Source organism: Mesoplodon mirus (assembly GCF_964341445.2).
Source record: "Mesoplodon mirus genome assembly, contig: HAP1_SCAFFOLD_948, whole genome shotgun sequence".
Lineage (NCBI taxonomy): Eukaryota > Metazoa > Chordata > Mammalia > Artiodactyla > Ziphiidae > Mesoplodon > Mesoplodon mirus.
The window spans coordinates 117,314-180,686 of NW_028295098.1; the positions used below are offsets into that span (position 1 = coordinate 117,314).

A 63,373-nucleotide genomic window follows, 5' to 3' on the forward strand; every position below is an offset into this window, starting at 1 on the left:
CACTTGACATTTTACAAAAAACAATTTTAATTGGTTAATTTCTGTATTGTTTCCGATTCTAAGCATCATAAAATACTTAATAGTGAAGGTTACCTATGAGCTATTATGTAAAAAAAAGTTCAGCATCTATAACCTAAATAAATGTATTAGAAATTCATATGCTTTAAAGCAGTGGTCCCCAACTGTTTTGGAGCTAGGGACCGGTTTCGTGGAAGACAATTTTTCCACCAACAGGGTGGGTGGGGGGAGGATAGTTGGTTCAGGCTGTAATGCGAGCGATGGCGAGCCATGGGGAGCAGCAGATGAAACTTCGCTCGCTCGCTTGCTGGCCGCCCACCTCCTGCTGGGCGGCCCATTTCCTCACACAGCCAGGGGGTTGGGGACCCCTGCTTTAAAGGATAGCCCTATGTTTTTATGTGATTGACCATTTCAAAAGTTTCATAGACAATTCCACTATTTATATTTAATTAAAGACCATGAAACTTGTTTTTAGTATTTTTAAATAAAAGATAAAGATGACTTCATTTAAAAGCTGATAACAAACCTCTAGAACACGTCCTTCTACTTAAGTGAGGTGTTAGATTAAAAAAGCACTATAGAAATATAGATTATACTTGACTTTAAATAAAAATCTGAATAAATACTATAGAATTGTTATCTCCCCTTTATTCTGTTAATAATTGCTAATAGGAATATTATGGAGAATGATTGAAGCTTAATAGTCATATGTCAATTACCAAGATCACATTTGTGTGGTACAATGAATTTGCAAAGGTAGACTATCAAATGTATTTCATTGTCAAAGGTGGTCTGCCAACCGGCAAGTCATTTCGTAAGTTATGCTCTAAAATGTATCATTTACCGATACCCAAGAGACATCTCGGTATGTCATTAATAGTGCAGAAACTCTAAGCCAGGGATATTTTTGTCTTTATAATTAATTTGAGACAGCAGCTAATAAAAACCAGAATAATAACACTAATAACCTTCAAATTAATTTTGACCCTAAGCTATAGCAATTTCAACAGAAGTTAGTATATTTACATACCAAATGAAGATTCCTAAACTTGTATTACAATTGATGCAATGTTTTTATGAAATACTACCTGTATAATATTTCATTAAAATAATAAAATGAGAACAATATAGAAATGTCATAAATGTTTGTGTCCTAGAAAGGATTTAGAGGGAATTTCTGGTAGTATAAATTAATACATGATTAATCATATTACTTTTATTTATAAAGCATCCAAACATACACATCTGTAATCTTATATGTCTTTACCATCAAGAGAAATATATTCTAGAATTAATTTTAAAAACACTGCTTTTACTGTGCTTATGTATTCTAGTTGAGAAGTCTGGACTTTAAGCATTTTTAAATTATAGAACTCATCAGAAAGCAGGAGGAAACCAACAATACAACCGATGGCATTTGTTAATATAAACCTTTGTGTAAAAATGTTATGAAACTAAGAATGGAAAAAGAATAGAATTATTAAGCAACAAATGGCTGTTTTAAAAAATCTAGTTAATAGTATATACTACCTGGGTTATTCTTTTACTTGAAAAAATTACAGTATATTAGGTTGTCCTAATTTGGAACTATGTAACTGCCACTCTCATGTTTCTAGTTTTACTAGAAGAGTGCATTTTTTTGGTATAAGCGTAAGGAAAAAAAAAAAAAAACTGGAACGTTCCATACTGCAGTTTCCTTCCTCCCTTTCCCCAACAGAAAAAATAAGAAATACTGTACCTAACCAACAGATCTGATGATTCCAAAAGGGACAAGTCTCTATTCTGAAACACTATTCAAGTCAGAACATTCCAAATTATGATTTTGTGAGACACTGGAAAATTATGGCATGAAAAATTGAAGAATATTTCTAATGCACTATAAAATGTATTCCTCAAAGCAAAAGAGCTAATGGAAGGCCAGAGCACTTAATGGATAAAATATAATCAAATGAAACAGAAGCATGTTCCAAGCTGAAAGGCAACAATCTCACTATTCTCACATAATTGGATAGTAGACATAACCCAGTAAGATCAGGTTTAAAAACATTTAAATATATATAAATACACATATGTATAAATAACATATATAGCACCTGAAGTAAATACATATTCATATTCATATATTAAAGAATCACTTTAAAATTTAAAAATATTTTTTTAACTATTGAAAAATAAACAGCTAGTGAAAAAATAAGTTTTCTTTGCAAAACTTGACTCTGGAAACAAAGATTCTTCAAATGCTTCTCCAAGAACTTGTCTGTTTATTTTAAATATAACCAAAGAAAAAAAATAAAAATAAATAAATATAATCAAATATTTGAAATAGAAGGCAAATGTTCATGAAAGCAGACATATATACATGCATATATATGCATATATACACATAATTGGATAATATAATGAATATATATAATACACATAAAATACAGATCTTCCTTAACTTACTATGGCATTGCATCCTGATAAACCCATCATCAATTGAAAATATCATAAATTGTAAATGCTTATACTACACCCAATCTACCAACCGTCATAGTTTAGCCTAGTCTATCTTAAATGTGCTCAGAACACTCACATTAGCCTAAAGTTGGGCAAAATCATCTAACACAAAGCCTATTTTATAATAATCTGTTGAATATCTCATTTGTTTTATTGAATACTGTACTGAAGGTGAAAACCAGAACGGTTGTAAGTGTGTCAGTTGTGATCGAGTCGCTGAGTGGGAGGAGTGGCTTGCTGCTGCTGCTGCCCAGCATCACAAGAGAGCATCATGCTGCATATCAGGAGTCTGGGAAAAGTATAGTTTCTACTCTAAATTCAAAGTATACTTTGAAAAAATGAAAAAATTCAAACTATAGTTTCTACTAAACGAGTATCGCTTTCGCACCATGGTAAAGTTGAAAAATCGGTAAGTCGAACCATTGTAATTCGGGGAATGTCTGTATATAAATTTTTGTATAATATACGTGTATATGTGTTTGCACGTGTATATTTAAAACTGGAATTTAGACTGTTTGCTACATCCCATCTTAGAAGCAGACTAGGCCCAAAATCTATGCCTCAAGCCTTTGGTGAATAGCTAATGAATTCAGTATTCAAACAGGGATTAAAAATATTGACTTGGAAATTCAGGACAAACTTACTACTAAAAATGTTTTACACTTTTTACTTAAAAGAACATAGTTAGGTACACATGATTAGACTCTACCAACTAAAATAAATTATTGCCGATTTGGCTAGAGCTGTTGATCACCACAAAATTCTCTCTTGCGGACAACTATGGCTTACATATTAAATGGAAGGCTTTAGGCAGTTTTTGTACTTGTTTCCTTAGACCTAAATGGTCCACATAATGATAAAAAGTCAAATAAGAAAAAAATGTAAAATTATGTGCTTTTCAAGCTCAACAAAACTGTTATCATGCTAAAGCTCGCCTGTGTACTAACAGTGTAGTTTTTATAGGCAGGTGTTTCTGCTACTAAAGTTTTCACATTAATTGAGGCTCTACTTTTGATTTCAGTTTAAAGGTGTTGCTAGTGATTGAATCTACTCAGTAGTGCACTTTTATGAATAAGACTCTGAATATTAAAATTCTTACATGTACTCTCTCAATTCATTGAGATTCAGTCAAATAGAAAGATATCATATACCAAGAAGATTCCTTTGTATATGATGTACAATGGAGTAACAGATTAATTTTCCTTTCTGGACAACTTAATGATGTTGATTAACATTAAAAAACTTCAACAGTTACATATTAAAAAAAAAGACTGGGGTACAAGGCAGATAATTAGTAGTATTACCTTTAAAGGCTTTTGTTAGAGGAAGTGAATGTTAACAACTCTTTATAAATTAAAGTTGCCCTCTCCCAGGAACTTCAATACTGTACCAGAAAAAAATAAAATAAAATTGTCAACTATTGCTTTTAAGAAAGGGAACAATTCCCATTTTCTATAACATTACTTCTGAAATCAACACCCTTGATATCATTTCTGATAATGAGTCAGTGAAAAGAGTGATTAGACAAATGGTACAATTCAGAAAGAAAATAAGATGCAGAAAGAAATTCAGAAAGAAAATAAGATGCCAACTGAGTTTTCCCAGGTCATCCAATCAACTCCTTGCAGAGTTAAAAATAGAAGCTAAGACTAATTCCCACAGCTACTGCCAGATCAGAGCCTGACAACTTTGCATTGTGGTAGCTTCAACCTCTCCTGCTACTGGGATTACCTGCATTGAGACGTCTTCCTATGAGGTTCAGTCATTTCAAGGTTTGCTTTAAAACGGAGAGGGGTAGGAAAAGGTTCATAATTTTAGGGAAAATCTGTGGTAATGAGATCTCATTGTAAACTGCTCTCGAGAATTAGAAAGATAAAAACTGGAAATATTTACTAACGCTTACTATGTCTCAAACACTGCAATAAGTTCCCTTTCATGTTATCTTCTTTAATCTTCGCAACAACCCTGTGATTTTCCTGTTTTAAATATCCAGAAACAATTCACAGTGGTTAAGTAACTTACCCTAAGTCATAGAGATAGAAAACAATAGAGGTAGGATTCAAACTAGCTGAGGTTCAAAGTTCAAATTCACTTCCTGAAAAACATGATTAGAACATAAATGGTAGCCAAAACTCCCCAAAATAAATTAAAAAATTAAAAGAAAGAGAGAAAGGAGGGGAGGAGGGCCTAGTGATCTGCATACCTTAAAAATAATGTTTAGAACTTTTTGATTGATCTTAAAAATGACCAAAAGCTAGCTGCCTGAGAGCTCTAAGAATAAAATTATTAACAAACTAAACAAAAAATATTGATTTTTATACTCACTCACTTTGAGATCACCCAATTGCTTTCCTTTCATAACACTGTACTGCCATTTTATTTCATTTTCTATTATATTTATTAAGGGATAATTTAAAGACAAGTATTTTGCCTAACAGGTTAATGATTTTTTTTCTTCTAAACGATGACCAAGATGCCGATCCTCCTCCCCTTATTCAATGGACTAATTAGTGTCAGATCATTTTAGTGTCATATTTAATTTCTGTGGTGAAATAGTGATTTCACAAACCCTGTGAAGATGTTACACAACCACTATAACATGCATGCAGGTGGAAAAAATTTTCAACTGATGTAGATTTTGCTTTCTCTATGATTGTATTCTTCACAATCAATGAGATAGAAAAAGACACAGAGATAAGAGAACTGTTGACTCATATTTTCTTATTAAAATGTGTATCTTGGGCTTCCCTGGTGGTGCAGCAGTTAAGAATCCGCCTGCCAATGCAGGAGACACAGGTTCGAACCCTGGTCTGGGAAGATCCCACATGCCACAAAGCAACTAAGGCCATGGGCCACAACAACTGAGCCTGCGCTCTAGAGCCCGCGAGCCACAACTACTGAGCCCATGCGCTGCAACTACTGAAGCCGGCGTGCCCTAGAGCCCGTGCTGTGCAACAAGAGAAGCCACCGCAATGAGAGGCCCGTGCGCCACAACGAAGAGTAGTCCCCACTCCCAGCAACTAGACAAAGCCCAGGCACAGCAACAAAGAACCAACGCCGCCAGAAATAAATAAATTACTTAAGAAAATAAATAAAATCTGTATCTTGCATTTTCAATTTTCTAAAAGTTCAAATCCATGGTGGTTGAAAAAAGAAGAGTAATGTCATATGTTTTCTTGTCCTGGGTAAATGGATTGTGCTTGGTTGAGTGTCTTTTTTTTGTTTTGCCAAAATTTCTTTTTTATTATTTTTATATCTACTATTACTTATTTGAATTCTACTCACTGTTTTTTGTTTTTTCATCTTTATTGGAATACAATTGCTTTACAATGGTGTGTTAGCTTCTGCTTTATAACAAAGTCAATCAGTTATACATATACATATGTTCCCATATCTCTTCCCTCTTGTGTCTACCTCCCTCCCACTCTCCTTTTCCCACCCCTCTAGGTGGTCACAAAGCACCGAGCTGATCTCCCTGTGCTATGTGGCTGCTTCCCACTAGCTATCTATTTTACGTTTGGTAGTGTATATATGTCCATGCCACTCTCTCAGTTTGTCACAGCTTCCTCTTCCCCCTCCCCATATCCTCAAGTCCATTCTCTAGTAGGTCTGTGTCTTTATTCCCATCTTACCCCTAGGTTCTCCATGACCTTTTTTTTTTTTCTTAGATTCCATGTATATGTGTTAGCATACGGTATTTGTCTTTCTCTTTCTGACTTACTGGTTGAGTGTCTTGAACTGCTCAAACTTTAAGGTCCATCATCTCTAATTTCCACCTTACCAAAACCTCAGACAAGAAACAGGAGAAAGGGTAGTGCCATCCGTAATTCATTCCCACCACACCTACAAAAATAATCACAAGGAACTTGTGTAGAATACCAATTCTTTTGTATTAGGAAGGCAGTTTTCAAAATTAAATGGTATTGGTTCATTTGGTTGTTTAATAAATATCTTGCAGAGGCCTATCATAAAGCCAAATACCAAACTGACCATTTAAGTTGCAGGAATTTGTACGGTCTTGATATTTTACTATTTTAAAGTAACAGTTTACATTTGAGTGCTTACCACAATATGTAATACCAATGAGCTCCCTAGAAATCTAAACATTTATAAAATACACCAGATGCTACTGTCTCATGCCTTGCTTTGCAATCCTGGATTGCTTTCTCCTATGGAGATGATGTAAGAAATATAAGCTAGATATCTCTTCTATGGGATCACCAGCCATGTCTCAACTAACTTTTATCAGTGGAGACTCTCAGTACATACATATTTATTTATTATAAAACTCTTCGGTACTGATCATTAGGTAATTCCGGTAAATGTGGGCACGTAATAATAGTTAAGAATGTCAGCCCCATTTCATTTCAGCTTGATCCACTGCAGGAAAGCACAAATTAGATGAAAGCAATTTCCCCAAGAACAACTCACTTCCTTGAGATGAGACATAAACTTGGGTGAACAATGATTTGTCACAATTTATTTTTGAGGGTAGTGGTTTAAAAAAAGTGCTAATGTAATCTTTTCAGAATGAATCCTTTTAAAAATGCATTAATTCTCCAGTGAATATAGCTTATAATTAAAAACCTATACATGTAATTTTACTTTTCTAAATTTTTACATATGACCATATATAATAAATATGGAAATCTTAAAATCTTCATTATCTTTAAAATTTGATGGCCTTTAAATCTGAATTTGGATTTGGTGAGTCTGACGGATTATTCTTAGTGACTCTATTGGGTACCACCAATTCAGATTCAACATTATTTCTGCAAGTCTCAGAAGCATTAAGTTTTGTGAATGGATAGAGGGTATTAACATCCTGGTGGTTTTTCACTACATTGAGATGACCAGAGAACCTGAGTGTGAAAGATCATGGAGAGGAGTGTAACAAATGGCACTAAAGGTATCACTGACTTCTCTCTGTTTACTCAGACTCTGCAGTATATACAACAGAAGGAACAAAGCAGGTTGTGTTGCTGCTACTGTTGCAATGACCAAGGATCCTCAGTCTCATAGCCACTGCAGTCCATTGTTTAAGATGTGAGCTTGTTGTTGCTTATTCAGGCAAAAGTCAGAATGCTTATTTGTTTTATGTCTGTTTTTTAATGAGGGTTTGATTAGACAGCAATAAAGACAAAAGTAAATAGGAGAAATGTTTATTAATAGGTCCCTCCATCCCTATCAACCAAAGAAAAGGCATACCTTAAAATATTGTAGTGAAATGTCTAGGGTGTGTCTGTCTGTGTTCTTGCCACCCTTCACCTTTAAGTAGCTTTTCAAAAATATGTTATAAACAGGTTGCTTCATCCTTGCCCTTTTAGCCTGTTAATGTCTAATTTAAGTAAAGCAGGATGCAATCCCCAGCAAGTTATCTGTTTCTCCTTTCTTGGACCATGCAAATCAAAACAGTCTTCTTCTAAGGAGGGTAGTGAAAAGTTGTGCCAATTGTGTTCATACTTCAGCTATTCCAACGTCCTTTAGTTTATCTTAAATGAGACATTCTCATCTTTGGGCTTTAATTATTCTGTTTAAAAATAAATTTTCAAAGATACTCTGAAGAGAAACTAAGAAAAAAAACAACAAAATAAAAGATTTACCATAATGCAGGTACATAAATATGAACTAAAAATACTTTTAAATTAAAAATTAATCTTTTTTATTTTAAAAATTAATCTAATTAAAATTACAGATTAGGCTGGATAGAATTGATCCATTGCTGAAGCTTAAAAACAAACTAGCTATAAATGTTACTAGTTTTCTACACTGTTGTTACAAGACTTGACTGACATCCGTGATGTACTCTGCAATATTTTTGAAATGATGAAATGTGTGATCCAGAGACTTGAAATATTTCAATACTTGTGTATAGGAATTTTCTTCCATGAACTAGAAATGAAAAAAGTGAGAATGTTTCCTTGCTCAAATCACATTAAGTGGATTCCCTTACATTACTTGCATTCATTTTTAGGATAGTCATAAATGGTTACATAAAATACAGGAATATTATCTGTTGAAGAAGCTGATGGTTTTTATAGTCAATGTATGTATTCAAATGATAAATGTTTCTGCATAATCTCTGACCCAACAATACCATTCCATGCCACTCCAAGAATTCTTCCATCAAAAGTAAAAGCTCCAGGACATAAAGACATGAACCTCTATGCCCATTACCACATTTCTTGAAATCATAAAACTGTTTGGAACTTAATAAATGTTTATCAATGGGTTTTGACTGAATGAAATTATGGCTCACTCATAGTACACATTACTGGGCATCTACTAAAGGTAATATGGTAGTGATATATGCTAGATATCATTAATATAATAGAAACACAATGTACTAAAAGTGTTTTGCAACTAAAAATCACTATACATTGTATGGCTTTAAAAAGGAATGAAATGCTGCTACATGCTATAACATGGATAAACTTTGAAAACATTATGTTAAGTGAAAGAAGCCAGACACAAAAGGACAACTATTATATGATTCCACTTATATGAGGTAGTTAGAATAGGCAAATTATAAACCCAGAAAATAGAATAGAGTTAACCAGAGGCTAAGGGGAGGGGAGAAATAAGGGGTTATTGTTTAGTGCGTACAGTTTCTGTTTGGGATAACAAGAAAGGTCTTAAAATGGATAATGGTAATGGTTGCTCAACATTGTGAATGTACTTAATACCAATAAATGATACACTTAAAAATGGTTAAAATGGTAAATTTTACATTATGGGACATTTTACCAAAATAAAAAATAAAAATATACTATAAAATAAAGTACAAATTTACCTCATACTAGGCATACTATGAAGTTTGCATAAAATTGCACTTATTTTAGGAGCTTATATGGTTATTATCATATTTGGGGACATGTAAAGAAAGCAACAGCTTAAGTAGTCCTCTTGAGTTCTTTCTCTCCATCTTTCCAACCTGGTGTTTTCTAGATTAATGGTTTTGTCACGCCTCTCTTTGAATACTAGCATCAGTAGGAATGCTAGCTAGTACTGGTTTCCTTAAGTATCAGCTAAAAAGTTTAATGTATTTTTATGCTGGTAATTGTTTTAGAACCTGGGAGGGATGTCATTGTTTTCTTAACTTGCCAAAAGCAAATATAGTACTGTAGACAGCATTACTAGAAAGAAATAGTAACTTTGAAGTAGACATATGTCCATCCTAAGCAAACTGAATATATTTCAAAGCAGACCACACCACTCAACTGCTGGCAATGTTCTTCCACATACTTGGCAGTATACTACTCGAAGTCTGAGAACTGTTTCTTTTTTGTAAAAATGATTTTGATTGGAAAACCCTGAATAAATCCTTTGGAATGTGTAACGTTTAGAGCTCCTTCTGGGATTCCTTTTCCATGAATCAAGGTTCTTTGATTCACTATCCTCCTTGGCACTTGCTTCCTAGTCATCTCAGCAGCCTTTGTGCCAGTGCTAATGAAGAGCTCCCAGTTTAGGTCCTAAAGCAGGGAGAACAATAAAAGGAGAACCTCATTTCAAGTACCAGAAATGTCTGGGCTATAAAGGACACACATATTGTCAAAGTAAGCCCAGAGTGGGGTGACATCACCAAGGTCATTCCTGGCTCCACGTCCCCCACAGGAGGAACAACTAACAATTATTTGGAAACAGGACACTATTTGAGAGAATCCTAGAACATGGAGGTGAGGCTGAAGCACCCCCGGGCACCACAGAGACCAAGACAGACTGCATTAGAAGGGTGAGAAAAGGAGCTACACGTTGACCACACTGCCCCTCCCCCAAGCCAGTGGAGCACCATGGGTGAGGTCTCCCCTGAACCTCTGGTTCCTCCAGTAGGAGAAGAGAACTGGGGGACAGCAAGCACCACCACTAGCATTGGGGTTGCTTTGTGGGAGCCACTGCTCTAACCTGCTCCACTGGGATTGCAGGGGAATCTGCAGGGTTTGACCACTAAAAGTTGGACTGTGATGAAGGGGGAAGGGGCATGCAACAGCCAGCACATGGATTGCGACCGATGGAATTCATACCTGCAGTGCCCAAGTAGTGATCACAACTGGCACCTTTGCTTATCTACAGAGCCAGGTTGGTGGGACACTACAACCGGGGAACTCAGCAGGGTACAGATCCACCTGATACGCATCTGGCCCTTGAACCTGGTTTGCCCATACCCAGGGAAAGAGCAGAGTCACAGCCCACCCACTGTGGAGAGTGTCTTCTGGCCATCTGACCAAAAGGGCTGGCAATAAATCCTGGAAGCCATTTGGCCCAGTCGTGCTCCAGCCAAGAGGCAGGCAGCCAGAGCTCATCACTGGCTCTGGTACAAAGCAGAGCCAGTATCAGGTGTGGAGGGATCCTGTACCATGCACAGGCAGGGAGATTAATTCATATCCAAGGCTGAGAGGAGCTCCCAGCTCCTCCCAACTGGGGAGCCTGTTTGAGAAATTAAGAGTCGCCTGGAGTGGTCCCTCCTCATCCCACCCAGGCAAAGGAACTGGGACTAGCCCCATCCCATCTGCTGTGGAGAGTGTCTTCCTGGCCCATCTGACTAGAAGGATTGGTGACAACTCCTAGAAACTGTGCGGCCAAGCAGTGCTCAAGCCTAGAGAAGGGTAGACAGAGCTGATAGTCTGCAAAGCAAAGCCAGTGGCCTTGTTCAGCCACAGAACGTGGAGTGTGGATCAGCTTGAGTTAAGACAACAAAGAGCTTTACTGGCTTTAGAGTTGCTTCTCCTGCTGCACCCAGGCAGGAAATCTAATTCATAGCCCTACTCATCGCTGAATACAGCCTTCAGCACGTCCAACTGGGGAACCTAACCAGAGAACATGGGAAGCTGTACAGCCCATTAAACAGCCCTAGATACAGTGGCACTTGAACAGACAGCACAGCCTGTGGCCTCCCCCTTCTGCAGGGCAAAACCAGTGCCCTCACCTGACCAGGGAATTAAGTGCACACTCTGGCCTGATTTGGGTTCCCAAACAATGAACTATCCAGGCTCTGGGTCCTGTCCAGAGCCAGGTCCTATACAAGCTCTGATTCTCTGCCAGGAAACTAATTCATAGCCCCATGTACTACTACTACTGAATATAATACCCAGTTAAGTCTGGAGGAAGAGCCCAATTATTCAGATATGCAGATACCAATGTAAGGAATCAAGGATCACAAAAATTAGGCAAATAGGACACCACCAAAGGAAAGTAATAAAACTCCAATAACTGACCTTAAAAAAATGAAGATCTGGGCTTCCCTGGTGGCGCAGTGGTTGAGAGTCCGCCTGCCGATGCAGGGGATGCGGGTTCGTGCCCCGGTCCGGGAGGATCCCACATGCCGCAGAGCGGGCTGGGCCCATGAGCCATGGCTGCTGAGCCTGCACGTCCGGAGCCTGTGCTCCTCAATGGGAGAGGCCACAACAGTGAGAGGCCCACACACCACAAAAAAAAAAAAAAAAGAATATCTATGAACTGTCAAAGATTTCAGAATAATCCTCCTAAGGAAGTTTAGTGAACTACAAGAAAACACAGACAGCTAAGTGAAATTAGGAAAACAATGCTTGAACAAGACAAGAAGTTTGACAAGGAAGTAGCAACATCAAAGAAACAGGAACACTAGATTTTAAAAATACAATAACTGAACTGAAGAATTCAATAGAAAGTTTCAAAGGTAGATTCGACCATGCAGAAGAAAGAATCAGCAAACTGGAGGACAGGACTTTAGAAATTACCCAGTGAAAGGAACAAAAAGGAAAAGAATAAAAAGAGTGAAGAAAGCCTATGGAAATTATGGGACACAATAAAGTAAACAATGTTCATGTATGGGAATCCCAGAAGAAGAAAAGAGAGAGAGAAAGGGAAAAAAAGTATATTTAAAGCAATAGTGGATGAAACCTTCCCAAACCTAGGATGAGAAATGGACATCCATATCCATGAAGTCCAAACAAGCCCAAATAGGTTGAACTCAAATAGGGCTACTCTGAGACACATTGCAATTAAATCATCAAAAGTCAAAAACAAAGAAAGAATTTTAAGACCAGCAAGAGAAAAGAGAGAAGTTACATACAAGGGAACCCTGGGATAATTGGATATTCACATGTAAAAGAATGAAATTGGACCAATATCTTATACCACTCACAAAACTAACTTGAATTGGATTAAAGACTCAAATGTAAGACCTGAAACTATGCAACTGCCAGAAGAAAACATAGGAATAAAGCTCATTACATGGGTTTGGTAATGACTTTTTGGATATGACACTGAAAACACAAACGACAAAATAAAAAATAAACAAATGGAACTACATCAAACTAAAAAGCTTCTGCACAGCAAACGAAAACAAAAACAAATCAACAAAGTGATTGAAAAGACAACCTATAGAATGCGAAAAACATATTTGTAAACCATATATCTGATAAGGGTTAATATCCAAAATAAATTAAAAATTCATACAAATCAATAGCAAAAAAAAATTACCCAATTAAAAAAAATGAGCAAAGGACCCGATTAGACATTCCTCCAAAGAAGACACACGAAAAGCCAACAGGTACATGAAAAGATGCTCAATACCACTAGTCATTAGGGAAATGCACATTAAAACCACATTGAGATATTACCTCACACCTGTTAGAACAGTCATCCTCAAAAATGTCAAGAGATAACAAATGCTCGTGAGGATGTGGAGAAAAGGGAAGCCTTGTGCTGTTGGTGGGATTGTAGATTGGTAAAGCCAGTATGGAAAACAGTATGGAGGATCCTCAAAAATTAAGACTAGAACTCCATATATCTAGCAACTCCACTTCTGGGAATATATCCAAAGAAAATGAAAACACTAACTCAAAAAGATATCTGCACCCCCATGTTCATAGCAGCATTATTTATAATAGCCAAGACAGGGAAACAATCTAAGTGCCCATTGATGGACAAATGGGTAAAGAGGTTGTTTTATATATTTATAGATATATACGTATGATATGTATATACACACACACACACTGAAATATTATTCATCTGTAAGAAAACAAAGAAATGCTACCATTTGAGACAACAGAAATGGACCTTGAAGGCTTTATGCTAAGTTAAATAAGTCAGAGAAAGAAAGGCAAACACTATATGATCTCACTTATATGTGGAACCTAAAAAAAAAGAAAACAATCATAGAAAAAGAGATCAGACCTGTGGTTACAGGAGACAGAGGGTCAGGGGAGGGGAAATTGGAGGAAGATGGTCAAAGGTACAAGCTTCCAATTGTAAGATAAATACATACTATGGACATAATGTACAACATGATGACTATAGCTAACACTGATGTGTGATATATAGAAAAATCGTTAAGAATAAATTCTAAGCATTCTCTTCACAGGAAAGTATTATTTGATCTCATTTATATAAATTTGTGTGTTTGTGTGAGAGAGAAGGACAGAATACAAAAATGCAAAAAGAAAAGTTGTAAAGTACGAAGCTGCTTAGGTTTATATCTCAACTATAACAGATAACAATGTGTTTAATTTTAATAGGTACAAATATAAATATTAAGCATAGAACAAGCAAAACGAAAAACTGAGCCCAGCGTAGATGTCCTTAAAGCATTTGCAAAGGAGGGCTTTATTAGGCCCGCGAACACCTGCAATTACAGGCAAAATTCTATGTGTGTGTGTTGTGTATGTACTTGGGGAGTGGACGCATAGCCTTTATTGAATTATTAAAGGGGATGTTAAGACCCAAAAGTTTAAAAAGCACTGGAAAGCCTGACCACAAAACCATTTTAAACTACTCTGATTATGTTTTTATAGTTTTCCTTCACTCGTTAACACTTCAAAGAACAGCATGTGAATGTGGAAAGAATCTCTGCCATTTAGGTAAGATCTCTGAGTCTCAGTGTAAAATTAGCATATAGTAGAAGGATGAAATTATACACCATAGATGAAAGTACCTAGCAGAGCGCTTTAAGACTAGTACTTATTTATGCAAGACATCTTCCCCTGCTTACTTGTTTTCCGTAGAATGAAAGCATACTGAAAGCTGGTACAATGTCTTCTTTAAAGTTTTCTTTTGTAATGCTTACTATGCTTTTTGATACGGATGAGCCAATATCCACTTAAGGGCATGTAAGCTCACAATAACTTTTGTTGAATATAACTGTTTGAATGTACTTTCACTATATTATTATATAGGGATTTTAAACTAAAATGTACCTGCACACACTATTTAGAGCCTAACTTGGATATTAGAGTAGCTGGATATACACCCCTGGAAAATAATAGCTAATTTCTTCACTAAAATCAAATTGCTGAACGTCTACTTTGCATATACATAGCTGGGCACTGTATTATGAGTTTCAGGTAATAAAAAGTTGTTAGTCAAAGACTCTGCTCCCTAGGGTTATTTTACAACAGCAAATCATTTTCAAACTAAAGGATAGACCAAAATAGAAAGTGCCACAGGCATTTAGACAAGGGAGAAACACATCTGAAATGAGAAGGAAGGTGGGTATGGGGAAGGGTTCATGGAAGAGGCAGTGTATGCTGTGAGCAAGGTTTCAACGTGTAGCAGGGTGAGTGAAAGGAACAAATGAAGACATATAGTCGTGATATCATGAGGCACAAACTAGAAATAAACAGCACTTGTTCTAGGCTGGTCATGAGGTAATTTAAGGGGATTAGTGAGAAACTAGATAAAGAGATATCTCTTTATGTATTACTTATTAATAATACTTTTGAACACAAGTATTTAATTTAAAAAAAAGAACAATATAGGGATAGGAGACTAGGAGGTACAAACTATTATTATAAAATGAGCTATAAGGATATACTGCATAGCACAGAAAATATAGCCAATATTTTATAACTATAAATGGAGTATAACCTTTAAGAATTGTGAGTCACTATATTTTACACCTGTAACTTATATAATATTACACATCAACTATACTTCAATTAAAAATGCTATTTTAGTGAATAAAACACTAAGCAGTAAAATTTTTAAAAAAGAACTTAGAAGAGAACTTAAAAATAAAGGCATAAAGAGCAGGTTGAAACAGCGCAGAAATCTGGCAATTAAGAGGCCATTGATAACTTTCAAAATAGCACTTTTTCTACCCATTCTCAGTGGAGGCAAAGCCTTATGAATCCTACTATTTCTTTTTCTGTTTTTCAAAATCTCAGGATAAGTCTATTTCAATTGTAGCTAATGGCAGTAATGCAGCACCAGAAAATGCCTTTTGTAAAGAGAGGGCAACTTTGTGAATCCTAAGTGGGTACTCAAGTCTTAAATTACTGATAACACTGACCACCCACCAGACTACATGTTTTTTTTTTACGTGATTGGAAAGCAACAGATTGATTTCAATTCTATCTTGTCATATCTACAAAAAAGTTCCTACAGTTCATTTAGCAACTAATAGAATACATCCTTCTATTTGGTATTACTCCTCCTTAACACGGGGCAATTAATTTTTCCTTTCTCTGGGAAACGTTTTTAACAAAGGCAATAGAGTCATAAATTAGTTTCGGTTAGGAAATCATACAACTATTTCTACCTAGGGCTTTGAATTTAGAAACTTTCCTCAGAAATTGTTTAAATATAACGAAGTCCAAATTCAGAAATACCTTAAATTTAATTATCTTAGTTGCACTAAAATAACAAATTCTATTTTCTATCTTGTTTTCTTTCTTCCCCAGAAGGCTTCTCCAACCCTAATCCATAACTTAATGCATTCATCTCACCTATACAATCACTGGCAGGTATGATGCCGGCTTTGGCGGCTCCAGTCCCCTAATCCTGACCCATTTCTTGCCAAAGAACTCAGTTTCTTCAGAAACCAAGTAACAGACATTTCAATTTCTAACCATCATTAGCATATTTTCATGTACTAATACTCAACATAAAAACACCTTTCAAAATTACAGAAATTTGTACTGTACTTAAGATCAATTGCACTAACCTGTATTTCATAAACCTTGGGCTACTTTCTAAAAAATGAATTATTATTTTAATATGTTTTTCACTTATTATTCAGAATAATTATTCATATAATTAAATATTTTACAATTAGGTAAGAAAGGTGGAAAATAGTTTTGCTATTCTTGTTCTTTGTTCTCTCTTCTAGTTGGTGTGCCTGAGTCAAAATTTTAGAATATTGAAAATTTACTATTTCAAACCCAAACCACATTTAAAGATAATAATAACAACCAGCCAAAACAATATCGGTCCAGAGGTTTGCATGGTCCGGGGAACAGTTCTCTGAGGGGGCCATTTGGAGTGGGATTTGCCCACCCCCCTCCACTCCTTCTGCCTCATATACTGAAGATAGAGACAAAGAAACCAACTCAACTCTTTCCAAAGTGTATCTATAAATAGAGAATTTGTAATCAGAAAAACAATAACGATATATAATAGAAGTAACATGATTTTTCAGAACCAGTATCTTGTTCTAAAGCAATATTTATAAAAGAAGGTAAGAAGGTTAGCTATAAACCCTGGACCTCTTTTTCATTGGTCTCCTATTTTAATTTGTTAAAATAAAACCCATGGCCTTTTGAGTCAAACTGTCTCTTTAATTTCAGATTTAAAGATAACAAATCTCTTTTTAAATGGAATATTGGCACACAGACACCACACAGTCTGGCTTATTGCAACTGTTCTCTGTTGGTGAAGTGGCACATTTGTAATCCCCACCATAGCAATCTTCACCATTTCACAGAATATCATTCAATTGTACATCCCTAGGTGGGCAACAAGAATGGGCACTTGAGCTCAGCAGCAAAGCGTTTGTGGGGAAATCCTAGGTCAGAACCCCCAAAAGGGGAGACTAACTTGAGGATGCCCAAATAACCTGAGGTTTACCTTGGCCACCTCCCCTGGCTTTCTGACTGCCTGTGGGAAAAGCCTCTCTGGAATCTCTTTTGAGGTTATTGGGGGAATCCTAGGACAAACACACTGCTTGCTTTTGCAGGAGGACTTGCCCCATACCCTACCCAGCTAGGTGTCTCACAACCTAGCTGGACTAAAAAAGCTTCAAGAAAAACGGGACAGACTGACATTTGCATTTCTACTTCCACCTAGTCTTATGCACGTGGAGCAAAATATGTAGGTATAGCCCTCTTTCTCACACCCCAACAGATTCTGCTGTCCTCGAAACCCATCTGGTAGCTGCAGTGACTACAACGAAGGGAGTTATCGGAAACCATGTTGGTACTGGGTTTAAAGGATTTTTCATGCCATGCATTTTGGGGAAGGACACAGATAATAGTCCAAGCATGGTATAAGGCAATGTCCTTTCTGGGTCCTTGAAAAATCAGTCACGGAACAGAGGTGGTGGACAGGAGCTGACAAGAGCTGGCTTGTTAATGAGCACAGCATCCCCGGGGTGGGGGGTGGGGGAATCAATGAAATGATTGACAAGAGAAGATGGTAAATGAAGGGAGAAGTGGGGACAAGTGCTGCTCAACCCAAGCTGAACTCCAGGAGGTAAGTTTCTCCTCTAATTTGAGATTCTTTCTAAAGGTTCAGTATTGAAGGGGGTGTTTGACGTTGAAATGTGCAGACCCATTCTAATAACTGGAAAGGGAGAAGACTGAGGAAGGCAAAAGGAGAGGGAAGATTTCCGATTACTTCTCTAGGCTGCTGACAAGAACCTGCTGCTCGCAAACCAGAAATTAACCAAGCGAAGGTTGAAGGTAGCAACGTAAAAGTGAAACTCAAATTATTTTCCATTCTGAATCCTCTTCAATATCGAAGCGAGTGTGGCACAGCAATGGTTGATTATCTTAAGATTACAGAGGCTGACCGCCTTCTTTGTTTGCCCAGTAACACCGCTCCTCCAATCATCTCAAGCACTTGGCTGATTAATATTTCAATTCCAGTTGCTGCTCCTTTTCCCATTGCAGAAGGCGGCAGGGATATTCCCCTTCTTCCCTCTGTATTACAAACCCCATTACTAACCAAGCAGAAAGCACCGCGCAGTGTGGCCGAGGCTAATAATAGCCGGGCTGCTTACCTTCTCCGGAGGGATCGAATCAGCGCATGTCCCCGCGCCGGCTGCCCCGGGGCCGCAGTGCCGCCGCGCCGGGTCTGTGCTTGGTCAGTTCGGCCGGCCCCCACCCCACCTGCCAGCTGCAGCAGCTGCTCCCGCCGCTCCCGCCGCCGAGCTCCGGCCTCAGGAAGTCATCCCCCGCGCCGGGCCGGATCGCCACATTCCGCGCCAGCCGCGGGGGGAGAGGGGCCTCTCCCTGCTGCGGGGACCGGCTCCTGGAAACTGCGCTCAAAGATCGCTACCCTTCCCGGTTGTAGGGTTATTTTCTAGGAATGCTTTTACAGAAGAAGCGTCGCCGGCTGGTGGACCGAGAGAGAAGAGCCAGAGTGACTTTCTCTGCAGAGCGCCTTACCTCTGAGTGCTCCCCTGTCACTCCCGCGGCATGGACAGCTCCATTCCGCTGTGTGGGTTTTCCACCCTCTTCATCTTCCTTATCTGTATTGTTCATTTCGCTGAATTTGAGAGTGGGATTAGCTTTGAAGATATCATTCAAACACTCCGAAAATATTTTAAATTGGCGACTAGTTTTTCTAAGCCCCTGTAGCAAGCTCCACTTTCCCTCAACACACACACACACACACACACACAGTTACTCGCACGAACACACCCAGCCAAACCACTCACAATTAGGAAAGCTGGGACCTCTCGCCCTCTTGCCTACGTAATGGAACAGGAAACTCCCAAAGGAGTGGGGAAGTAGGACCGGCTAGCGAAAGCACTCGAGGAAAGAGAGAGGGGTCGCCCCAAGATTTTGTTGCTGTTCAGTAGTGTCCTTAGTGGACAGATGTTCCCCCTCTAACCCCCTGGCCCCGCCCCAAGTGGAATGGCTGGTCTGGTGACCGCTGTAACATTTGGAAACAAAGAAGCTGAAGCCACATTAACAGGTGGCTGCATCTCTTTCTTTCCCGAAGGATTTATCAGAATTGGCTTTAGGAATAATATTAGCATATACGTATATAATAAACCCTTTCCTTCTCTCTTTAAATTGGCACCAGCTATTAACAGGTTTCTCTCTCTCTCTCATTTTCCTCCCTCCCTCCTTCCCTCCCTCCCTCTCCTAAGCTGACCAGATCATCAGTTTCCGGACTTAAGGGGGAAAAAAGGCCAAGGATGTGCTCTCTTTACAGCTGAACCAGGGCTTATTTTCCCGGTGTTCAGCCATTCCCAAGTAGAGAGGCTTTTTGACACTAGGGTTCTCTGTGAGTGAACTTCTCACATTCAGCTTGCTTTTGGAATTGCCCATCACTAGGTCCAGGCCAGTTTTATCCTTGGATTTGTCCAGCAACCTAAACAGTATAATTGCACAAGGCCAAGGCAGTACTTTTAATCTAGGAAGAGTTCCCAGCTCTCTGTTTAGCAGTTCCAAAATTAGGAGGTAGTGTAGCAAACAGTTTCAACAAGGCTCAGTAAGAATTCTTGACCCTAGAATGCGGGCTTTTTAAAAGCTGGAACAACCTAATTCATCTCTCTGAGTTTCACTTTCATAAAATTAGACCTCACCAAAGAGCAGGGGATTCTTAATATGTATCAAAGTGTATGTGGAATCTGGATGGGAATATTACATCTTTAATTTCACTAACCTCTAGCTGCAATTTAGTATTTAGCATGTCCTTTAAATCTAAATGCAGACAACAAACCACAATAATATTAGGAGTACCCGTGACTATATCCCCAGCAGATACCACAGACAATTTCCTAAGGCAGTTTTTATAGTTATCTCAAAGTATCACTAGTCTGATGTTACAATCAAATCATCATTACCTTTTTTTGTTTTATCTAATAGACTATATCTATTTTAGAATGGTTTTAGATATACAGAAAAATTAAGGGGATAATACAGAGTTCTTATATATCTCATTCCCAATTTCCTCGATTATTGACACCGTACACTAGTGTGGTACCTTTTTTACAATTAACGAGCCAATATTAATACAATAATATTAACCAGAGTCTGTACTTTATTCAGATTTCCTTGGCTTTTGCCTAGTGTCCTTAATTCCATTTCAGGCTTCCATCCAAGACACCACATTACATTTAGTTATCAAGCCCCCTTAGGCTCCTCTGAGCTGTGGTAGTTTCTCAGGCTTTTCTTGTTTTTGATAACCTTGACAGTTTCTTTTTTAAATGTATTTATTTAATTTATTTATTTTTGGCTGTGTTGGGTGTTCGTTGCTGCGCGTGGGCTTTCTCTAGTTGCGGAAAACAGGGGCTACTCTTGGTTGCAGTGCGCAGGCCTCTCATTTCAGTGGCCTCTCTCGTTGTGGAGCACGGGCTGTAGGCACGTGGGCCTCCGTAGTTGCAGCACATGGGCTCAGTAGTTGTGGTTCACGGTCTCTAGAGCGCAGGCTCAGTACTTGTGGCGCACGGGTTTAGTTGCTCCCTGGCATGTGGGATCTGCCCAGGCCAGGGCTCGAACCCGTGTCCCCTGCATTGGCAGGCGGACTCTCAACCACTGCGCCACCAGGGAAGCCCCAACCTTGACGGTTGTGAGGAGCAGTGATCAAGTGTTTTGTAGCATACCTCACTAATGTAAACTGTCCAATGCTTTTCTCATGGTAAGACTGGGATTATGGTTTATTGGGAGGACAACCAGATAAAGTGCCTTTTTTATAACATCTTATCAAGGGTACATGCTATCAACGTGATTTGCCTGTTGATGTTGACCTTGATAACCTGGCTGAGGTCGTGTCTCAGATTTCTCCACTGTAAAGTTACTCCTCCACCCCTTCCACACTACACTTGTTGGAAGGAAGTCACTATGTGAAGCACAAACCCAAAGAGTGGAGAGTTATGATCCACCTCCTTGAGGACAGAGTATGTACATAAAGTATTTGGAATTCTTCCACACAGATTTGTCTATTTTCCCCTAAACATTAATTTATTCAATTATTGATATTTATTTATATCAGTATAGACTCATGGATATCTATTTTATCCTTTGGGTTATAATCCAATACTACTTTATTTTGTTGTTTGAATTGTTCCAGCTTTGGCCATTGGGAGCGTTTGCTTTTGGCGCCTGTGCTCCTTTGACATACTCCCTTTGGGGTGTGTGAGTTTGTGTGTGTGTGTGTGTATCTGTGTTTAGCATGCATGTTTGTGTGTGTGTTTAACACTTCCTGACTTTCTGGTACCACAAGATGCTCCAGGCTCATTTTGTGTATTTCCTGCCCCAGTCCTAGAATCAGTCATTTCTCTGAGGAGCCCTGATTCCTTTTATTGGAGAGTAGTAATAGAAACCAAGATCTGGGCTCTAGATGTGCTGTTGCTAATGGGCTATTATTTGATTAGGCTCTCTTGACTGAGAGAACAAAGAAATATATATGTACACTAACCCATGTATATACACATATCAGTAAATATTTCTATATATAACTATCTATATCTATATTGAGCTGAGTGTATACTGATGTCTGCAACTATAATGCATTAACGCTGAGATTAGTTTAGCCTCCTCCTCTTGTTTATCTGTAAATTCATACTTCAATATTGAGAAATGTGGCTACCACCATCCACCATCTATTTATTTAATTGTTCAATTTCAGTACACATGTATCAGAGTTGTGAACCCATCTCCCCAACATCACTATTTTTAAGTATAGTAGTTAATAGAGTCTCTGTTGTATCTCGTTATTTAATGAGTTTAAATACCCATTCGTTTCTATATCACAAATTTGGTTTTTAAAATATTCTAATGACTGCACTTAAAGCATAGTAACTAGTTTCTTTTGAGATTCTATGTATTATATTTTATGAATTTAAAAGTGTTATTTTAAGACTCTTTAAATGGGCCACTCCATATTGTCAAAGGGATCCACAGTAAAAAGAAGGTTAGGACCCCAACCTCACAAAGATTATTGTCAGTTTATAATGAGATGATGTGAAATTGTCTGGTGCAAATGTTGAGAGCTCATGCTTGATAAGTGTTAGCTTTGTCCACTTGGGCAGGCTTCTTTCTCCTTTAAAGTTCTAAATACCTTGGAAGAGAGAACATGCTAAACCTTATGGTTAATAATTTATAATGTAGTGGAAGGATTTGCTAGGTATCAGGGTTGGAGGTAAAGGTCCATATAAGGTTGACGGAGGATGAGTGATTCCACTGCAGAAGTTTGTACTTGATATAAATTAATATAAGTGCAAGCAATGTATTTTAAGTTCATTCTAGAGGAGTAGTTCAGAATAGCTTCACAGAGGAGAAGACCTGAGCTATCTTGGGAGATGTTTAAACAGATGAGGAGTGGAGCCGGAGTTGGGAAGGCAAAGGCAGTGTAGCCTTAGAATGCAAATGTTCACAGACATGATCTTGTGGCTTATTCACCATCCTTACCAACCTAATAAGGACACCTGCTGGTAGCTGCATCATCATCATCATCACCATCAACATCATCACCATCATGTTAATAAAGAATGGATATATTTGCCAGGTAGTCAAACAAGCTCTTTGCACGTAGCACCTAGATGTTTTCTACGATCCGCCTTATGAGTTCAATCATTGTAATTATTCTCATTTTTCACATACAAAAATGAAGACTTAGAGAGATTAAGTAATTTGTTCAAATCTTGGTGTGTGCCCTCTCAACTCCATGCTCTTTACCTCTGTGCTTAACAGGCTAGGATGATTTGCCCATATTAAGGGCTCAAATATTGGTTGATAAGTATAATAATCTCATAAAAGGAAAAGTGAAGTAATCTACTTTGATGTTTATGATGCAGTTTGGTGAATGCACTTAAGTGCCAATAGATGAATAATAAAAGTTAGAAACACACAAACATAGAGAAGAAAAATTCATATGTGTATGTCTGCTGGGAACAAAAAATCCTCCTGAATGTCTAACTTCTTAGTAAATATCAGGATATCACATACACATCATTAGGCAGCATCAATGGAGGATCCTCTGTACCCTGCAAGAGGGCACTGTTATAGATGCACAGAAAGAAAATTCATATTTCCTGTACATTATAAATAAGGACATACTATGATCACTCTTCAAGAATGAAGTAATTTGAGTTTTTAAATTTTCCTTATCAATTGGTGTATATGAATCATGTTAGGTGAAGAATTATTGGTTGATTGGACATTTTATGTTTTAATTCTTTACAGAAAACAGTAAACAAATCCTTTTAGGCTTAAAATATCACATTCAGCAAATGAGTTATTATACTGAAGAAAGTGATGAATTCAGTAAAGTGTCTGGAATCTAAAATAAGAAGTAATTGAAGGAACTGGGAATAGATGACATGAAGCAAGACCAGGAGAGAAGTAGGTGGTCGCTCTAAACGATTTTAGGAGTTGTCCTATGAAAAAGGGTTTAGACTGTCCCACACTGAAGATTTTAGACCAAGTAGACAGGTTTAGGTTGATAAAAGGATGAATATTTTGACAAGTAGAACCTTTCAACTATAAAATGGACCGACTGCATTTTAAACTCAAGAACTCCCTGTTACTGAAGTGCTTTAACAGAGGTTGAAGTTAAGCAGTTGGAAAAGTAAGAGCCTTTACAGTGAGGAAATTCTATGATTCTATGGTTTTCAACTCATAAATTTGTGTAGTTCATCCATTTTACTCATTGTATACACTTAAGTATATTGTTCCTTGAAATGGCCATTCAAAGTTGTTTCCTGTGCCACACACTATGAATGTTAGGGTTGGTCCTGTGTAAATCTTACCCCCATTGAATTAGTATTAACCCTAAACAAGCAGCTTTCTTCCATAAGGAAACAAAAAAAGAGGTTCAGAAATGTCCAAACTAAGTTTTTATAAAACTGTGTTATCAAATCTAATTTATCAAAAAACTTCAAACAGGGGCTTCCCTGGTGGCGCAGTGGTTGCGAGTCCACCTGCTGATGCAGGGGACACGGGTTCGTGCCCCAGTCCGGGAAGATCCCACATGCCGTGGAGCGGCTGGGCCCGTGAGCCACGGCCGCTGAGCCTGCGCCTCCGGAGCCTGTGCTCCACAACGGGAGAGGCCACAATGGTGAGAGGCCCGCGTACCGCAAAAAAATAAAAATAAAAGGAAGATGCAGACCTGTATGCTTCAGGATTTTCTCACCAAAACCCCACACAATTTCTTTACTATTCCAGCCAAGTATGGCCTAGCCCTACCCTCATCCCTGTTTTTCTTGGTTTAGTAATAAAGAAAGAGATGGGAATAAAGAAGAGATATCAGGTAGAAAGATATAAAATAGTGGGGAAAATAATATAAGTGAAGTCAAGTACCACCATCATTTACTAGAAGTGAACTTTCAGCACCAGCATTAATATTTTTTCCTGTTATATCTGTAAATGATAATAACTAATATGTACATAACAATTTTCAATTTAAACAAATCTCATTTTTATAACTAACTACTTCGCAACAAGTAACATGCTAAGGCAACATCAATAGATGAAAAACGGTAGTCCCTGGCCCCAAGGAATGTTGCCCAGGAGAACACAGATATATGTAAACAACACAGTCACAATACAGTGTAGCGAGTGCAACAATCAGGCATGCAGAAGTGCAAGGGTAGCAAAAAGGAGCATGTGATCACAACACTAAAAAGAAGCCTGCACAAAAGACATAATATGTAAACTGAGGTTTGAAAAATGAAGTGGGTTTCCCAGGTGCCCCATAGGGAGAAAGGAATTCTTGGAGGAGGGAAAAGCATAAATGAAGACAGTGAATTGTTCATATAATCCAGAAGTGAAGTAGGCAATGGCAGGAGAAATGATTGGACACAGGCGTCATGAATACTTGCATGTCTGCATTTTAGCAAGTCCATTCTAAAGGAAACTTTGAGGATCAACTCGGGTGTGGGGGGCCGCGGGGGGGACAGAACTAGTCATTGCTGCCAGAAACACGGGAACCACTTTCTACCAACCCACCAAAATAACGACTTCAAAGGCAACATGGTATCACAGAAAAGGTTTGTTTTTTTGTTTGTTTGTTTTTAGTTCATTAGGTCTCACTTAAAATTCTGATTCCACGATGCACTTGCTTTGGGATCTTGAACAACACTCATAAGCTCTGCAAGTTTCAGTGTAGTAAGTTTATGTGATTACCTTCATCTGTAATATCCCTGTGTTGCAATCTTAATGGAAACTCAAGTTCAGGTCAAAGACAAGTTTCTCTGTGACCTCTCCTCTGAATTGATTCAAAAGCCGTCTCGCCCGTCCTCATTTGGCTTCTCTTATGGAATCTCATAAAAACTTCTATGACCTCTTTCGGGTTTTTTTGTTGTTGTTGTTGTCTGTTTGTTTGTTTTTTAATTTAAGTATAGTTGATTTACAATGTTGTGTTACTTTCAGGTGTACAGCACAGTGATTCCTTTTTCACATTCTTTTCCCTTATAAGTTATTACAAAATATTGAGTAGAGTTCCCTGTGCCAATAAGGAGATCCTTGTTGTATCTATTCTATGCCTTATTTGAATGACCGTAGCACTCGTTGTCTGTATCATTTTTATGTCTCTGGTTGCTTTGTGACTGAAAATGAAAAATGTCTATTTGTTCATTCCCTGGCCCTTCCTTAAAAATGTGTTCATTTATGTATTTCATATTTATTGACTACATCTTAGACACCGTGTTAACTGCTGGTTCTAGATGTTAGTAAAATATAGACCTTCCTGCTCAAAAGGTCACAGTATTTGTGGGAAAACGAAAAAATGAACAACCTATATCTCAAAGAGCTTTGTACTTCCCAAAGAGAACACACCTAGTAGGTACAATAAATACATGTATCATACATAAATGTATAAATAGTTAATGGGATTAAAAACTAGAGATAACTGCTTTTCGATTCTGAGGAAATGATGATTATATTTCACCAGGAGCTCAATACCACTCTGAGAATGAGGGCTTAACCCCCGTCCTGACTCACTGCATTGCTTTTCTGTATAAAAATACACAAGTCTGTATATGCGCTCTAGAAAAAGGCTTATCTGGCATGAATTTCAGAGAGCAAGAAGAAAACTTCAAAAAGTTCAGAGAAGCATCCAGAAGCTCAGATGATTGGCACTAATACAACTTGCTTGACAGGAAAATAGAGCTGTAAATCTCACAAAATTAGATGATCTTTGAAGAATTTCAAAACCTCCTGCTATTAATTGGAAATCCTAGAAGAACCGCTTCTTTTAAAGCATACTGATAATATGGTTTACAGCTTAATATTCAGAAGGCTATGTTTTGGCTAAGTGAGCTTCAGGAAAGAAGGAAACTTGTGGTTCAGTTCCATCTACTCTGCAACCTCTGGTCAAGACATCTACTTCTGTGCTCAGCCATCTTATCATCTTTGAAATGGAGGCAACTCTAAGAAAACATAGTTACAGAGATGTGGCACAGTTTCATGTGTCATTGTCTTCATTTGTTTCAGAAAACCAATAACATCTAAGCTACTACTGCAAAGAGTACAATGTTACCTGGGGTCATCTAGTGCAGCTCTGTCAAAGTAAAGAAAAGGAAAGGGGCCTAGAATAACTATAATTTTCCCAAGAGGACACTATTATTTTATGGTAACTCTGGGACAAGAACCCTGATCTCTTTGATGCCATTCCATTGTTCTTTCGTTGGGTTCTGAACAACCCAGAGAAAGAAAGAGAAATGAAACTCCTATGTGCTGTGTCACTGGTACAGGACGTGGCAAGATTGGAATTGGAGCACTACATATTAACAGGTATTTGGGGAATTCTTCAAACTAATTAAGATATATACCAGGTCCATAAAAAACAGTATGTTTTCTGAAGATGATTCTGTGGCATGAACAGAACTGGTAACTGAAGGTGTCTGTGTGCTGCAGTTCCAAACAGCATGGATGAATGCTTGTTTTCTGGCACCTTGAAGACTCCATCCCAACATACACATTAAAATAAAATTAACATTTCAACTGGGTCATATTTAATTATGCATGCTCTTGTAAGTCAGCAAAATATTCCATATATCATTTAAGTTGTCACTCATTTTCTTTTTTTTTTTTTTTGCAGTACACGGGCCTCTCACTGTTGTGGCCTCTCCCGTTGCTGAGCAGAGGTTCTGGACGCGCAGGCTCAGCGGCCATGGCTCACGGGCCCAGCCACTCCACGGCCTGTGGGATCTTCCCGGTCCGGGGCACGAATCTGTGTCCCCTGCATCGGCAGGCGGACTCTCAACCACTGCGCCACCAGGGAAGCCCCATATCTGATTTTCGTATTAGGACTCTTCTAATTTTTTATATATATTGGAAAATAACTGATGTCTTTCTAAGGTGTATATCTTTGATTATGTTTTCTATTTTCATAAAGCTTCTTGTATTCTCTACTCAAAACAGGAGTAAATAATGGCTGCATATAACTAATAATGATCAGCCATTTTGTCCAGATTTTTAGATGTGTTGGTATAAAGCTACCATAGTATTCTTTTGTAATTAAAAAAAAATTCTCTCTGTTTTATAGCTAGTCCCATCTCTATCATATTTGCCAAATATGGCTTATTTTATTGGTGTTTGTAAAGAGCAAGCTTTTGGTTTTCTTTGTCACGTTTACTGCTTTTCTTCTCTATTTTTGACTTTTCTCTTGATTAATTTTGTCCTTCCACTCTTTGGCATTTACCTTGTTCTTTTTCTATGTCTACTGTCCATTTCCTGTAGCTTCAAGAGCCATTTTCCAAAACTCAACGAGCTCTGCCGGCTGTGTCATGGCCACTTCATCATATGCCATTAAAACTTAATCTCATACACTGGGTGAAGACTCAGCAGACTTATTTTGCTTTCAAAATTGTTCTATAGCCTTGGATCCTTCTTCTTCTCCTAAATTAGCACTATCATCAGGGAAAATTCTAGTGGGCCTAGAATTCTAGGCTTCCTTTCCTGCAGTTTCATAATCAAAGAAAAAAACATTTCCACCCTTTTTTTGATGTTGATCAAAAATTTAGCAACACTTCTTTGCACTGTATTCAAATCCCCAAATATAAGCAAGCCTTCATGTACACAGGCTCACTGAAATGTCATAACTTTAAACTATGTATGACCTTGAACAATGACCTTTCCAGATACTCCACACTCTTTCTAGGTGTTCAGACTTTTTCATTCCTACAACATCTTTTACATATGGTCGATTTGTGTCATAAGTTCTTCCTCACTCCCACTTCTGAGTATATATCCAAAGGAAATATCATCATAATTTGAAGAGATATCTGTACTCCCATGTTTATTGTAGCATTATGCACAAGAGCCAAGGTATGGAAACCACCCAAGTGTCCATAGTAGATTAATGGAGAAAGGAAATATGGTATATATATAGAATAGAATATTATTCAACCTTAAAAAAGAAGAAAATCCTATCATTTAAGTCAACATGGATAAAACTGGAGGCCACGATGCTAAGTGAAATAAGACAAAGACAAATAGTGCATGATGTCACTTTTATGTGGACTCTAAAAAAATAATGAAATAAATCAACTCTTCCCTCCCTGGACATTTTCCTCAGCAGAATCTAGCAGCCTCTACTATGAGTCTTATCTCTTTTCTTTTTATTGTTTGTACCAGATCACAACCCCAGGGAACCTATGTATTTACTGATGTATATCTACATTACAGTTTACCATTGTTCTTTTCCTTTGTAATTCATTCCTTCCACTTCTGGCCTCAGAACCTCATTTTTACTTTGGAGAAGTCCTTGTGATTCAGGTAGGCTGTGTGTCTCCTTCCTAGGCTGTGTGACTTGGGGCTGGCTAGACACAGTGTTTCACATATACTCTATATGTCTTAAGTACTTATTTCTCTGTTTTCCATCATTTTCCCTCCAAATTTTTGTGTAGTTATTTTTTAATTGACATTTGTATTCCTTTCTTTTGTTTGACTAAGGTACTGTTCAACCAATCTTCTGAGTGCTTAATTTCAACTTTTTTTAATTCTAGAAGTTTCTTTTGGTGGCATTTCACAGATAATTTTTGCTTAAATTGTACATGTTGCCCTTCTTTTAATACATTAATCATAATTTTAAATAATAGTTTCATTGAGATATAATTTACTTTCCATATTATTTAAAGTGTACAATTTCATGTGTTATGCATCTACCACCACAATCAATTTTAGAACTTTCATCCACCCACCAAAAGAAAAAGAATCTATTATAGGTCACTCACTCCCCCATTTCTCCAAACCCTAGGCAGCCACTAATATACTTTGTCTCTACAGATTTGTCTAGACTGGACATTGCATACAAATGGAATCATACAATTACTTAGCATGTTTTCAAGGTTCATCCATGTTGTAGCATGCATCAGTACTTGATGTCTTTTTATGGCTGAATAATATTCCATGGTGTGGATATTACTATGTTTCATTTATCCATTCACAGTAAATGGCCATTTGGTTATTTCCACTTTGGGGCTCTTATGAATAATGCTGCTGTGGTTGGATTTACGTGCAAGTTATGTATGCAGGTCTAGATTTGTTTTTTCAATTAACAGACTATTTCGGAGCAGTTTCTGGTTTACAGAAAAATTAAGCAGAAAGGACAGAGTTCTCGTACCTCCTTAGCTCTCTAGCCAGTTTCCCCTATTATTAACATCTTACATTAGCGTAAGATGTTTGTGATAGTTAATGAACCCATATTGATACATTATTACTAACTAATGTCCATGGTTTACATTAGACTTCACTCTTTGTTTTGTACATTATATGATTTTTGATAAATGTGCAATAACCTGTATCCACCATTACAGAACCATACACAGGAAGTCTCTTTGCCTTTAAAATTCCACGCTTCACCCATCCTTTTCTCCCTCCCCGCAACCTCTGGCAACCATTGATCTTTTGACTGTCTCCACACTTTGGCCTTTTCCTAAATTTCATATAGCTGCAATCATATAATATGCATGTAGCCTTTGCAGATTGGCTTTTTTTCACTTAGCAATATGCATGTAAGCTTCTTCCATGTCTTTTCATGGCTTCATAGCATTTTCTCTTTATTGCTCAATGCTATTCCTTTGTACCGATATACCATAGTTTGTTTATCCATTCACCTATTGAAAAACATCTTGGTTGATGTCAAGTTTTGGCAATTATGAAAGAAACTGTTATAAACATCCATGTGCAGGTTTTTATGCGGACATAACTTTTCAGTTCCTATGGGTAAATACCAAAGAGCATGATTACTAGATCACTGTATGGTAAAAGTATGTTTAGTTTTGTAAGAAACTGCCAAGTACCCTGCTAGCAGCAAATGAGAATTTCAGTTGTTCTGCATCATCAACAACTTTGGTATTTCATTATTTGGATTTTAGCTATTTGAATAGGTGTGTAGTGGTATCTCGTTATTCTAATTTAAAATTCCCTGATGACATGGAATGTGTAGCATCTTTTCATATGCTTATTTGCCATGTGTCTATTTTCTTTGTTTAATCATAGTTGTTTTCTTTTGTTTTTTACCCAATGCCTACTCACTCTTGTCCTCCTGTGTCTATTTATATTGTCTTTTTTCTTTCTTTCTTTCTTTCTTTTTTGAGCTTTTGATCAGTTAGTCTTTTTCCTGGTATGTCCAATTATTTTTTCTATTAAAATTGGGCTTAACTTATTTTAGGAAACTATAAAGATACCTCCACATTCTGGATGTTGTTATTGTTCTCTTGAAAAGATTTCCTTTTGCCCATGGCAGACAGTTACTATAGGGACTGGAAACCTTAGTCCATTCTCAGTTTGAGCTCATTCAAAGCCTTTTTTTCCATCTGTGTGAAGGGTGCTCTATTTCTGTCTTGTCCTTCCTCTACGGGTGTTGCCCTTTGGGCTTAACCGTGTGAAAGTTTGGATTCTCCCTATTCCCAACTACCCTTGTATTTGTTAGGCTTTAAATGTAATGGTTCCCGCAGCCCTGTGAGACTAAGGATACGTGTAGCTTGTCATTCCATTAGTTGTTGCCTTTAGCTTGAGCTCTTGCCGTTTGGCTTCTGTGGTTACAGTCTTTTGAACTCCTTGGCTTTTCAGCTCCTAGGCTGTAACATTTGAATCAGCAAATGCCCCAAGGAGAAAAGCTGCACCAAATGTCAAGCTTGCATCTGTGTTTCCCTTCTCTCCAGAACTTGGCCCACATGTCTTGGTGTCTCTCTAACATTCGGATGCTGGCGAACAGATGTTTTCTTACTGTATCCAGGTTTTCTAAAATTTCTTTAGACCTCACCTGATCTTATGTTATTATTGAAGTATCATCTCAATTAGCCCTAGGAAGAAAGTTTACAATTTTATGTTTTTTTAAATTTTCTATATTACCTCAGTTTCTGTAGAGACCTTTTACCTGATAGTTCAGTCTAGTTCCTGTGTTACCAGTAAGATGGAGATAGGTGGAGGCTAAGAATATTGGGGGGAAAATCACTGATGAATGATATGGCTCGTTCTTTTGTTTTTCCTCTCCTTATTTACTCTGGCAGCCTACATTTGCCCTTCTTGATTTGACCCAGTTGCCCAGATAAGCAACCCACTCTGGCAAAGACATGACTTTACTCTCATAAATGTCTGCATGTTAGGATAAGTTAGATGATGAACACCATGCCAAAGTTCTTTCTGTGACCAGTCAGAATGGCCATCATCAAAAAATCTACAAACACTAAATGCTGGAGAGGGTGTGGAGAAAAGGGAACCCTCTTGCACTGTTGGTGGGAATGTACATTGATACAGCCACTATTGAGTACAGTATGGAGGTTCCCTAAAAAACTAAAAATAGAACTACCGTACGACCCAGCAATCCCACTACTGGGCATATACCCTAATAAAACCATAATTCGAAAAGAGACATGTACCACCATGTTCATTGTGGCAGTATTTACAATCGCCAGGACATGGAAACAACCTAAGTGTCCATCGACAGATGAATGATAAAGAAGATGTGGCACATATATACAGTAGAATATTACTCAGCCATAAAAAGAAATGAAATTGAGTTATTTGCAGTGAGGTGGATGGACCTAGAGACTGTCATACAGAGTGAAGTAAGTCAGAAAGAGAAAAACAAATACCGTATGCTAACACAGATATATGGAATCTGAAAAAAAAAATTCTTCTGAAGAACCTAGGGGCAGGACAGGAATAAAGACGCAGACGTAGAGAATGGACTTGAGGACACGGGGAGGGGGAAGGGTAAGGTGGGATGAAGTGACAGAGTGGCTTGGACATATATACACTCCCAAATGTAAAACACAAACTAGTGGGAGGCAGCCACATAGCACAGGGAGATCAGCTCGGTGCTTTGTGACCACCTAGAGGGGTGGGGTAGGGAGGGTGGGAGGGAGACGCAAGAGGGAGGAGATATGGGGATATATGTATATGTATAGCTGATTCACTTTGTTATAAAGCAGAAACTAACACAGCATTGTAAAGCAATTCTACTCCAATAAAGATGTTAAAAAAACAAAAAGTTAGAGAGTAAAAAAATTCAAAAGAATTGGCCACACTCCTCCAATAGATTCTCTAACCTTTAGCAGAACAGAATTCACACTGAATCTGGTTTATGAGTAAAAGACAAGTCAACTTTAAAGTGGATCAGAGATGACAACATTTCTTTTCCATGTGGCTGCTTTGGAGCCATATTTCTGCTGACCACTCAAAACCTTCCTCTTGCGTATTCTGTGATATATTAGAACCAGGAATAAGGGGTGTTAGTGCTGGAAGCGTCAGACAGTGGTCTGCGATTTAATTCACATAGCCTTTCTGCACCAGACTCTTTAAGATCATTGAGTTATCCTAAGAATTCTGAAGCTGTAGAATTCACGACAGTACATTACAATATGCCAATATTACTATTCTCCTGCTCTGACATTCTCCACTGATGGACAGATGAAGGAGAAGGAAGGGCAGTCAGCAGTAACTGAGAGTAAATGAAACCGGAATATTATAATTCAGTATCATTTGAGTGACTGAATTGGCTGGCAGAGTGTTCTCCAGTTAAGGGTGAGGGAAGATTAATTCTGCACATGACACCACTACTGTATTTATACAAGTCTACTGGGACAGTTGTTTGCCTTGATTTGTTTTCTTCATTCATTTCAGTCAGACAGTTGTGTTGACTGATTTTCCTTTTTGATGTATGAAATGACTGTTTGACTGAATTTACCATTTACTTTACACTAGTGCACTGGAAAAATGATACATTCGTCAAATTGGATTGGCAGGTATGAAAATGTTTACCCCAGAACTAGACAGAAATATAATATTGCCTTCTACAGAAATGTAAGTCATATGCCCTGGATTTTGGGGAAATGTTCCAACTTTAACTATTTTGCCAAATTTCAAAAATGTAGGGTAACTGATCCCATAGTAAAAATAAGAAGATCTGTGAAGTCCAGGTAAAAACAGTTTGGTGTGACTCTGACAATCACATAACACAAAAGAAAAACGTATTATGAGATAAATTTTAGTGATTTTCATACTTATTAAGAGGTGTTTCTATGTTAAACTTTTGAGTCTTATTCTAGAAGTTCTTTAGGAACAAACACTTCAAATATATTCATAGAAAACCCTCTTTATTTATAATTCCATTCTTCCAATATTTATAGTTACTATGACAGGCCATTTCTCCACATCCCATCCCATGATTCTCTGCTCCTATTGAACATTTGGAAATTGGTGGCATGAGCAGGAAAGTGAAGCAGTTTTTGAGAGTACTGAATAATGCTGATTTTATAAAGACTGCTTTCTTCCATTGTTGACAAACTTATTATGGTACCGATGGTTGGATACTACTCTTAGAGATGAAAAAGGTCTTAAGGAATCTTCCATATTCCATTCACCAATCTGTGTTCTTGTTCAAAGCAAAATTAATTCCTTTCAAAATTAACATATTAGCTTAATAATAATTTTTCATCTTAAAATAATCTATCTGTGAGAATGGGAATTTTTGGTGGGAAAAAGTGACAGAAGATGGGACGAAAAGAGAGTTCATAGAAAGACAAAACAGCATTTTTTAAATGGTGGGTACGAACTTCTGTTTCCAACTATATCAGTTTACCTTAGGAAAACATACTAGAAAGGCCAGATAAATCATAAGCAACATTGGACTGTGAGCGTTAGAAAGCTACTGAGGTAGCCATGACCTAGAAAAGTAAAATAGAGAAAGAAACTCACTGAAGTGAGAACAATATTCTGCACATGCTTTTCTAGCCCAGTCATTTAGAAACTACTGATGAAGAGCAAAAGGCTGAGAAACCAAATGTGGCTCCTAAGAGGTAGAAAAGCCAGTAGATCTTAGGACAATGTCATAGGACTAAGGAAACCAGAATTGGAATTGAGAAATAACAAGGAAGCTAGAACTTTAAGGACCAAAATCACAGAGAGAGTAAAGATTCAGAGAGCGGAGCTGGATTCAGCAACAGTGTTCCCTTGCAGTATTTTCCATGTATAATAGGTAGACAAGGCAAGATGCTAAGAAGTCAAACAAAAGCTAACTGAAGTCAAAGCAAAGACTTAGTTGGTTCATAATGCTGAAGAGACAAAATTGGGGTTCAGAACCTATGAAAGATTTGTGGCCCAATGGTAAACTAATGATATGAATTAGGACATTGAAATCTCTACGTGTGTGTGTGTGTGTCTGTGTTTGTGTGTGTGTGTGTGTGTGTGTGTGTGTGTGTGTTAGGAAGGTTGAGGCAACATCTACATTGAACCTTATAAAGAAGGAAAATGAGTATGAAGTTGGTCCAGTGACTGAGGTGATCTTCCCCTCTGCTCCCTACCTAAGAATAGGAAATTCTCTCCTCAAGAAAATACAGTTGACCCTTGAACAATGTAGGGGTTAGAGACACTGACTCCCTGTGCAGTCAAAAATCCACATATAACTTTATGGTCGGCCCTTCTTATCTGTGGTTCTGAATCTGAGGATTCAACCAACCACACATCATGTAGTACTGTATTACTTATTGAAAAAAAATCCATGTATAAGTGCATCTGTGCAGTTCAAACCCAGGTTGTTCAAAGGGCAACTGTAATGTCATTCAGATTCTATACAACTTGTCATATCCCAAGTCTGGTATTCGCTGAAGAGCCACCAAGACTACCAAGAAAAGGAGAATTAGAATAAAAAAAAAAACAGAATCAGAATCATAGATGACCTAAACATTAAAGTTCATACATATTTTGGTAAATATTATCAAGTTCAAGAAAATAGATGACAAGGTGGAGAACTTAACTTGACGACAAGAAACTATAAACTGATTGAAGTTGAACTGATAGAATTAAAAACTATACGAAATTTAAAACTCGGTACTGGATTGGACACAGGTAAAGAGAGGTAAGTGAACTGGAAGATAGAGTAGTAACAATATTAAGACTAAGGCATGCGAAACGAAAAGAATAAAAAGTAGACAAAAGCGCATTTGAGACACATGGGCCACAGTAAATATTTTTTATCATATGTGTAAACTGGAGTCCAAGGAAAAAAGGAGAGAGACATTGGGATGAAAACAATATTTCAGAAATATTAACAGCTGAGAGTTCTCTAAAACTAAAAAGAATATATGGAGCCATAAATTCAATAAGCATTAAAAAATGCAACAAGAACAAATCCAAAGAAAACCACACCTGAGATCACCAGAGTACAATTCATGAATAGCAAAGAAAAACATGACATCTTAAAAGCTGCCCGACGAAAAAGAGAGAGATTACTTTCAAAGGAACAATAGGATTAAGATTACAGCTTTCTTCTCAACGAAACTGACTGGATACTAGAAAATAATGGAATAACATTTTTAAGTGCTAAAGAAAAGAACTGCCCATTGGGAATTCTAGAGGCAGAGAAAATGTTGTTTGGAAGGAAAGATGAAATAAGGAAATTTGCAGACAAACAAAATTTAGAAAATATGTTCTCATCAGAACTGACTGAATTAAATTATACAGGGAGACCCGCAGGCTGAAGGAAGATTATCATAGACGAAAATAAGGACTTTATAAAGAATTATGTATAACAGAAGGAATAAATAAGTGGATAAACCTAAATAAAATCTAACAGCACAAAAAAGTAATAATAAAATATATCAAAAATTAAAATGCATTAAAACAAATGGAAGAGAAAAAGTAGTAAAAGATATTTAAGATCTCAGCATTGCTTGAGAAGCAGTAAAAGAGCTAATAAGTCATGGTACATGTGTAACTGCTACTTATGTAAAAATAACAAGCTAATACAAGGGAAAATGGAATTTGAAGAAATCTAAAAGGAAGAAAGAAGAGCAAAAGGAACATAACAAGGTGGGACAGAGAGTAAACGAGGAGTAAACGGTCTACAAGAAAATACCTTAACTGTAAATACTCAAATTAAAGGACAAGGATTATTAAAACAAAAAACGTAATTCTATGCCACCTACAAGAGACAAGAGTCAGATTGAAAATTAAAGGATTCAAAAATTATGTCCTAACAACAATAAGTAAAATTGAAGAAGATTTTTTAATGTTAACATAAATTTGAAAGCAAAAAGTATCACTGGCGATAAGGCAGGATAATAAAACCCACTGTTACTTTACAAGGAATATATTATAAATCTAAACTTCAATGCAATAGATGAAGGGAAATTCCAAAAAACTAAGTAGAAATAGAAAAATCTAAATTACCTAGATCAGTAACATAGAACCACAACAGCAAATCAGCAGATTAGAGAAGATCTGAATACCAACATTAAAAACTTTGGCCTAAATTTACAGAAAACACTGCAACAACAATGATGGAATATATATATTATGCAGAAAATTATAGGTGCACATGGCACATTTATAAAATTGACTATATTCCGGTTATAAAACAAGACTCCGAATAAGCAAGAAATTTAAAAATATATAACCAATATTTTACCAAATAATTGGATATTAAAAACATACTTCTGATCATTATGTAGGTCAAAGATAAAGTCACAATGGGAATTAGAATTTTATTAATTGAATGATAATGAAAATATGCCATAACCAAACCTGTGGGTTGCAAATAAAGCTGTGGCCACAGAGAAGTTTATGTATTCAAATTATATTTTCTAAATGTAAAAGGGAAAGGAATAAAGCAACTAGAAGATAACCTATCACCCTGAGGTAGGCAGCTCCTGAACTGTACCTGGTGGGGAAGGCAGGGCAGAACTTCAGGAGGCCAGCTGAGAGCACGGTGAACGCCACGTCAGGAGCAGTCTCCAAGAAAGAGCATTTAATGTACAAAGGGATGACTGAAATATTTTTAAGAGCTAGCACCCTGACTCCTCTTAAGGATGACTTAACTTTGCTGGGGAAAAAACAAGAAGTGCTCGATGTAGAAGGGGAATAGCTTTATAATTCCCAGGAGAATCTTGGTACCAGGACCACACAATGAAGAACTTGGAGTCCCCGTGGCTAATCCAGCAGAGAGAAAAGGAGAAACAGAGATGCGAGAGAAAATAAAGGGAACTCTTGGTGCAGTTTGGTGCTGCTGCAGGCCCAAGTCCAGGTATGTGCTCTCTAGCTCCCCATCTTAAATAAAAGCCACCATGTTCCTCAGTCTTTCAGGTACTTAGAATTTCTCTTTAGAACCTGAAAATGGGGTCAGGTTTCCTGTCTGCATTGCTACAGTCCAAAATAGAGGCAGGATGTTTGAAATAGTTCTCTATCTGGCAGAGGAGGCCTTGAAGCTGTGAGCCACTCACTGCAAACCAGCAGGACATGAAAGATTCTTGAGCAGACCTGAAGCTACTGGGAGGCCTTTCGGGAGTTAAATCCCATAGTAAATACTGTACCTTCATTGGCCCCTTCTCCCTCTCTGTCCAGTCTTCCTCCACTCCCATGGGGGCCCAAAGGGGTTAAATGTGCACTCTTTGACTTGTACTTGGTGGTCCCAGAACTTGACTTGGGCTTGGAGACTTCCATGAAAAGTCTGCCTTCCACCTACTGGCTTGGGTTTCTTGGTCTCTCTGCTCCAGGCTAATCCCTTCAACCTGCTTTTTCCATTTCTGCCAATAAGCCCCCTCTCCAGACCTTCCTAATGCTCTTCTGGGGCGGGAGGAGACTTACTGAGGGCAATGTTTATTTCTAGAGGGAGAGGTGACCACATGACCTCACAGTGGTCATCCCCTTGATTACTCAGTTTCTGTCTAGATTAGTCGTGGGTGTCTGTGCACCCCAGCCTCACCCCCAGGAGGCTTTAGATCACTGTCCTTATCTCAGCCCTGAGCCTCTCTCTATCCTCCTTCCCTCTCTCTCCTTACCCATCTTTACCCACAGACTCGCAGACTTTCTGGACCTCTGAGGATGACAAGCACTTCACAGAACCTCTGCTACAGAGCCAAACATACTGAAATGACTCTTTACAAAGCTATTGAAACAACAGAAAAAGAATACATGAGGATTGTTTCTCCTGAGCGTTCAATTACCTAGGGGGCCTTTAGTAAACTTTGATTGATAAATCTAACCTTTCCTTCCTTGGCAATAGTTGATCACACTGTGAGGAAAACAAGTTAGAGAAAGGAAAAATAATATTTGGATTTCAAGGAAATAATAAAGATGCAGGGACTATCTTTGACTTTTGCAAGCTGAGAAGAGGTTTACATTTTGATTATTTGATGGCAGGAATCCCTTTTAAAACAGGGCCAGTCTGCATGATGCATTGAAAAATCAACCTTTTCAAATAGAGCCATAACCCCCACAAGACTTCCTGGTTTCTCTGGGGTCAGATAAACCATCACATTTCACAGTGGTGCCCTGTATATGAAAGTGATAAACATAATCTGGAAGCACGGCAGTGGCTAAAAATATGGAGCTGGAAGGCATTCGTTGAAATGATTTTTTGCTTTTAATTCATTGCATAAAATGCTAATGTCCAAATTCAGGCAGGTAGATCTTACTAACCATCAAGAGCTTCAACCCTGCTAACAGCTAAGTGTGCACTTTTAAACCCTACTTTGACTGCTCTAGAAACTTACTGGGTTTCTTTACTGCCTCTGTTACTATTTCCTTTGTGTCATTTTGCTTTTCTTTAAAAACATAGCTGTATGACCTTGGGGAAGTTATATCATTTCCTTGAGACTTGGTTGCCTTCTCTGTGAATATCTGGGTATAATTTTAGTATTGCTCAATAGAATTTTTGGTGATAATGAAAATATTCTATATCTGTACTATGCAAAGCAGTATTCAATAGCTACATGGAGCTAATAAACATCTTTGAAATATGGCAAATGCAACTGAGGAACTGAATTTTTAACCTTATTTTAAAATTTGTTTCCATATAAATAATGCCACGTGGCTAGCATCTGTTGACAGTACAGATCTACATAATATTTTAAGAACACTCTCCACTCAAAAACTCTATCATTCATTAAGTCAACCTAAATAATTTTGCCCTCTGACAAACAGAAAATAATTTATGCTTCCCTTGAAATTATCTGTCAAGACCTTTATCAGTTAGGGGACATTATATTCTTAAAATTGACTTTGCTTTATGAAACTTTAATAATGTTGGAGTTCTCTGCCCTTGGTACCACCTTTGTGATGATGGGAAATACTGTGGATGATCAAGGACTATTTCAAGAGATCATGGAGAGAAACTGTCTGGATTCAATTTCATTATGAGGATGTTAAAATGTTAAACTACTTAAAATAAAACCCATACTGTTTTTATGCTAAGTTATATTCTACATGTAGCTGGAAAAATGTTAAAAATATTTTTAAAGAACTACACATCTGGGCTTCCCTGGTGGTGCAGTGGTTGAGAGTCTGCCTGCCGATGCAGGGGACACTGGTTCGTGCCCCGGTCCGGGAAGATCCCACATGCCGTGGAGTGGCTGGACCCATGAGCCATGGCCCTGGGCCTGCGTGTCCGAGCCTGTGCTCTGCAACGGGAGAGGCCACAACAGTGAGAGGCCTGCATACCACAAAAAAAAAAGAAAAAAAAAGAAAATTAGAAGTATCTGAAATAAGCCTAAATTCAGAGTTAATCAGATTGGCCTGCTTTCTCAGGGGGACTGGAATTCACTGCTCTTTCCCCTCAACTCCCTGATGTCAGTGGCACTTTCCACAGATGAGGTGGCCTTCTCTGCCTACTGCGGAAGCTCAGTTCCCCCAGGCCCACTCCCTGTCTGAATCCCACCCTCGAGGCCAGGTGCCACCCTTCCCAGAACATTCGTGGTCTCATTTCAGTTTTTGACCTGCTCAGATTGAGTCCCTGTAGACTCTTTCTCAGCTTGAAACCTGATCTTCAACCCCTTTCCCTGACCTCGATGGTTACCTTCCTACTTTAGGTCTCAGGTGCTTTAGCTATAAAATGATATAGTTGCCCTTAATTCTAAAGTCTTCTTTCTAAAGCTCTACAATGTGGTGGCTCCTTGAAAATGTTTCTCTTTGTTGGTTTTAATTTTGTAGAGAATTAAAACCACAGCTACTCTAAAAGACGGTATGTTACATTGGATAAGGAAAGTGTGTTTTTGTAGTTAGATTAACAGGGATGGAAGACGACTTAGCATGTTTTAAGATACTCATGATCCATTCTCGTGAGAGTCAGGAGAAGAAGGGGAAGAGAGTTAATAAAATACCAAACCATTGTGACAAATTAAGTTAACAAAGATGTAGCTGATTAGTTACTACTTGAATAAGCCACACATATCCAATTCAAGTTTTCCTTTATTTTTCTAAGGAGGGATCCCAGTGAACTGAGTCCCATGTTCAGGAACTCCACGTTCAATGGCTTAGTCTTTAAAAACTGTTATGTTGCTGGAAGAAGAAATATTTCCCATCAAGTCCTAATTGATGTTTAGCTATCACGCACATTTGAAATAAATTTATTACTTTGCCTGATCTCAGTGTAATACATTCCAAAGGGCCAAAGATAACACGAAAATTTATGGAGTCTCCATCTTCTACACTAAAGTGTGCAATAAATTACATAATATTGGGCCGTGAAATTCACAAGCCATAGAAACCACACCATTAGCAATGTATACAGTGGTAAACAGCAGGTAATGATAATCATATAAAACAAAATAGACTGTGTGTGTTGGCACTGCTGCCAATAAAGCAATCATTAAATGCATTCATATGCATCTACGCTAGGTAAGCTCTTTGAGGGCAATTGCTATGAATTCTACATACCTGTCAGGATATTATATAGAGCCCAGTTTCTATGGCCTTTATTCAGAGAGGCTGAGAAATGGTTACTGTGGGTAAATTCAGACCTTTTCTCAATATAGAATTTGGTCAACATGCATTCTGAACAGCAAAATTTCACACTGCTTTCAATTTTCCTACAGTAATTGCCACCTCAACAAATGCAGGATTAAGTATAATGGATTATAAGAAGTTAGAAAGGAAAGATGGAAGAAAAGAAGGAAGGTAGAAAAAAGTTGCGTATGGAGTACATCAACATTTACGTAAAGACTGGACCTAAAACTAACCTGAGGTTACCCTAAACTATTAGCGTATGACATAGAAGCGTAAGTGAAAAAATAAAAAAAAAAAACAGCAAGGAAAACTCAAAGATTCTTTGTTTTTTCACTTTACTGCATATACACGTCCATCTTAAACAATCTATATGCTTATATCCAATAAGAGCATTGTTTTGCAAGGCTATTTGGGTTCTATCAGCATGTGAAGGTCGGACAACTCAACTTTAGCAGAGTTAGCCTTCAGGTGAATAATTGCTTCTTTCAGGTTGTGAGCATTTCAATTTTCCAGAAATGTTCCCCAAAAAATGAAAACTAAAAGAGTCCTAGGACAGCGTCCTTTAGAAGTTTTATAGTATCAAGGTTTTTGGAGGAAGAGTATCCTTGTCGATTATCAACACAATGATTCCAAGCAGGTCAATTTATGCTGAGAATATTATATAACAGACCCCACTTCACCTCCATTATACTGACAATGATCTTCCTTACTTCAACCTTGTGCTTCTTAGTAAAGTTGAAAATACTGAGCCAAGAACAGACAGTGACAATGCCAGAGACTCAGATGTACCTATAAGGTGCCTTCAGACAACATCAGCCACCCAGGCTAAAGTCCTGGTTTAAAACATCCCAACATGAATGAATCTCAAAAACCATATGCTGAGCAAGTGAAGCCAGATCAAAAGGGCACCTACTGTATTATTCAACTTACATGAAATTCTAAACTGGGCAAAATTCATCTCTAAAGATAAAAATCAGATCCGTGGTTGCCTTGGGGTGGGAGATGGGGATACTTTTGCAAAAGCCTAGGAGGAAACTTTCTAGGGTTTTAGAATTGTTATCGATCTTATGGGGGTGGTAGTTATACAAATGTGTACATTAATTAAAAGTCATTGAACCGTTGACTAAAAATGTCTGCATTTTATTGTGTGTAAATGATACCTTAATAAAGTTGATTACAAAATGAACCAAAAACAAAACAAAGAAGAAGAAAAACCTCTCAAGACCTCAAAGGAAATACACTGTTTTCTTCCAGCGTACCAGATTGGAAATGAGGCACTGGTCTGTTCTACCCTCAGATTATCCCGAGGATTATCTAGTCTATTTTAAAGCACTAGAGTCCCCTATCAGAAAAACTCACCGCATGTTTAATTACTTTGATTTCTTCTCTGCCTCTTCTCTCACACGGTGAAGTCATTTACGGAAGAAAAACCAGCTTTTTCCAACTTTGCATCATCACATGTTCTTTCCAAAGCTACTATTTATGAAACAAAATTTGGCTACACTTTGTAAAAATCTAGTTTTTTGAGCCTGACAAATCTTAACAGTTAACCTATTGCCTCCTTTGGAATTTGGGAAAAAAATTATTTTGAAAATGAATAGCTGAGATTTGACATTTTTGTTTTTTGTGATTTTCTCTTCCCCTAAGAGAGAAGTGAGTAGGAATGAGAAACACATACATAAAGAAAAAACAAGTTATCTTGCTGCCTTTGCATGGTTATAATTTATAGGAGGCCCTTTTCAACAATAATCTATTATCAGAATCAATAAAAATAATCTCCATGAAGGCCAGGCCAGGATATTTGTCTCTTTTTCAGCAGATTGCAATACAAACCACATTCATGGATATGCTTCTTCATGATCTTTGTAATACTGTAACAGCTGACCATTTCCTCATGCCTCTTCACCTTAACTTAAACCTGGTTTTTCATTAATGACCTCACATTTCCTTCTCTATCACTTGGTTGTCGGCCTCTTTTCCAACTCCAACTCCAACCCGCATTTCACTCTGGAACCAAAGGAAGACTCACACCTTCCTGCTTTTTAGTGGTACCTCAAGGTCATTACCATATTGTGATCACCCTGAAGAACAGCCAGACAATTGTTATTGCAGAGCCATCTGACAGTTTGTAGCTCTAAAAATTAACTAAGGACCGCATTTGTCAAAAATACCCTAGTTTAAGATTTTGGTAATATAGCAACAATAATTCCGAAGTCATTTATGACGATCAGTGTGGGAAGCACCTTCCTTTGGGAAGATCCTTTGCCATACAATACACTTACCCTGTCAGGTACTAAGGAAGCACGGCCGTGGAAATTAAACTTTTGTGGAAAGAAATACTTGGCTTCGAGAAGGTTTGAAGTTCATACATTTTTCTTGAATTAGATTCCCCATTAATTACATTATCCACAGAGAGGTAATTATCAGAATTATGTAAGCAATTAAGGAGATGCTACTCCACATTCTTTCAGCTTGTTGACCTTTCTCACTTTATTTCATGTGGCTATCTGAAACATCAGTGATTGACATGTCTTTCTTTTTTTTAACAGATTTCTGTGTGTGTGTGTGTGTGTGTCCCCATGATGAAAACATCATTAAAATAAAATATCATGAATAGCCTCTTAAGAAGCAGAGTCTACTTAAAGTCCTGGAAAATGTGAAAGCACTAATATTCATGGACAACTCTACACTCTGAACGCTACTTCAAATTTTATTGATCTCTATTTTGTCTAGGAGTTTTTCAAATTTTCTACCATGATCATTTGTTAGTTTTATAATTACATAATAAAGGCATTACATCATACAATCTTTTGTTATCCATTGCAGTTTTAAAACTATTCCTTTCCTTGTCCTCAGCAGATGTGTCATAGATTATTAGTACACAAGCAAAGACTTTCAACGTAACAGTACTTTATAGTGAGAAGAACTATACTGAGCTATCTCTATCCTAAGACAATGCACTAGGAAAGCACTAGGAATTCTTAAGCACTAGGAATACAGAGACAATCAAGGGGCAAGTTCCTTGCCTTCGAGTATACATAATCATTATAGCAAATGCTTAAATAGCACTTAGTATATAACTCACCACAGCAGTCTTATTATACTCCTTTTAAATAGGTGAGCAGAGGAAGCCACAGGGAAGTCATAGGGTAAAGCCAGAATTTGAACCTAGGTAGACTAGTACACTGTCCACATTTTGGAGGAACATTTTGGCTCCCAAATCCTAAAGCCATTCTGATTATGCCTGGGTCATCATGGGGACATCATCGGAACTACCAGAGGACTGGCAGAAATACCAGTGGTCTGGCCAGCTTATAAATTAGAAATTATACAGAATCCAAGTTTATTTTTTTGTTAAGTAATTCCTATGAGGTTTTTGGGATGTCAATGTAAAGTCCTTTGATGTGTAATCTTTATCCATTAGATAGGGAACAATGCCAATCCCCATCATAAATACGTTCCCAATCTGACACTGAAAATCCACTGTAGGGCATAGGACCTGCAAATAGGATATGAATCACACACATCCATCCACTCATTCAGACAATCCACAAATATTCATTTTTAAGTCTACTATATGCCAATAATGTACCGGGCTCTAAGATGCTAAACCATGCTAAATGCTGAAACAGACATACTCAGTTCTGGCCCTCCTGGAACTTATGACCTACAGAAGTGCCTTCATTGTAAATAGTCAGGACTCAGCCAATGCTATTATCATCAGCAGGTGACCAAATGATAGAGCTTGCTTTCTAAACAAGCTCCACACTCTTTGCTTCCAACATTTTTGCTTTCCTTCAAGCCACATAATCCAGTGGTCAGTTTCTCCCAGTTAGTGAGGTTTGGGGAAAATGTACCCAGTGAACAATTCCTTGTGGCCTCACTCTTTCCTCACACTCTCCTCTGTGCTCTTGAGCTAAAGAGACCTGGATTCAAGTCACTTGCTCTAACCTTATTATTTTAAAATAGGGCTGCTCCTGCTTTGAGGATTTCCACGGGATCAACACAGTAGCAAAGCAGCACTGAATCAGAAGCAGGTACATTTCAAAATGACAGCTCTAAAAATATCCACTCTCCTTTTGTTCTCCTCCTATCCCTTTGCTCTGAACACCTCTGCTCTGAGGCTTTGCCTTTACCCTTCTCTGATTACTGCGCCAAAAGGGTTTCCAAGAACCGGGAGTATTTATGGTTTCACTTGCTCCCAAGTCCTTGGTGGAAAAGGATGCTTGCTTTCTGATTCTTACTAATTCCACACTCACATTGTTAACACAAAAATCATCATTTAAAAAAAAATTTCCCCAGCTTCATATTTCATCTGGGCCAACACTGAAAGAATATTTTCAAAGAAACAATATCCTCTCTCCTTTGCTCTTCTGAGTTTCACATTTTTACCTCCAGTCTCATTTTCAACCCTTATTACGGGATGCATCACCAAAATAGAAGAAAGTTCTTTCTGCTTTCCCTGTACCAGCCAATTATTCTACTTTGTTCTGTCTCTAACGAACAGAATGCGAAATCAACACAAAGCCTGATTATGCGACCTCTTCCAAGGGAAAGGTCTGAGAGTTGTCTATTTACTAATGAAGCTCAGTGTGTATTAAGGGTTGACTGAAGCAATCATCAGGAATTTTCATCCCTTAAATTAGTGTTTTCCACCAGAGGCACATCGTTCATTTCAGATAATATAACTTTTAAGTTCAGGATACAACTGGACAAAAGAAAAGAAAAAAAAGTAACCAACACAACATTTGCAGTAATAACACAGTAACAGCTATCATCCTTCCCTGAGGAATTCAGCCTACTTTATGGACACAATTTAGTACAAACTCACAAGAAAGCTAACAAAGCCCAAAACTACTTCACAAGAGTGTAGAGAGGTAAAGGTCAAAACTTATTACTGCCAGGCCCAGCAGACAATGGCACCTACCGGAAAGAGCACAGGACGGGAAAACCTGGAAGCCTGTGTTCCAGTTTCGGTTATTCCTGTAAGCATTGGTATGATCTGAGTGAACTCAGCCTGCCCTGCTTTTTCCGTTTATAAAAACCTACATCATCCTCTCATTAGAATGAAATGCCGCATCTGAAAAGTTGCAGATCTCTTTAGGAAAGAACCAAAACTCATGTTTCTAACCAAAATGGAATAATTCAGTCAATGGAGACATAATAAAAATCTGCCATAAAGCAACTGTTTACTTGAAATCTATCTTTTGTGGTGTATTTATATGGGTAAGGAGTGTAAGGATATCATAAGTAGATTTACCAATTCTTCCAGAAATCAAGGTCATTGAGTTCAGATTTCAACTTTGACCTTGACCCAGGCTTACAGAGATGTAACATGTGCCAATACCTCATATCCACCATACATGGGAGAAACAAGGTATGCAGACAGATCTTCTTCTAAGTATCCCATATGTAGTGGTTTTAATACAGGGTCTCAGATTCGTTGCCATTCTTCACATCCAGACGTGGGCCTTTCCCCTTGAATTTGGGCAGGCTTTCCATGGCTTCAAACAGTAGAGCAGGGGTCAGTAAATTATGGCTGGTGGGCCAAATCTAGGCCTCTACCGGCTTTTATAAATGAAGCTTGATTGGAACACAGCCATGTTCCTTAGTATATGTATTGTTTGTGTCTGTTTTCACATCACAGCAGCGGAGCTAAGTAGTTGCAAAAGAGACTGTATGGCGTGTAAAGCCTAAAATATTGACCGCCTGACACTTTATGGAAAAAGGTCTCCAATGCCTGCAATAGTATAAAGTGATGCTATGTAACATCTAAGACTAGGTCATAAAAGGTCATGCAGCTTTTGCATGATTCTCCTGGAATGCTTCAACCCTGAACGCTCATTCTTGGGATACTCTATCTTGAATCCTAACTACCACGTTATGAGAAGTCCAAGCCACATGGGCAGCCATCTATAGGCACTCCAGGCAACAGTGCTTGTTGGGCGCAGTGTTCAAGTCATCCCATCTCAAGGGCCAGACATGTGAATTAAAATTATCTAGATGATTGCAGCCCCAGCCATTTGAATCCTCATGAGCTGAGGTTTCAGACATCAGTCACAGAGTAGAGACAAGCCATCTCCTCTGCGTACTGTTTGAATTGCTGACCCACAGAATCTGGGCACATATTAAAATTTTTGTTTATTTCATCACTAAGTTTGGACTTCTTTATTATGTAGCAATAGATAACTACAGCACTGTGTCTGTACACAGGAGATCTACATTTCACAGAGCACATACTTTTATTTATTTATTTATTTATTTGCTTTAAAACAAATTTAATCAGTTATACATATACATATTTTCCCATATCCCCTCCCTTTTGCGTCTCCCTCCCTCCCCCCCATCCCACCCCTCCAGGCGGTCACAAAGCACCGAGCTGATCTCCCTGGAGCACATACTTTTAGATGTGAATGTTGACTGCTCAATTTCTAAGAAGAACGTATACACACATATAGGTACAAAATAGTTATGTATATGTAAATATTAGACCTATATAAACTAATCTATATTATCCATAAAATGAGGGGCCCTTGATAATGGCTAACATTTCTTTTCAGTATTTATTGTGTTCCAAGAACTGATAAATTCTTGCATTGTATGAATTTTCTCTTTTAACCCTCATAGCAACTCGCTGAGAGAAGTAATGTTATCTCTATATTATAGATGAGAAAACTGAGGCAGAAACAGATAACATGCTCAAGAGTACTCAACAAGTAAATTTTAGAGTCAAGATTGGAACCCAAGTTCTCAAGGTTTAGATCCCTTACTCTTAGTCACCAAGCTATATACTGAGTAAGGAGATGAAAGCTGAAGCCATTACCTCATGCTCAAGAAGTTAGACAGAAACTTAGCAGGCATGGTTGAAAGAAAACAGGACTTGGAGTCGTAAGTCCAGAGCCTGAGTTATGAAATGAATTCTCCTCTCATCTAGATATAGGTTTGTTTTTAGAAAATGAAAAAGATCACTGCATATTTTGATGGTTAATTTCTGTACTTAATGATTACAAAAGAATGGAATTTTACCAGGGAGCTATTTTGCAATGACATAACTTATTGATTCAAAATCAAACCTTTATTATAAATTCTTGATTCAAAAGCAAGTCTTTATTAAGTCTCCGTTGCATCAGAAGTCTTTCCCATTCTTCATTTCTTTTAAAACCCTTTCCTGTCTACTCTTGGCCAAAGCTTGAAGCCTAATTTAACATTTGGAAATAAAATAATGAAATAGTCATAACACAGCAATTCCAATGCCTACTGAAATGGAAGCTCTAAATAATTTTTCAGATAATTTAGGAAATTAAAAATATTTACATCATAGATGCAAAGAGATAAGTTACTTGTGTAATAAAATAAATGGTGAGACAAAAAGCTTCTGGTCAAGTAGGTTTGTTTAAATATGAACACTAATTTGAGCTCTATCCCGGTGCTAAAACCCAGTGACAGGTTGCATACAGTTTCTAAAGGGATAGTTCAGTGCATTGGGTCAAATTCATGCCCTAAAATGTGGTATTATTAGTAGTACTAGAAGACAGAGTGTGACTGTCTTCTTTGGGACATAGATAAAGACCCCAAGTTAGACAATATCAAGGACAAGTTATGTAGAAGAAGATATTATCTCAGTCCTTGGAACATGTCATCCAGGATTGAACAAGAGGTAGATTTATTATGAAGTACATGAAGCCAGAGACAGTAAGCAATGAGTGGTAGTTGGTTAAAATAGACAGGTTTTAGAAGTAGAGGCAGGGATGTAGAAAACAAACTTAGGGTTACCAGGGGATTGTGGTGGGGAGGCTAAATTGGGAGATTGGGGCTGAAATATACACACTGCTATACATAAAATAGATAACTAATAAGAACCTGCTCTTCTTATTAGCACAGGGAACTCCACTCAATACTCTGTAACGGGCTATTTGGAAGTGACTCTAAAAAAAAATAAAAGTGGATATATGTATATGTATAACGGATTCACTTTGCTGTACACGTGAAATTAACACAACACTGTAAATCAACTATATTCCAATAAAAAATTTTTAAAAAATAGGTTTTAAGAACCATAGTCAGGGAGCAGTGTGGATTGGAAAGACCTGGCAAGAAATATTTCTGCATCCTCAGACAATGCTCCCCAAGCTGGCTATTGCAAGGGTGAGCATTTAAGAGATCTTTGACATAAGGAGGACAGGAGATTAACAATCAACCCCAATGTGCATGAATTATTCTCCTCTGTGTTATCAGAAATCAGATGGCATCCTAGAGCAAGGGTCAGCAGATCTTTTCTGTAAAGGGTCAGATAGTAAATATTTTGGATTTTGTGTACCATACCTCTCCGTTGCAACTGCCTATCTGCTGCTGTAGCACAGAAACAGCCATGCACCATACGTTAATGAATGGGTGTGGCTGTGTTCAAGCAAAATGTTATGTACAAAACCAGGAGTCAAGCGAGATCTGATCAGTGGGCCAGAGTTTGCAGACCCCAGCTCTGGGTCAGTGTTCACAGCTGAATGAGTCATGAGGCCTTAAGTTCCAGTTCTCATTGTACTACTTTCTACCTGGGTGAACTTGGGTTCATCCTTTTATTTATATGGGCCACTATATTAGTCAAGCTTCTCCAGGAAAACAGAACCAACAGCATGTGTATACAATGTGCCCATATATATTGATAGATCTAGATCTAGATATCAATATTGATACCTAGATCTATATCCATATCTATATAAAGATAGAGAAAGAGAGAGAGAGATTTTAAACAATTGGTTCACACAATAATAGAGGCTTGGTCAATTCAAAATCTGCAGGTTAGGCTGTCTAGAGACTCTAGGAAGAGTTGCAGTTCAATTTCTGTAAATCTTCTGGCAGAATTCCTTTTTGCGACAGGGAGGTCAGTCTTTGTTTTATTAAGAGCTTCAACTGATTGGATGAGGCGCACCCATACTATGGAGGATAATCTGCTGTACTCAAAGTCCAACACCAATTTAAATATGAATTTCATCCAAAAACACCATCACAGAGACTACCCTGGTGGCGCAGTGGTTAAGAATCCGCCTGCAAATGCAGGGGACACAGGTTTGAGCCCTGGTCTGGGAAGATCCCATGTGCCGTGGAGCAAATAAGCCCGTGGACCACAGCTACTGAGCCCGTGCACCTAGAGCCCATGCTCTGCAACAAGAGAAGCCACCGCAATGAGAAGCCTGCACACCACAACAAAGAGTAGCCCTCACTTGCTGCAAATAGAGAAAGCCCACGTGTGACAATGAAGACCCAACACAGCCAAAAATATAAATAAATAAATGAAATTGTAAAAAACACGAAAACACCATCACAGAAATATCCAGAATAATATCTGACCAAATAACTGGGCATGGTGGCCCAGACAAATTGACATAGAAAATTAACCACCTAAGCCATAGTTTTGTCATCTTTTACTGAGAAATTTGACTTATCTGAACTATTTTGATAACTAGAAGATACCTTCTAGAGGTAACACCCTCAGGTTTTTACATGGTAGGCAGCAGAGGGAAAGAGCCCATTTGTCCAGTCAGATGACACCTAAAGATAAAATTCTGTCTTCTCTTTCCAACCCACAAGGATGAATGCCAAAAATACATCACTTATATCTGCTTTAGCTAACATAGGATAGGTCTGGAACAGACCTATGCTCCCAGTAAGCCTCATGAAATGCTATTTCATGAAGGGGAGACTTTACTTGCTAAGATTAGAAGCAAAAGAGGGTGGTGGATGAAACACTGCCCAAGGATATAAGTTCATGCAAGGAAGCAGGAGAGAGAATGGGTATCCGAAGATGTGCGCTCTAAGCCAACACTAATTCCACAGCATCAGGTTATAATTCAGGGAGCACAACTGCTGGGGTTTATTTCCCCCTCTTTTTTTCCCCCAAAGAGGGACAAATCAAGCATACTGACAAAGGAAGAGCATTAGTCACCACAGATAAATTCCTTTTTAGAGGTGATCTTGCAAATAATTTGGCTCAGTGTAGACTATGATTTGGTTCCAAAAACCATAAGCTAGAGCATTTCATTCCAGGTCCCTCCTCAAATATCCATGATAGGTAGAAATTTGGCATCAGTAGTCCTTGAAATCTCCCCAGGTGATTATAATATGCAACCAGGGCCGAGAATCTGGAGACGTAGAGAGAATTTAAATTCAACTTTAGTTAAACAGTAAAACGAGCTCTGACTCTACTGGCTGGAGCTAGAAAAGGGATATGCATTTACTGGGATGAGAAGATAAAGAAAACCAGGGAGTAAATCAAATGCTTTACACCTGTGCTTAGCTAATTGTTACTCAGATAATTCAGACAATCTTACAGCACCTGAACCCTGAAATTCCTTAGTTCTGTTTAAAAAAAAAGTAACTCTTCAAGTAACTGAACTCTGAGAATCATGTAAATCATAAAGAAAAAGAAGAAATCTTATTTTTTGAATTAGTTGATTTCATATATACTGTTTCACTTTCATGATGTTAACTAGTTAGCTTTCTTTCCATTTTATGTTTGAGGAAAGTAAGGCTTTAAAAATCTCAGTAATTTTCTCAAGGTCACTTGTTAAGGGTGTGGTAGGGAGCATAATGGCTCCGAAAAATGCCCTCACCCTAATCCCTAGAACCTATTAATATGTTCCCTTACATGGTGAAGAGGACTTTGCAGATATGACTGAAGTTATAGACCTTGAGATAGAAAGATTATCCTGGATTACCTCATGGAACAAATCTAATTGCATGAGTCCTTAAAAGTAGAAAACCATTCCCAACTGTAGAAAGAGAAAGAGAGACATGTCCTAATAGAAGCAGAATCAGAGCGATTCAACATTTTGGGTTTTCTGGGTGGAGAAAGGGGACTCTGAGTCAAGGACTACAAGTGACCACTGGAAGCGGATAAAGTACAGGGAACAGAAACACCCCTAAGAGCCTCCAGAAAAGAATGTAGCTCTGCCAACACTTTTTTTTTCTTTTTAACCATCTATATTGGAGTATAACTGATTTACAATGGTGTGTTAGTTTCTGCTTCATAACAAAGTGAATCAGCTATACGTATACATATATCCCCATATCTCCTCCCTCTTGCATCTCCCTACCACCCTCCATTCCCGATCGCACCCCTGTAGGTGGACACAAAGCACAGAGCTGATCTCCCTGTGCTTTGCGGCTGCTTCCCACTAGCTATCTATTTTACATTTGGTAGTGTATATATGTCCATGACACTCTCTCACTTCATCCCAGATTACCCTTTCCCCTCCCTGTGTCCACAAGTCCACTCTCTATGGCTGCGTCTTTATTCCTGCCCTGCCCCCTAGGTTCTTCATAACCATTTTTTCTTTTTTTTAGATTCCATATATATGTGTTAGCATACCGTATTTGTTTTTCTCTTTCTGACTTACTTCACTCTGTATGACAGTCTCTAGGTCAATCCACCTCACTACAAATAAATCAATTTCATTTCTTTTTATGGCTAAGTAATATTCCATTGTATATATCTGCCACATCTTTATCCATTCATCTGTAGATCCTGCCAACACTTTTACTTTACTCAATTGAGACCAATGTCAGACTTGTAAGGTAATAAATCTACATTGTTTTGAGTCACTATATTTGTGGTCATTTGTATGGAAGCAATAAAAAACTATTACAGGGGTCCTACAGGAGCCAGGCTATATATTTATACTTAAGTATTTCTGAAATGAATTTAACCTTGTGATTGACAGCAGCTTCCAAGGGATCCCACCACACACCTGAGGCAAAAGCAGCCTAATACAAAGCAGTGACAGCAGCAGGTCACTGCCCCACACTTGGGGTAGAGGGGGACTCGATCTACTGTAGCAGCAGCATAGCCTGAATGGGAACCCATCCTCCTGTGGCACTAGTCCCATCAACATTAGTCTAATCTGCTAGCACCTGCTGCACCAACAGACCCAACATATACAAACCCTCCAACTCAGCAGCATTAAGTGAGCCAGACTCAGTGTTTCCTGAAACTCATATCCAATGGCACTGGAAAGCCCAGATATCACCTAATGTTATGAAAACATAAAAAAAAAACAATAACAGAAGACTGGGAACTTCAGAAAGAAAAGGGGAACAATGGAATGGGTGAAAACAAATGGGGTATATATAAGAGACTATCATTAGCCTCATGAGTTTCTTAAATACTATCTGATGGTCAAAGCAAATATTATGACACCATCTGATGTGGTTCTCAATGTAGAGAAAGGAAATACTACAGAAAATCATACTTTAAAACTGGGGAATAGTAAGAGACTAAATGGAAGTAAAATTTTGAAACTTCACTTGAAGTAATAAAACACTGATTCCCGTAGGCTATGGTAAGTTACATATGTATACTGTGATGCCAAAAGCAACCACTAAGAAAACTATACAAACAGTATACACAAATGATTATAAATAAATTAAATTAAAATGGACTTATTAAAAAATGTTTAAGTAACCCACCAGGCAAAATAAGAGAAACACAGGATTGAGAAACTAAGGTAAAAGACAAAACAAAAAATAAAATGGTAGACCTAATCTTTAACATAGCAATAATTACCTTAACTGTACATGATCTAAATAACCAAGTCAAAGACAGAGATTGGAAGAGTAGATTAAAAATTCACAAGCATGATCCAACTATATACTGTCTATAAGAAGTTTACTTTAAACATCATGATATAGGTAGTTCAAAGTAAAAGGAAGATAATGATATATCATGTGAACGTTAATCAGAAAAAGTAGGAATGGCTATATTAATATCAGATAAAGTAGACTTCAGAGCAAAGGAAATTATTAGGGGCAAACAGGGTCATTACATAAAGATAACAGGAATAATCCACCTAGATGACCTAATGATACTAAATGTGTGTGCACCAAACAACAGAACTTCAAAATACATGAAGCAAACACTGAAAAAGTAGTAAAAGGAGAAAATTTTAAATCCACAATTATTATTTGAGACTTCAGCACAGCAATTTATAGAACTACCAGAGAGAAAAATCAGCAAGAATATGGAAGAAATGAAAACATCATCAATCAATAGGATATAACTGACATTTAAAGAACACACTCAGTAACAGCAGAATACATATTCAAGTGTCCATGGAATATTCACTCATATACTATATACTGGGCAATAAAAAGAACCTTAGCAGATTTAAATTGTAATGTGCCTAAGTGTTGGATGCTAAGACTCAGAGGTTTTCTTATTTCTTTCATTTATATATTCATAAAAAAATTAGCAGATTTAAAAGAATTAAAATCATAGAGTATGTTCTCTAGCCATAATGGAATCAGACTAGAAATCAATAACAGAAAGACAACAGGAAAATCTTCAATCACATGGAAACTAAACATCACAATTCCAAATAACTCATGGGTAAAAAAGACAGCACCAAGGAAATATTTTTTAATGCATAGAATAAAAGAAAATGGAGATATAACAGATCAAAGTTTGCAGAATGAAGTGAAAGCAATGCTGAAAGGGAGGTTTATAGCACTAAATTGGGAAAGAAAGTATTTCAAAGCAATAATCTAATTTTCTATATTACAACAGTAAAAAAGGAAGAGGAAAAAACACTAAACAAGCAGAAAGAAGAAAATAATAAAGATGAAATAGAAATCCATGAAACTGAAAACAGGAAAATAGGGGGGAAAAATCAATGAAACAAAAGGCTGGTTCTTGGAAATAAACAATCTAATCAATAAAGATCTAGCAAGACTGATAAAGATAAAAAGATGGATGGCACAAATCACAGATATCAGAAATGCAACCAGGGATACCATGACATATCCTGCAGGTTAATAAGGGACAAGTTGCTATGAACAAGTCCACACTATAAATTCAAAAATGTAGATGAAATGGGCCAATGCTTCTACACTCAAAACTACCAAAACTCAGCCAAGATGAAATAGATAATCTCAATTTTCCTGTAACCATTAGAAACACTGATTTTTCATTTAAAAACTCCCAAAAGGAATATTCAGGCTTAGATGTTTCACTTTTACCCAAGACATAAAGAATTAACACCAATTTTACATGATTTGATAAGAAAGATAAGTAGAAGGAACAGTTCCTAATTAAATTTATGAAGCCAGTATTACCTTGATACCAAAACCGGACAGGGATAGGATAGAAAGAAGAAAACTACAGACCAATATTTTTTTATGAAATTGGCTGTAAAAATCCTCTGCCAAATATTAGAAAATTAAATCCAGAAATATATAAAAAGAATAATATACCATGACCAAGTGGTATTTATTCTAGTTATGCGAAGTTGGTTAAATATTTGAAAATCAAACAATGTTATCCACCATATCCAATAGATTAAAGGGAAAAGTCATGTGATCCTATCCAATAAGGCAGAGAAAGCACTTGACAAAATCCAATCCCATTCATGATTGTAAGAAAAGAAGAAAAAAGAACTCCAAGCAAACTAGGAATAGAAAAGGAACATACTGAAACTCATAAAGATGATCTACAAACAACCTATACCGACATTATATTTAACTGTGAAAGACTGAATGCTTTCTCTGTAAGATCAGAAACAAGGCACGGATATCTGCTCTCACCACTTTTATTAAATATATTACTGGAGGTTCTAGTAAGAAAATAAGCAAAAATAAATAAATACATAAATTTAAATGTTAAAGTTTTAAAAAGTTCATTTAAAAGATAAAAGGACTATTCCTACTATGTTGAATAGGAAGGAATATATCCTACTGAATGTTGAAGAGTAATATATCCTATTATATTGCCTAAGGAAAAGTAAAACTGTCTGTGTCTGAAGAGGAGATGATAATCTAAATGGAGAAAATACCAAGGAATCCACAAAAAGCTTGAGAAATAATATTAGTTTGTAAATGTTTTAGAGTACAAGATCAACACAATTTTATCACATTATATATTAATAACAAATGTGTAGAAGCTTAAATTAAAATATGTGATGCCATTTACAACTGACCTAAATAAATACTTAAATACAAGCCCAATAAGACATTTATAGGACCTCTATACTGAAAATTACAAAATGCTGATGAAGAAAAATTTTAAAGTCCCAAACAAATAGGGAGACATACCTTGTTCATGGATTAGAAAACACAACATAATAAAGATGTCAATTCTCCCCAAGTTAAGAGGCTTAACACAATTACTCTTAAAATGCCCTCAAGGTTTTTGCGGATATAGACAAGCTTTTTCTAAGATTTGTATGGTAAGAAGAGGCTGAAGAATAGCTAAAACAATTTGTAAAGGAAGATTAAAATGGGAGGAATTAATCCACCCAATTTCAAGACTTCGCAGTAATTTTGGAGGGTAGATACATAGATCAATGGAATGGAAGAGAGAACCCAGAAATAGACTGACATAAATACATTTAACCTGTTTTTGACAGCAGTGCAAAAGCTATCAAGGAAGAGTAGACATTTCAAAACATGGTACTGAAACAGTTGGACATCCCTCGACAAAAACAAACAAAAAATGAACCTTAACCTAAACCTCCACACCTTACACAAAAATTAAATCAAAGTGGATCATAATCTTAAATGTAAAAGCAGGACATTTTTAGAAAAAGAAATAGGAGAAAATCTTTGGCATCTAGAACTAGGTGAATAATTCTTAGACTTGACACCGAAAGTATGATCAATAAAAGCAAAAACTGATAAATTGGATCTCATCAAAATGAGTTAAAAATGCTTCATAGAAGATCCTTTTAAGTGGATGAAAACTCAAATTACACAGTGGGAAAACATATTGGAAAATCCCATATGAGACAGATGACTTGTATCTATAATATACAAAGAACTCTCCAAACAACTTAAAAAAATCCAACTAGAAAATAGGCAGAAGACAGGAACAGACATTTCATGGAAGAGAATATACACATGGCAAAGAAGCACATGAAAAGATGCTCAACATCATTAGCATTAGGGAAATGCAAATTAAGACCATAATGAGATATCAGAGAATAACTAAAATTATAGTGACAACATCAAATGCTGGCGAGTACGTAGAAAAGTTATATCACGTCACTGGTGGAAAAATAAAATGGTTTAGCCACTCTGAGAAACAGCTTGACAGTCTCTTTTAATCCTAAAAGTAGATTCACCCTACAACGCAGTACTTGTACTCTTGAGCATTTATCCAAAAGAAACAAAAACTTAATTAAGTTCCCACAGAAACTTACACATAAATGTTCAGAGCAGTTTTATTTATAATAGCCCAAAACTGGCAACTACCCAAATGTCTTTCAATGGATGAATGTTGAAACAAATTGTGATAAAATCTTATGATAGAATACTACGGAGCAACGAAAAGGAACAAATTATTAATATATGCAAAAATTAAAATGAACTTCAAGGGAATGATGCTGAAGAAAAAATTTTTAAAAGCCAATCTCCGAAGATTAAGTAATTCATGATTATGTTTACATATTATTCTTAAAATAACAAAACTGTGGAGATGGAGAACAGATTAGAAGTTGCCAAGGGTTAGAGATGGGGGTAGAAGGTACAGTGGGGAAACTTTGTGAGGTTTTTGTGGTCCCAGTACAAATAATACAGCACTCTTGGTTTTAATCCCTAAAGATGTTTAAAAACAATTCCTAATAAGAATTGTCCAGATATTTAGCAATGGCAGATTACAGGTATAGCTCCCCAACATGACAACTTCAAAAGAGATTGTACTAATTCAATGCATATGTTAATTTTTAAAAGGCCAGTCACAGTACTTAAATGGTATATATCTTAACGATATTATTCTAAGTATCTAGTTATACCAGATGGACTAGCAGGATTTTCTGTACATTCAATCTTATTTAAGACAGTAAATCTTATAATAAGACAGTTAAAAAAAGAAAAAAAAACAAACCTCAACTACAGTTGGATATTCTCATAGGAAGATGAGGTGAAAATATGTAGCAGTGGTTCAAAAGCTTAAGCAGTGGCACCTAAATTTGGCTGCATATTAGAATCATCTGAAGCACTTTTTAAAAACCCTCACACTGACTGTTGGTCATCCTAGACCAATAAAATAACTTTAAATCTGCTCAGACGATGCCAGTGTCTAGCCAGAACTGAGAACCAGTGGACTAAGCAGAAGGGGATGTTTCTACAAAGATTTCTTAACAATAAGTCCTTTCACCCAATCAGATTTACCTTCCCACAAAGGGGTAAAGAAGGCTAGATGTTGTCCATACTTGCTTCGCTTTAATTAGCACTTGTGACTTGCCCAAATCCTAGATCATGTTTCCCCTAAATTTCATGTTATTCCCTAAGTTTTTCAAATCCAGGGCTAAGGGGTTTGCCAGGATGAGATTTTAAGTGTTCACACAGGGGAAGTCCCTGGCAAACCAGGACAGCGGTCACTCTACATTGAATTGTAAAGCATCCTAAATAACCCTGCCACTGCTCCCAGATACTAGTCTGTGCCAACCAGTGGAGAAAAGGCATTCTCCATTACTACCACGGCAAATGCTGCTGTACTTGCCTTGGCTACTCCCTATCTTTTCCAGGCGCCACTCCCCTTCACCTGCTGGTGGACGCTTTGGCCAGCTGACAATGCAGATATTTTCAAACTTTAAGGTGAATAAAAATCATATGGAGGGCCTGTTATAACAGAGATCACTGAGCCCCACTAGAGTTGCTGATTCCATAGGGCTGGGATAGGGCCCTAAAACTTGAATATCTGACACATTATCAGGGGACGCTGGTAAAGCTGGTCAGGTTGTTACCGAATGCAGGTTCATGTGTCTGAAGCACAGTGAGGCCAAACAAACCTAAAGGTTGGAGTCTGGAGAAGAGAAAGGTTTATTGCAGGATCGAGCAAGGAGAGGGGTGGTCCGTGTTCCAAAACCCCTGAAATCTCCAAAGGATTTCAGCAAAGCATTTTTAAAGGCCAGGTGAGGGAGGGACATCCCAGGGCATGTGATCAGCTCGTGCACAATCCTCTGACTGGCTGATGTTGAGGCCACAAGGCAGGTAACATTATCCATCCTTAGGTGCCAGAAGGTCTGGGGGCTACATGCTCATGATCATCAAGGAGTTCATTTCTTCCATTGGGTGGTGGTTTTTAGCATCTGAAAACTCAAGAAATATGCCTGAGATACTATTATCTGAGTACTTCAGAGAGAAACTACAATAGAGGATATGGGGGATGGGTCTGTCCTAGGAAGGCCCCATAGGGTACTGCTTGGTTACAAGGTGACCATACTTTGAGAACCACTGCTCTAGTGGCTTGGAATGTTAAGAAAGTAATGGAAGAATCCCTTCCCAGATCTAGATTCTAGTATCACCAGCTATTTTGGTGGGAGGAAGGGTAAGTTTTGTCCTTGCTTGGACTTCTTGTTCATTTATATCGAAGCCTATTTGAGGCAGTGCACTCGGCAGTCCTGCAGATCTGTCTTTTGCTTCAACAGTGTTTGGAATGAACAGACCCAGGGACGCTCCTTGCTCCAGCCCCCGACCACCCTCCAACCTTTCTTCCTTTTGCAACCTTTGGAATCAGACACTCAGCTATCCTCAGCCTCCAGGACAGGCCAACACCAGTTTTTGAGCTTAGCTCCTTATCACTGATCAACCACGAGTTCCCAGGTTCGTCAGAATTATTCCACCGAGGTGGAAGCCGCCGCCCACCGCCTGTTCAACATGCATCTGTGGACACTTACCTCTCTCTGAGCATCTATTTCGACAGCAACAATGGGACTCTGGACAGTATGGGCCACATTTTTCGCCAACTGGCTGAGGAGAAGTGTGAGGGCGCCCAGCGCCTCTTGAAAATGCAAAACCAGTGCTGCGGCCGCGCCCTCTTCCAGGAGGCGCAGAAGCCTTCTCAGGATGAGTGGGGTAAAACCCAGGATGCTGTGGAAGCCGCCATTCTTAGGGAGAAGAATCTGAACCAGGCACTATCGGATCTGTGCGCCCTGGGTCCTGCCCGTGCAGACTCCCAGCTCTGTGACTTCTTGGAGAGCCGCTTCCTGGAGGAGCAGGTGAAACTCATCCAGAAGATGGGCGACCACCTGACCAACCTCCGCAGGCTGGCTGGTCCGCAGGCTGTGCTAGGCGAGTATCTCTTTGAAAGGCTCACCCTTGAGCCAAACAGGAGTCTCTGAAGTCCAGCCGCGTCTGAGGAGACCCTCTGGCGTCAGAGCTTCTGCCTGAAGCCCCGCTCTGCAGCCACTAGGCAGCTTTGTAACCGCCCTGGAGCCCTCTCCCAAGCCTTGGACCAAATGGAAACAGTAACGTTTTTTGCAGAAGGAAAAAAAAGCCTATTTGAAATACAAACAGAACAAAGCGAAAAAAAGAAATATATACATATATTCACGTTCTTTTAACATATGAATTGCCCCACTTTATCTGTGTGAAATAAGTTTGTTCCCATTATTGGGCTGGTTCTCAAGCTTTGCTGCTCGTTTGAATTACCTAAAGAGCTTGGAAGAAAAACATTGGTGTCTGGGTCCCAGCCCCAGAGATTTTGATTCAGTAGGTCTAGGGAGGAGCCTGGGCACGGGGAGGTCTCAGAGTTCCCCAGGTGATTCTAATGTGCAGCAACTTTGTGAACCACCTCTTGGCTTCAATGCAGCTAGTCATCAGATATTAAATCTAAGACACATGGACTACTAGTGCGTGAGCTCTGTTGCTAGGTGTATTCCATTTTCTTCCTCCTGGAAGATTCGTGCCAGGGAAAATGATTGATAGTTGTGTTACTTCTCTGAAATGGATGGAAATTTCCAATTAGCGTGAACAGGGGAGGGTGAATGGGTGAATGCAATAAGGTGTATCATTTACGTATTGCCCTATGTGTATGGCTAGAAGCTTTTGCAACTGAGGTTTCATGCTAATGGTAATGCTTGTCCTCCTAATGCAGCTGTAAACTATTTACCCCTCCCCACTGGCCCACTCTCAAGCTTCACTCCCGTTCCCCAATACACAAATGTGCATCAATGCGCTTGAGACCAATATCAACATACTGACCTTCAATTCTTCTACTTTGCAGCTTCCCTCTTATCAGGAGATGTCAGCATTTAGTGCAAGGACAAATGCTTGCCTCTTGAGGAGTAATGTAGACAAAGCCTCCAAGAGACAAATAGGCCTCAGGGAGGGGGAAAAAGTCTTTCAAAAAGGTTGATGCCCAGAGGAGGCATTTTCAGTCATCTCAGCTTAGAGGTCAAATATCCAAAATTAAAAAGGTTAAAAAAAAAGAAGAAGAAAGCAAGGAAGAAAAGAAGGAAACAATTTTCTTATCTCATAGTAATAAGGCAGTTTTCCTTAAAAAAAAAAGACTTAAGCCTTAAATTCTCTTTCCTAATCAAAATGTGCTTTTCCATCTTTAGACTATTCCTCTTATATCCTGTATTATTCATGATGTTTAATTCTTGAAATAGCACATGGCTGAAAACAGAAGCTAACCTCTTGTTCACTATGAATTAAATCTTCTTTTCCTAGGACCCGTCTACAATGTACAATTTGGGGTTGGCCAACATAATTATTTTCTCTGAAATACGTTACAGCATTTTGCCTTTTCAATATATAGTTATACAATACATTGTTAACACAACATATTTAATATAGTCAATATAGTAAATACAACTATAACACACATGATATGATGCCACTTTGGTGGTTTTCTTCATCCATGTAATTCTGAAATTTGACAGTATAGTTTTCATATTCTAATGAGCTGAGTATTACCTTTGCAAGGATAGAAAAATAAAATAAATTCATAATATTCTTGTGTGGTTTGCCCCTGGGGTGGATTACCCTAATGGGGGAATATTTGAGCCTTTCCCCAAGTCATTAAAAATCCTCCAGCGAGCAGCCCCTTGTCCTCTCCAGGGAGTGGGGGGAAAGGATCTTTAATCATAATAATCCTGGGGGGAGAAATCTCGGAAATAAGACATCTGCTTCTGTGCCTTGTTGTTTTGCAGAATAGCAATGATTGCCTTAGCAGCTTCTATTGCCATATGTATACAATAAGTAAATGAACAGAAAATTGAATGAACGCATAAAAGAAGGATAAACCCACCCAGCTTAACAAACCCACTCTCTCACCTGCTGTGCCCCGAAACATGAAAGAAAGAATCACGGGATCATAAGGATTAATAAAATAACAGTCTCTGTTAACAATATTGACAGGAGGTATAAGGACAATTTGTGTGATGTGGGACCAACAGCTTAACTAACTGCTTAATTCTTTTTTTTTAAGGGCAATTCATTCATTTATTGTTTAAAGATTGCAAGACAACATCTGAATTTTTGTAGCACAATTTAAATGTTTTACAGAGTAAAACAGAGTATAAGCAGAGTATAATAGCAAAAACAATTAGTTTCCAGTAATATCTATATCTCTATTCAGAATTAAGTCTTCCACAGACATGTAACCTGGAAACAAAAGCCTGTTACAATAAGCAAAGCTTCAACAGAGTGGCTACTTTTCAGGCCAGGGAAAGGTTCATCCCTATAGGAGGATGATGTGCTATGTAAAATGGCTGCAAGGTCACAGCCTTGAGAGCGTTGGAAGTCTAGTATCCTATTCCACATTAAGTAGTTCAGGGAACTTCAAACGTCCGTTCATCTGCAACCAAGCTGGCAACCTTTAACTGCTATTTCAAGCAGGTAAGAAATAAATGAAAAGAAATCCCTACATTGATGTTCCTTGATTTACACTGTTAAATGGTTCATTAACATGTAATTCTGGCTAAGAATTACATTTGAGACTCCTTGCCCAGATTTTGGTTAACAGTACAAATCTTTCAGAA

The 63,373-nt window shown here is 37.8% G+C and overlaps 1 protein-coding gene and 1 long non-coding RNA gene across 2 annotated transcripts; one reads left to right on the forward strand and one right to left on the reverse strand.

The window, feature by feature from the left end:
- Positions 1-9,688: 9,688 nt before the first annotated feature.
- Positions 9,689-13,967, reverse strand: LOC309797752. The gene is made up of 2 exons (XR_014292789.1): positions 11,730-13,967; positions 9,689-9,989 (listed from the first exon to the last, which is right to left on the reverse strand). It is a non-coding gene; the product is annotated as an uncharacterized lncRNA (long non-coding RNA).
- A 4,555-nt stretch (positions 13,968-18,522) lies between these two features.
- Positions 18,523-60,727, forward strand: LOC309797750 (ferritin light chain-like; the record flags this gene model as incomplete). The annotated part of the gene is made up of 2 exons (XM_082646177.1): positions 18,523-18,706; positions 60,051-60,727. 2 exons carry the CDS (start codon positions 18,523-18,525, stop codon positions 60,725-60,727), a joined length of 861 nt encoding a protein of 286 aa, XP_082502303.1.
- Between the last annotated feature and the right edge of the window lie 2,646 nt (positions 60,728-63,373).